This window comes from Lactuca saligna, chromosome 6, assembly GCF_052625555.1.
Source record: "Lactuca saligna cultivar CGN05327 chromosome 6, ASM5262555v1, whole genome shotgun sequence".
NCBI lineage: Eukaryota > Viridiplantae > Streptophyta > Magnoliopsida > Asterales > Asteraceae > Lactuca > Lactuca saligna.
In genome coordinates, this window is record NC_136422.1 from 143,944,119 (window position 1) to 144,006,160 (window position 62,042).

Below are 62,042 nucleotides of genomic sequence, written 5' to 3' on the forward strand. Positions count from 1 at the left end.
TTGGGTGCGAGTAGACTCAGAGTGGTTGGACTCGACGAGTCTCGGGGTGACTCGGCGTGTCAGGTCGCGGATTGAGGGAAGTTCTGAACTTGGGGACTCGGCGAGTCATGGGGTTGACTCGGCGAGTAGAATCAGTCAGGGGTTGACTTTGACCTTGTCCAAAGGTTGACCAGTTGTCTTCCAGAGGTATTTTGGTAATTAAGGGTATTTATTGAATTGAATGTTTTGGTGTTCAGTGGAGGAGTTCGTGTCAGAGTTGGAGCAGCGGGATCTTATCCTTTCAACCGGCAGTTTCGAGGTGAGTTATCCTCACTATATCAATAGGGTCTAAGGCACCAAGGCCGGCCCTTATCGGATTGAGATCCGGGTAGTTGTTGTTATTTTGTTGTTGTGATATGATTACATCCTAGGAGTTAGGACGGTATATGTTAGAGACATGATTGAGATCGATATCCTGAGAGATAGGGAGATGCTATGCTAATGACCTGTTAGGTCGGTATCCTGCTTAGAGTATGTTATGCTATGTGATCTGCTAGATCGACTTGTTTGAAGGTGAACTGTTATATGATTATATGTTTATGTGTACATGGTTGTTTGGACTGGAGATGGGTTGAGGCGGTCCTGCTTTGTGCTGTAGGCCAAGATACTCAGGGCGGACCGGTTGTTCTGAAGGCCCAGCGAGCGGTCCGGATATGCTGTAGGCCCCACGCAGGCGGACCAGACGTACCGAGGCTCGGAGAGTGGACCAGGCCGACTGAAGGCCCGATGCGGGCAGACCAGTCATACTGTAGACTCAGAGAGTGGACCAGGTGAGTTGAAGGCCCAGTGCGGGCGGACCAACCACACTGTAGACTCGAGGTACTTGATTGGACTCGGAGGGTGGACCAGGTGGACTGAAGGCCCGTCATGGCGGACCAGTCCCACAGTATACCCGTTATGCATGACTGTTCTGTGATTCGTTATGAGATAGTGCGATATGTGTATGGTATATGAGGTTGGTATCTTGGGGGTATCTCACTAAGCTTTCGGGCTTACAGTTGTGGTTTAATGTTTTTCAGGTTCTTCAGGGAGCAGTGGCAAGGCAAAGGCGTGACCGTACCGTACCTCGCGTTTATGTTTATAAAATGAACCTGGGAATACTCTGATGAATAATGTATTGAAAACCTTTTGTAATAGTGTTATTAAAGTGGATTGTTTTTTTTTTTTTTTTTTTGAAAATTTAAATTGGCTGGATTTTTCGGTTGTTACAAGTTGGTATCAGAGCCTTGGTTTGAGTGAATTGGAGGAACACTTGTGTGACTCCAGTCTCAAATCGAGGAGAGTTTTCAAAAGAGAATTTAAAATGGTTTTCAAAATAAGTAAAGGAGGACGCGGAGGTACGATCAGCCGGAGCCAGTAAGTAACCCCAAAATACCATACATGATATTTGTTTTATTGAGCTTTGATAGAACAGCATGCTAGAGTTAGGCTAGCAATCTTCAGGATTTCTTGATGTGTTGCCTGATTTATGATGCCTGCTAGCCTAGGGTTTTCTTGTGAGAGATTTCTAGTGTTCCTCTAATTGTGAAGATAGAGCGTTGTTATGTATGTTTTCGCTAGGGTGTTGTGGAAGTACTTCATACAAATATGGGTAGGTGTGGAAGGTAGTATGGGCCCGTACTACTGAAAGCACAGGACCCATACGCGTATTAGGGAAACCATGACCTCTAGGGTTGGGTTGAGAGTTGGTTCCCGGGATGGTGGGAGGTGTCTGAGATTTTTGGTGGTTTATTTTCAGTATGGAGATTTCAGGGCAGGCTGGGAGTGGATCCGAGTCAGAATCAGGAGCAGGAGAGGGAGTTACGGGTGGGTCCGTACAGCTCGAGGTTGTCGGTCAGATGAGTACGCGCGAGTTGGATGCGAGGATTCGTGAGATCCTGCATGATGAGGTTGCTGCATTGTTTCAGGCTGAGCTGCCGGAGTTGTTTGGGTCGATCAAGACCACCATGGTGGACTATTTTGATGAGCGCTATGCGGCTCTCACAGAGACGGCTGCCGCGGCGGCTACAGCGGCTGTAGCAGCGACAGGGGGAGGAACTAGTAGAGGTTTTCAGTATCGGGACTTCGATAATACGAAGCCTCCCACCTTTGATGGAGTTCAGGATCCGATCGTTGCTATGAGATGGATATCAGATGTGGAGGGGTGTTTCTTCACGTGTTCGTGCCCTGCTGATCAGAGGGTGAGGTGTGCTCTGAACCTGTTGAGGCTCGGGGCAAAGGATTGGTGGAGATTGACCACGGGGTCGTACTCGGATGCGCAGAGGGCTGCGATTTCATGGGATTAGTTCAGAGAGATGTTCAGCACTCGTTATGTTCCGCAGGTCGAGAAGGAGAGGTTGGCTCAGGAGTTCTTGGAGCTGAAACAAGATTCAGAGTTGGTGACGGAAATCACCAGGATGTTTACTGAGAGGGCGATGTTTTTCCCTGAGTTCGCTTCGGAGCAGGCTCAGATGTCCCGATATCTGAGTATGCTAAAGAGAGACATCAGACAGTTTGTGTCCGCACAGAGGTGCGGGACCTTGTTGGAGTTGCAGGAGGCCGCCAGGCGGCGTGAGTTAGAGATTGAGTTGCAGATGCGTGAGCTGAGGCAAGCTCCGGTTCAGTCGCAGCCGACGACGAAACGGTCTAAGACCGTTGATTCCAGGATGGGAGATCAGGGTAGCCACGTCTGTGGAAAGTGTGGAAAGGGTCATGCCGGATTTTGTCGGTCCGGTGGAGCATGCCGCAAGTGCGGAAAGAAGGGACACTATGCGAGGGATTGTCGACAGTCAGTGTCGGTTCGGGACTTGAGGATATGTTATCATTGTCATCAGGTTGGACATTTGAGGGTCAACTGTACACAGCTTGCTGCAGGACCGGTGCAGGCTCCAGCACCGGCTACGTTGAGGATCACAGGTGGAGGTCAGGGTGGAGCGGAGCCCCCAAGGGCTTAGGGTCGTGCTTTTCAACTTGCTGCTGCGGGTATGTTTCTTTCTGTTGTTTTGATTATTTATGATTATTATGGAGTATCGTATCTGCTAGTCTCGTTGGATGGTTAAGGAATTGTGTTTCGAGTTTTCGTGTGGTATCCGTTGTTCCTTGAGGGTTTGGCGAGTTGTGTTCGGGATTTCGTTTTGGTATCCTTTGTTCCCTGAAGGATCGATATGACTATGGATTAGTGCTTCGAGCTATCGTTGATTATCTTTAGGAGGATTAGTGATGGCTGTGGCGTTGGGTTGAATGTCGGGTAGTCGCTGCAGTCTGAAGAATGGATATTTGAAGATTGGGTTCCTTTCGAGCGGGTTGTTCAGTGTGAAAACATGATTTTTTTTATGAAAGTTGTTAGCGCTGGTGAGAAACATTTTGCGTGTAAGTGTTGATTTTCTGCAAGGTTGCTTTATGACATCGGTGATGGCGACCGGTGATTAATTGTCAGTGTCTTAAGTGGGGGAGAATTGGAAATTCTCTGGATGGTCGTTAGGCTTGAGAGGTTGGTTAGCTGCTCTGGGAATTCAGCGGTATTTCGATCAGCCGAGAGCAGGCTCGTATGGGTGAGTAGCAGGCGTGCGGGGCGGAATACAGACCTAGGGCATTTGATTGTGGAAGGCCTGGGAGCAGGCCGGGATCGAGTATGTATGATGGAGTTAGAGTTCGGAACCCCTAGAGGGCTAGAACGGTATGCACGAGAGGACTCCCCGAAGAGATAGCTCGGAATGATGAATTCTAGTTGAGCGGTCCGGATAGACTGAAGGCCGGTAGGCGTACCAGTCAGGCTGAAGGCTCGGAGGACGGTCCAGCCAGACTGAAGGCACTGAGAGCGGTCCAGATTGGCTGAAGGTTCTGAGAGTGGTCCAGGGTGGCTGAAGGCCTGGTGAGGCGGTCCAGTCATGCTGAAGACTCTGCGAGTACTGTTGGATCGGTTCGAGGTTATGGATTGCGTATGTTGTCGTGTGATTGCATTGGAAGGTCTGGCCCCGGGTAGTGATCTTGACCAGTGAAGATAGTGCATGGGCTTAAGAGTCCCTGTGGTGAGAGTCAGAGTAGTTGTGTCGAATGGATATCGGGTGCGCTTTAAAGAGGTAGTGTAGCGTGGGGTGAGCACCATAGTACCTGTCATGGTGACAGAGCGGGCGAGTGGTTTCCTTGGTAAGGAAAGAGGGAGGAATGAAATTCCGAAAGGGAGTGCGAATTCACGGAAGTGAAAGCAGCAGTGTAGAGTTATGATCGGAGTGGTCCGACGGTGGTTTTTTAGTAGCGTGTTTGCGGCAGTGGAATAAAAGCTCATCCGACTTGAGATGTCTGCTCAGGGCGCGGAGGGAATTCCGCAGGCGTAGAGCCAAGGGGGGGTTCGGAAGGGATGCAGGGAGAGAGTCTTGGAATCTCAGTGAGATTCTGACCAGGGTTTTGGATATGTATTAGTGATTCATCCTGGAGGGATGTTTGAGGATATCATCAATGTATTGGGTTTTCCAAACCTGAGGGTGCTAGAGCTAGTTTAGCATGTGTGTGTGATTGCAAGAGGAGAACTCGTGGGAGTTGCTTCGGGATTGGAGAATGGGTCTTTCTGTCGTCATGGAATGGATAGGGTGGGATTCGGATCGGGGATCCGATGGTTCATGATTTTCTAGCCATATGATTCAAGTGAATGATGAGAATTGGAGCAGTAGGGCATCATGGGTAATTCTCGGTTGTGAGTGCGACTATCGGAGGGTACAACCGGTGCCCGGTTTAAGACGGTGGTCCAGACACTGTAAGGAAAGAGAGAGTGAGTTTGAGTTTCGTTGGGTATGCCTTGAGGGACCTGGTCCGGTTAAAGCCAGGTGGCGCGTCGTGGGAGTATTTTGGAGTTGAGTTGCCGTAAGCTTCGAGGACGAAGCCTAATTTAAGTGGGGGAGAATTGTAACATCCCGGAATAGCAAGAGTAGAGTTGAAGGGCTAAAAGTGTAAATCTTGAAGGGCGACTCGGCGAGTCCATGGATGGACTCAGCGAGTCCATGGATGGACTCAGCGAGTCCATGGATGGACTCGGCGAGTAGAGTCGCAACTTTGGTCGCGTGTCAAGCGACCTACTCGGCGAGTCCAAAGGTGATACTCGTCGAGTAGGTGATGGGTGAAGAAAACCCTAAATCCAAGGAATGAGCCCTATATAAGGATCATTATGTTTCCTCCACAGCCTCCTTGATCCCCCTTGAGTCCCAGAAGCCCTAATTTCGTGGAGGAACCCCATTGTTGAGCAAATTGGAGCTTGGAGAGGTGTTTGTTGAAGAAATCTTGAAGGAGAAGAGGTTTGGATCAAAGGGCTTTGCTTGGATTCGAGTTTCATTGCTGTTGGGGCATTCTTTGGAGGTAATATTTCGTTCTTGGGCTGTGTTCTCTTAGATTCTCATTTTTGGGGTTGTGTGGGAAGCTTAGTTGTGTGACATCTTGAGTTTGAAGGATAGATCTGAGGTTGCTACCTCAGATCTGGAGTGGAGAAGATCTTAAGAGCATTAAAGCCCCTGTTCTTGTGTTGTTAATGGAGCTATCATGTCCCAAACCTTAGTTCTAAGGTGAATAAGGCCTAGATCTCTTTGGATTCACGTAAAGTTTGCCACTTTACGTGATGGATGGATTGTAGGAGGTTAGATCTATGTTTTGGATCAATTGCATGGCCTGGAGTGCTTCTAAATTGATTCAGATCGGTGATACTCGGCGAGTCACATGGGTGGACTCGACGAGTTGCTTGAAGATGGCCTGGAACTCGACGAGTTGGAAGAACAACTCGGCGAGTCTGTTCTTGGACTCGGTGAGTCTTGTCGAAGAGTCCCAATAATTTATGGTTGAGTCGAGAATCGGTGAGTCAAGGGATGACTCGGTGAGTTGGGTGCGAGTAGACTCAGAGTGGTTGGACTCGGCGAGTCTCGGGGTGACTCGGCGAGTCAGGTCGCGGATTGAGGGAAGTTCTGAACTTGGGGACTCGGCGAGTCATGGGGTTGACTCGGCGAGTAGAGTCAGTCAGGGGTTGACTTTGACCTTGTCCAAAGGTTGACCAGTTGTCTTCCAGGGGTATTTTGGTAATTAAGGGTATTTATTGAATTGAATGTTTTGGTGTCCAGTGGAGGGGTTTGTGTCAGAGTTGGAGCAGCGGGATCTTATCCTTTCAGCCGGCAGTTTCGAGGTGAGTTATCCTCACTATATCAATAGGGTCTAAGGCACCAAGGCCGGCCCTTATCGGATTGAGATCCGGGTAGTTATTGTTATTTTGTTGTTGTGATATGCTTACATCCTGAGAGTTAGGACGGTATATGTTAGAGACCTGATTGAGATCGGTATCCTGAGAGATAGGGAGATGCTATGCTAATGACCTGTTAGGTCGGTATCCTGCTTAGAGTATGTTATGCTATGTGATATGCTAGATCGGCTTGTTTGAAGGTGAACTGTTATATGATTATATGTTTATGTGTACATGGTTGTTTGGACTGGAGATGGGTTGAGGCGGTCCTGCTTTGTGCTGTAGGCCAAGATACTCAGGGCGGAACGGTTGTTTCGAAGGCCCAGCGAGCGGTCCGGATATGCTGTAGGCCCCACGCGGGCGGACCAGACGTGCCGAGGCTCGGAGAGTGGACCAGGCCGACTGAAGGCCCGATGCGGGCGGACCAGTCATACTGTAGACTCAGAGAGTGGACCAGGTGAGTTGAAGGCCCAGTGCGGGCGGACCAACCACACTGTAGACTCGAGGTACTTGATTGGACTCGGAGGGTGGACCAGGTGGACTGAAGGCTCGTCATGGCGGACCAGTCCCGCAGTATACCCGTTATGCATGACTGTTCTGTGATTCGTTATGAGATAGTGCGATATGTGTATTGTATATGAGGTTGGTATCTTGGGGGTATCTCACTAAGCTTTCAGGCTTACAGTTGTGGTTTAATGTTTTTCAGGTTCTTCAGGGAGCAGTGGCAAGGCAAAGGCGTGATCGTACCGTACCTCGTGCTTATGTTTATAAAATGAACCTGGGAATACTCTGATGAATAATGTATTGAAAACCTTTTGTAATAGTGTTATTAGAGTGGATTGTTTTTTTTTTTTTTTTGAAAATTTAAATTGGCTGGATTTTTCGGTTGTTACAATGATCGAACCAGGTGTTGTTTGGAATATTTGGCCGCTTTCTCTTCAAATCCACCCCTCGATCTACAATCTGGTGACAAAGAACGTCAGAGCTAAGTAGCAAATTGAGATCGTAAAGCTGTTTGGGATCACGATGTACTGTGGTTTGACCTGGCAGCTCCGTCTTCGACAATTGTGTTTGTTTTTCTTAGTGGAATTGCTTATTGTTTAATTGAGTTTGTGTTTGTTAAGAGAGAGAGAGAGAGAGAGAGAGAGAGAGAGAGAGAGAGAGGGTAAAGATCAAATAAGCCAAAAAAAACAGATTATACAAAAATGGTCCCTTACATATGAAATGACGAATTTACCCTCACATGTGAGGCACATGAGGGGGCTTAATAGATCCTACTTAACGGGAGTTAAGTCCAGGGACCAAAACCACATACAAACCACTCTAAAAGGATCATGGATCCAAAAAACTCGTGGTTTGGACTAAAACCCCAAAAATTTGCATACCACAGGGACCATTTTTGCAATTTTGTCTATCATTTATTATATATTAATTAAGAATTATTTATTTTAATTTGTTGCCTTTTAGAAAAAAAAAAATTGTGTATATATAATATTTATTTATTTTAATTTAATCTCAATATGTATATTTATATAAAATAATATGTAAATTTAAATCAGAGTGTATATATATATATATATATATATATATATATATATATATATATATATATATATATATATATATATATATATATATATATATATATATATATATATATATATATTAATTTTTTTTCAATGACATACAAATATATATAGTTATATATTATTAAGTTATTTAAGCTTCATATACTATGAAGTATACTAATTTGTATAAAAAAAAATGACACAAATTGAAATTGTAGAAATAGACTATGGTTTGTTGAGTTGAGGCACAAAAAAAAAGTCTTATTTATTTTGGATGCTTTAAGCATATAATGAGTTTATAGTATAAACTTGTCTCGAACTCTTTTTGTTTTTTAGAGCCGTATTTATGGCGTTTAACTGTTTAATATTTACGTATTTGAATATCAAATTTCAGTTATCCAGAAGGATCTTATGTAAAATACATATCAACAAATCCATTCATACGCCTCTTAACTTAACAAATAGATCCGAGAAGACATTATTATATTTGAATAGATCCGAGAAGACATTATTATATTTGAATAGATACATCTTGTACATTTAAATATTTAATACTTTATAATAACATATAAAAAGTAAAATTTGAATTTCCAAATTACTTCACAGTTCACACCCTACTCAAAGGGATTCTTGATATTTTGGCCTTTTCCTTTTGGCATACCTTGATACATCATAATGATAATGGCATCATGGGATGGTCTTGCTTTATTCATTTTCGTAACAAATAGATTTGACAGAGTTAATTCATTTATTTACACATAGATTGATTTTGAGTTGTATTATTTTTAAATTTTTAAAGGTTCATAAATGAAAATTTTATAATCTTCATCAAGAATAAATGTATCATCAACTATGTACTCGGATGCTTACATTTAGAGATGAACAAAAGAGTATAAAGCTAAAACCGGTTCTCGACTGATATGAAATTTGTTAGAACTACAACATGAATTAAGATGGCCTTGATGTAGTTTTTCAATTAAAAATTTATTAAAAGAATTGTAATCATAATTTAATGGAATTTTAACTACTCGGTAAATTCTAGACAAAAATATAAGGAATTTTATAACATTTTTCAAAAACCTCTAAACATAGTCATATTTTAGAGTTCCTTAAAATGACTTTTAAAATATTTGAGTAGAGCTTGTACAAACCAACACAAATTTTCTCCATCCACACGACAAATTGCTAAAGCAACATTACAACCAGGGCCGGTCCAAACGTATATGGGGCCCGGGACGAAAAAAAAAAAAAAAAAGGGCCCCTTAAAGAAAAATATAATAAAGATTCAAAAAAATATCATTTATTCTTCACTATAAACGCATGCAATTAGCAATAACAAACAAGCCAAATTGTTTATTTTTTGAGCTAGTTTGAGTTTCAACCAACTTTAGGTCCTAAAAATCATATTGGTAATAATTTTTTTATATATATACACTACATAGCCCATCAATTTTGGGCCCCATGGAGTCATGGGCCCTAGGCGGTCGCCCGGGTTGCCCACCGTCTGGACCGGCCCTGATTACAACCTTATTTCCAAACAACGTGATAAGGTCGTCCGGTATGGTTGCAACGGACGGGTTCGTGGTCTAGCTGGCCACGAACCACGACCGTGCACACCATCCCGGTGGCTAATGTTGGTTCGTGGTCGTGACGAGCCGTGGTCGGGACAACGAATGCAAACGGAAATTGTGATTGGGTGGCACAGTAACGGTCATATTTTAGGGTTAAATTCTTTTTTTTTTAATTTACTATTCAAACAACATTAAACCATTTCTATAAATACCACACTTATTCATTCATTTTACTCACATAATTCTTTTCTTTTTCTCACAATCACACACTTCTTTTGCTTCATAAACTCAAAGCCAATGACTCTTAAAATGATGAATTGATCAGAAAATGAAGAAGAGAACTTAGCATTAGCCTGGGTAACTGTTTCAGAAGACCCAGAAATACCTCTTAATTTTTGGGTAAAAGTTGGAAACGTTTTCCATGATTTAATGGGTTGCCAAAGTCGTAATCTTGATAAAATATGTTTCAAGTTTCACGACATGAGGGTAAAGTGCCTTGAATTCAATGAGATTTATAACTTTGTTATAAACAACGTGGACAAAACGGACCCGTTTGTTGTGACTATGCACCAATATGAAGGCACGAAACACACGCCGTTTAAACACGCTGAAGCTTGGCGAAAATTAAGAAAGTCCCAAAAATTTAGTCATTAAAAATAACGGTTTAAAACTAGTTTAAGTTCTTTGTGGTTGCATTTTTATTTTTTATTATTAATATTTTTTATTTTATGTTGTGTGTTTTAAATTAATGTAATCTTTGTTTTATTGAATAAAAAACTAATTTTAAAAAAATATATGTTTTATTGTGTTTGTGAATTAAATTTAAATAAAAAACTAATTTTAAAAAAATATATGTTTTATTGAATAAAAAAATATGTTTTATTAAATAAAAAACTAATTTGAAAAAATATGTTTTATTGTGTTTTAATGTATTTTTGAATTAAATTTAAATAAAAAAATGAGGTGGAGTGGTGTGTTTAGTGGTAAGTATCTCATAGTTAGTGGTAAAGAATGTAGTGCTGATGTGGCACGGATGGTCTAATCCTATATTCCTTCAACGAAACAAGTCCTTTAAATGATGTTATCTTGCCAATTATATACCAACATTTTCTTCTAAAGTTTTAACCTTTCCACTTTCATTTATATAACGTTCTTGCAATTAATTACCAATAATAAATATCTTTACTAACTCTTGTTATCTTACAAATTTACTATTGGTTCCCAACAACCAACAACAAATATATTTTTTTAGAACAGCCAAATATATTATAAGAAAGAAAGAAAAACAAAGAGGGATCTTGACTAGCAAGGAGCTAGATGGGACAGTAGAGTTTCAGTTTACATCGTTATCATCTCATATTGCATTGCATTGGAATTCAATTAGTTAAGAGGGCATGAACACCAAATAGCCCATTCATAAATTTTTGCTGAGCTCCTGTATTTCAGCCACGTGTATACCATCAATTGGATGTTATCAACAACTGAGGGAGTAGTGATAAGTTTTTTGAATAACCTTACATTCCTAGCCTTCTATATCTCCCAGAGTGTACCATAACATATGTTGATCAAGACCTTTTTCTTCATACGAATTACGATCGCCCTACTTTGTTGCATATTCAATCAGATCACCCACTTTGTTAAATTGAAAGTGATGCATGTTAAACCATTTCCAAATCCATTCTCATACTATCTTCGCAAAAGTGCAATTGAGTAGAATATGGGTTGATACTGTCTTCGCCTCCATACATTGTCCAGATTGGGTTGATTATAATCGAGACTTTTATGTTCAAAAAAGAAAATTTGAGACTAAAGTGAAACTTTTCCGAAAATATTGAAACTTTTCTGAAAATTTCCCGTTTTGAAACTACTGAATTAAGAATTCACGTCATAAATTCAACTCAAACCTCCTTTGAAGTTCTCAAGCACAATGACAACTTCAATTAAATCCTAATATGTCAAACTTTAGTTATGATGGATTCTAATGGGAATGAGTTAGAAAACTTAAACGAAGGTTACATTCATCATCAGTTTCACAAAATACATCTCCATTTAGAATTCATCAATGTTAACGTTTCAAAGCTTCAAAACACATCCAAACTCCAAATCAAGCAAAACAAAGGAGGTTTGAGTGCAAATTGAAGAACAGGTAGGTACCTTCTATACTCCTATGTGAAGTCCTTAGCTTCAATTTCCCAACTAAATGATATTTTTTTAAATTATGTTTTTTTGATATTTGGTATTAAAACTTGCATTACATAGTATTACTCACAACCTTAGCCTAATAACCAAAAATTTTCAACATATTTATGTTGTCACCTCAATTACCATGCACATCCGTTGTATGCCTTATCAAAAACCTATCAACCATGCAATACTTTTAAGCTAAATAACCTAAAAATAACAACATTAAAAGGTTTTTACGAATAGTTAAAACAATCTACATCAACACCCACATCGAAATGCATATAACCAACGCAAATCTTGATTTTCCTCTTATGGAAAAAATCCGTTTGGGTCGTGGGATAATACAAAATACTACTTTTTTTTTTTTACTAAAACAGTTTTGTTAATCACTCACTTGATGATGTATCATTCCCTTTGTTTCCAACCCAATATTGTTTATACGCGACAAATATCTTTTTTGGAACAAAAGGCCCCTCTTCATGATCAAGCAATTTAACATCCCATCTCATGCCAGCTGTAATTTTCATGACTTTGGTCAACACATCTACTTCATCTCGAAGTATCACTAATCCTTCAGGCCTCAAAATTCGATCCATTTCTAGGAGGATATCTTCTAGATCACATCTGTTTAGGCAATTCAACAATTTAATCTCCATTTTTTGTTATAGCATTGCAATTTCAAAACTCTATTGCTACCTTTAAAATTATAACAAATAATTTCATAGTACGATGTTTTCCTGTAAAGTGGAGAAAAGTGACCATCTTCCCATATTATAATTCAAAAAACGTTAACTTTTATGATGATAAACTTTTTGACTATATAAAGTCACATTTTTAAAATTTGTGGTCACTCATCTAAAAGTTTTGTCTTTATATAATCCCTGTCATATTTAAAGTTTAGTACATCATGAAATCCTCAAACTTCTAAAAAGAAAAAAAAAAATCATGTTTCTACAATGTGTAGTAAGACAAATATTTTGTCATGCTTTAAAGATGTTTGCTACAAAGAAATCGACACACCTTTGTTACAGATTTTTTTTTTTTATCATAAATTAAAAGATATGTATTCATGAATAACAAGAGACTTACTTGTTCTCATACAAGCTGAATAGACCATTTCCATGGATAAGATCATATGTTCTTGGGTAAGTGGAGAAGCCTTCACACCTGAAAGACAACATTTGGAGAATAAACTTTGCAATAATAATTAATAACTACCTTTGTTTATTATATCCAATTTTATAAAAAATTATGGAGCTCACCAGTCATGATATATACCAATAAGACCTCGCTCAAAAACAGCAGCCAATGTGTTTGGAGCAATAGTAGGCACAACATTCATCACCCATAATTTATTAGACTCAATTGCTGCAGCAAAACCTCCATAACCAGCATTCATATCCATTATATTTCTATATCTTGAAGTGCCAATTAACCGATTTGCCCTTTTGTAAGTAGCAACATATGTCTTCCAAATTTTACTATCTTCTTGATAAGATTCAATAGAAACTTCTGGAACTAGTCCCTTGGATATGACAGGTGGCACTGCCTGTAGCCTTGCTGGAAACTTTTTCAACTCCCCTCCTGCTACTTCATTTGCAGTGTTTACTTTAGGGTATGGAGTTACACATGTTTCCATTTTCTTGTACCTATCATAAATAGAGCAACCATTTTTTTTTTATCACAAAATATATTAAGTTTTAATAAAACTATAAAATTATATGCATATACAATTATGGAGTCCATATGTTTAGGCGATTTAGTCCTTATCTTCTTTTATATTCATTTTGACCATTTTATCCGGTTAACAAGTCATCCAACTTTCAAAAATTACACTTTTGGCCCAGATTTTAAATTTTATTACAAACTTGGTCCAAAATTTACACTTTTGGCCTAGATTTCAAAATTTTGTTACAAATTCATCCTAAATTTAGTTTTTTACATCTTTTTTTTGAAAATTTTGTTTCGGATATGTTTTTTTTTGCTTTATAAAATCATATTTATACAAAAAAATAAGTTATATTGGCATGACATGACATTACAGAACATGTTGTGATGACAAGACTGACATGACAGGTTGTACTCACACAAGTTGTACAACAGCACAGTCTGTCCAGACATGACATGACAGAACAGGTTGTACTGTGTTTGGTGGGACCAGGACTTTTGCTTTGAAGAAGAAGACTCACCAGACATTATCGGTATCAGTTGATTTACAGAAATTTGCAGGATTGATTTTGCAAGATTTGGGATTAACTTTCTTTCTCCAAATAGCAATATCTCCTTTCTCATATTTCTTCTCCCAACAAAGAGATTCAGCAAGTTTTTCAATCTTTCTTTGTTCAGCTCTCAAATCCTCCTTTGACCTTTTCCATGTCTGATAGTATGTCTTCCAGTTAATCGGAGGACCAGATAAAATCCAAAATCCACCAGGTCTAAGAACTCGATCAACTTCCATTAGATACTTCCCATCTACACATAATTTTCAATGTTTCCTATTACAACATTAACTTTACAAAATCTACCAATTTGGAAAAGTTATAGTTTTAAATTAGTAGTGACTCACCATTTTCACCCCATGGTATGAGGCATCGTGAGCATTGAGCCATATCAAAAGCTCTTGAAGGAAAAGGAAGTTTTATTGATCCAAGAACACCAATAATAGCAGGGACACCTCGCTCTAAAGCAAACTGAACTTGTGCTTCATGATTATCCCTTGGTGCAAATGACATGGCTAAAACATTTCTCTTCATCAGATATGCACCCCAGCTTGCAACCTATGCCAACATTGTTGTAATACAAAGGAATAAAAATAAGATGCTATGAATGTATGTTGATGCTTCTTGCATTTAACCCATAAGAAAAGATAAGGAAGAGGTTGATAAGAAAACCTACCCCACAACCAGTATCAAGAGCTGTTCTAACAGATCCATCAGCAATTGGAATCACTGATGCAAGTTCATCAATATATGCATCTGCTCCTTGAGGAAACATTGTTCCACCACCTGGAAACTTAAAGACATTGCCTTGATACTCAACCCAATGTTGATTCGCCTTCTCAACAGTTAAATGTTTGAAAGGGACATTAGCATAATGGACATAGTCACGACCTTTTGGCCATGGAAATGGAGTTGAATACCCTTTTGGAGCTGGAATAAGACATTTCAACTTTTCTTCTTGAGGGGGGCAATGTCTTTCTCTGTATACCATGTTTTCTCTTGGGAACCTCATGGCTCTGTCTTGTTCATGGCAGGGGGTGTAATCGGTGTATTTGACATCACATGGTTTGAAGGTTTTGGATTTTGGTTTGGAAGAATCGGGAATGGGAATATTGTGATGAGGGTGGAAATCAAGGGTGGAAAAGTCTTCCTCACATTCTGTTTTCTTGGTTATGTCCATTGCTATACTATCTCCCTTTCCAAAACCACTTTTCTGCCATGTTCCTAGTAAGTAGAAGAAACAACACAGCCCAAACACAATGATTATAGATAATGGACTTCTTCTTCTATTTGCTGGATTGTTCTTAGACCCCATATTGTGCTTCAGAACCTTGGGCCTGAAAGTTAAAACTTACTTCAAACGGGTTTTTTCAATCAAAATAGTCAAGACACACAAATGGAAACATGATTTAATGAAACATAGGAGATCAAGATAAGTTTCTAACAAGACAAGTAATTGCATATTTGGTAATGGAAACAGTAATGATTTAGACTTTAGGATGCAAGAAATTGGAAATCTTAATGATCTCTCTCTATAGGAATGTTGCTGTTGGTTAAATATCCAAGATCCCTTTTGATCTTAACAAAATTGAGAGAGCTTGAGGACCAAAATCAATTGAGTTTTTGGTTTGCAACGATTAGTAATTTGGATTTCCACTTTTACCTAAAACAAAACATTTCATTCAATTTGGTAAACCCTAAAGTGCATTTAATTTGGGAGCATAAGGCGTAAAATTTTGACTTATTAAATTTCTCACGCACTTCGCTTTACTGCGTGCTAGACAAAATCAGAGATCCAGGCGATAACCTAGGAGGAAAAGCTATCGGTTTAGTAGATCAAGATAGGGGAAATAAGTCGCTTTGGATTTCCAGAAAAAGCATCTTAAGTGTAGAGAACTTATCCCAAACTAGTAAAAACGACTGACTAATTCAGATCAGAACAAGCATGCAGATCAAGCTATAGCACCAGTTAACCAGTTCCTAATTAAACTTTTATATCACAAACCGACATTGCTGCTCTAATACAAATCATTAAACGAAAAAAGGCATATAACGACAATAACATCAATTCATCAATCATTTTCACGAAATCTAAAAGAAGTCCGAGCAGGTTATAACGAAGAACCATAATATAACAAATGCAACGAGTTCACATAGTAAATCAACAAAGTTCAAATCAAAATACAAACAGAAGAAATCAGAAGTAGTAGAATTGAAATTGAGCGAGTACTATTGATTCCGCAGCAAAGCAAAAAGTACCTGATTGATTAAAACGCAGATCTACTCTCTTCTCTAACTTTCCCTCGCTAACTTTGGCATTCAGAAAAGATAGTTTCAGACTTTCAGAGAGAAGGAGTGGAGCAATAGTAGCTTAAGTAGGAGTGTGAGAGAATTGCCTTATATTGTTTATATAATTGATAGATTCATTATATAATATTTTGAGGAAGAAAGTGGCGGAGTTGACGATCGCCGACGACGGCGGTCGGTGACGGTGGAGATCTGGTGGACAGGCTGGACAAATATTCAACTTTATAGTTTATATATTGACGACGTTTTTATCGCGGCCGTTGTAACTATTTTATCCAAATGACTGAAAAATACAAAAAAGAAAAAGAGAGTGAAAATTGGTTCGATCTAAATTTGGGGATATCTTATTTTCGAAATGTAAATATAGAAAACACAATTATTTTTTTTTCTCTAAAATACCAATTCTAGATTACTAATTCATTACCAAATTGATAAATTCTATAGAGAAAACGACAACCGATTCTAATATATCTGATGGTGACATGAATACGGAAAACATGTATCGTCCTTCAAAAAACACTAATAATTAAACTCAAAATAATTTAATAAAAATGTCCAAAAATACGTATATTATATTCTATTTTAATAACATCTTAAAAAGAATTAAATGAATAAGGTTAAAAGTCTTTAAAAATCACATTTTTCTTTGCCGATATAATGGGCGTGGGACATATTGAACATCAATGCCCACGATTGAATTTATTAGGTACCCACCATTCACATAAAACCAATGTATTTCCTCTTTTTATTGATTTCACATACTTTTCATTTAATGAAAATATAAAAAATCATACAGAAAAACCTTGACTTATCTTTGGTTTAATGATAAAACAAATCTTTATAACCTTCAGGTGATGGATACGAGCTCTTTATTAGTGGATGAGTTTGTTTGATCATTTAAATATCATGATTGAAATTTAGAGTTGTTCGTTGGATTTAGAAAAACGTAACGTATATTTATTATATGAATACGTATATCCTTTTTATGTTATTTAATATTTGATTATAAAGGAAGGAATTTAATTATTAATAATATTAATCTTAGAAAAGTATTTACATAACGAATAATGGTTAAATTGATATTCGTGCAACAACTTCTCATTTTTTTCAAGTAATGCATGTAACAAAATTGACTTATAACCGATATATACAACAATATTTCAGTGTATACAATAAAGTTGACATTTTAATAATTTATGTATCAAAAAAATTATGAATTTTTAATAACAAAAGAAGAGTTGTATAATTTGTGTTAAAAATATTTGTTGCATAAATTGGTAAGCGATAAAATGTGGTTACATGAACATACATTAAACCCATATATAATATAAGTATACATTGTTATCTTTTAGGTAAATTGTTATTTAATGTAAAGTATATATTAATAGACTCATACAATGATATTTTATAGGTTCTTAAGGGCAAAAATTATATTTGGTTTGGGCTGGATTTGTTAAGCGAAGACACCTATTTGTTAAATCAAGTCATTGTGGTTCAAAATAAATAATGTTTGGTGGTTTTATCATAACGAGCAAATATCATATGATAATTTCAGTGTTAAACAACAAAAATACATTTAAACAATTCAACTGCAAAATGTAATGTTGACAAAACCATTTTATTTCTTTGATTTGATGCATTAGTTTCAATGCATAACTTCCTTTCATACGAGTTATGAAAATAACAAATTGATTTTCTTGTTGTTTTGATATCAATATTATACTCATCGTTAAATAATTGATAATCCTTGAATAAAAAAATTATAATATCCTTCGGAATTCAATTATATGCAATTTTCTTCATTCCACGTCAAGATATTCAAGTGGTCAAACTTATTTTTGTTTATTAAAAAAATGTGAGGGCAACAAAACATTCATATAATCATGTGAAAGTCAATCGATCGATTTATGCGTTTGAATCCTTTTAAGGTGAATCATGTGATTGTAGTAAAAATCTGCAACAATCTTCTATATTTACTATTCTTATGAAAACGGAACTAAGATAACAATGCATGTATTAAACTTAGAAGAACCAAAAAGGTAGTAGTTGGGAGTTGTTTAAATCTTAGGTATAAAGTAATGCTTTTTCATGGTTTTAAGGATGGGAATTCCTATATATCACACAAACGACAACTGCATTGAATACTTCTAGCATACTTCAACCGATGATGTACTCAAGCTCTAATATAGGATCATGTCTAGGATCAAAATTGATTTACTCAAGCTCTAATATAGGATCATGTCTAGGATCAAAATTGTAGCTAAAATGAAGAGTCAAATGCCTTTAAATCAGGTGTATCTGCTTTGACTATATGATCATGATCAAACAAAGAATTGTTGAAAAGGGTAAGTTGTTTAGAAAACGTAAGAAAAAGACATGTAAAACAGTTGCAGGAGTCAAAAGCATCATTTTTTTAGAATTCTCCATACGTTAAAAATTTGCTTAAATAGTTGAAAAGATTAACACCCATGACAGATTTACATTCTCGTTTCATTTGTCTTTTTCTTGAATGATGAACAACATTATTACATTTTTGTTAGTAGTCATTGCATTATTGCAAACCAAATTAAGTTTGTGTGATAACGAACCTCTTGTTCTTAGGTACTACAAAGAAACATGTCCCTTGTTGGAAGAGATTGTTCATCATCAAGTAGAAATTGCGGTTCTAAAAGAACCTCGAATGGCTGCTTCACTTCTTCGCCTACATTTCCATGATTGTTTTGTATTGGTAAATTCACTCATCTTTCTAAATTTCATATTCTTTTTTGGGTCTATTGCTATGATACTTTTGTCACACCCTAAGCCCATAGTGCCATTAGACTAGCCTAATAACATCAACATCGATATAAAACCATGGCCCACAACTTAAAGGTTATAAGGGGCCCACAATTCTTGCTTTCCAATTTCTTGGAAAAGGGTCATTACATAAGATAATGTTGCATTTGTTGGTTGTGTTTGGTATGATATAATTAGAGAAGGAATGGAATGGCTCTTCCCATATGAATAAAAAAAATCTTTGTTTGTTTTGTCCAATAACATGGAAAGGACTGGACCATTCATGAAGGAATGTTAATTTTCATTCTTAGTCACGGGTGTTTGTTTCATTAATAATGGAATGGAATGAAAAATTACAATATAACCTATTTTTATCTATATAATTGGGGTTTAATGATTTTTTATTTGTGTTTAATTTTTTATGCTTGTAAATAGAAGTTTGTTAATTATAAATTTATATTAAATGATATACAAAATGTAGGTAAAATCATATTATGTATTTACACATAATATAAAATTCATATGAAAGTTCATTTCATTTCTAAAAGAAATATCAAACATGACCATGGAACATAATGACTCATTCCATTACCCGATCCATTCAATTATTTTGTCATTCCATTCCATCAAACTAAAAAGACCATTTTCATTACTTGGGTCTCATATGTATAATTCCAAGCATGTAAATGGGACCTACATAATGAAATGACATTTTTTTGTTGATAAATTGATGTAGGGTTGCGATGGTTCGGTTCTTTTGGATGATTTTGAAGGTGTAGAAAGTGAAAAGAAAGCCGAACCTAATTTGAACTCTTTAAGGGGATATGAAGTCATTGATGAAATCAAATACCTTGTTGAAGAAGCATGTCCTTGTATTGTGTCTTGTGCTGATCTTCTAGCTATTGTTGCTCGGGATGCCGTAGCTTTGGTACATATACTTCTCTTTCACTACACTTTAAAAAAAACAATCAAAATAGAACAAGGGCATTCTCATCTTTTTGCATATTTGAGAGACCGAGAGAAATTCGTTGTCCAAATTTGCTCCATTGTTTTAAATGAGATAAAAGCTGCAATTTTGTTTCATCAACATTAGTCTTAATCATAGTCCAATACATGTCAAATGCAGTATTAACTGTTCGGTTCTAACATATAAACTTTTTGGATTCTTTTGGCAAACTTGATACTTACTTTCTTTGGTGAAAAGAGAGGTGGGCCCAAGTGGAATGTGTATTTAGGAAGGAGAGACTCAATGAAAGCAAGCTTGAATGGTGCAAATAACTTTATTCCTTCTCCAAATTCTTCTTTGGAAACCCTAATTGCCAACTTTCAATCTCAAGGTCTTGGCATTCAAGAATTGGTTACTCTTTCAGGTAGGTTAACGGGTTGGATTGGGTTGCCAAAATTTTCTTGTTTATTAAAAAAAGGTTAAATGTTTGTTTATGTAATGATTATTCATATTTTTTTCGAACTCTTTAAACGAAATATGCAACTTTTATGTTTAAACCTATTGGTTGAAACGTGGTGCATAAATTGGTAAAAAAAAAAAAGTAACACGGTTTCATATAAGATAGTGAAAAAACAAAACATATGTGATTCTTTAGAACATGAATCAATCATTTTAAGATTAAAAAAAACAAAAATAAAGTTGTACTCTCGAATCAAAATCTTTAACGTTACTTCAATAATAGATATTTGTAACATTTGTTTTAGCTATCTGTTTTCATGAAACAGGTAGCCACACAATTGGGAAGGCAAAATGTAAGAGCTTTAGACAAAGAATCTATGACTACAAAGATTCTATGTCAAGCTCAGACAATCACCGCACAAAAGACAGAGTTCCAGAAGATTCTAGAATCAATATGTCCGACATCTGGAAGAGACGACACATTGGTCCCACTAGATTTCATGACCCCAACAAGATTCGACAATCAATATTTTCACAACATTAAAAGTGGCAATGGTCTCCTAATTTCAGACAATGTGTTATTGTATGATGGTGTGGAAGGAGAAATAAGAGACCTTGTTTGGGCTTTTGCCTTGGATGAAGAATATTTCTTTGGGTTGTATGCGCATTCAATGATAAAAATGGGGAATATACGTGTACTTACGGGAAAACAAGGAGAAATAAGAAAGAATTGTAGGTTCATTAACACCTAAACATAAGATTTAAATTTTAAAACTGTTTGTTTGGAACGTGTTGTTACAGATTGTGTTATTGTTGAATTTTCTTTGGATTATGCAAAGTTGAAACTTATGGGATTCTAATCTGGACAATTTCTTTTGGAGTGTTTAGTTCTCAATCAATCATGATAAATGTTCATCAGAGTTGAGGATTAATTGGGGTAATGAGAATATGTGATTATAAGCAAAATTTATATGTGTATATATGTGGTGGCAATGGTGGTTTAGAAAACATATATGATTATGTGTCAAGAAAACTCGTATAAGTATTTGTCATACATTAATTACAGTAAGACGAGGACAATAAGAATTATCATTGGCTTATGTCTAAACCAAGTATGTTATATATGTATTAGAGTTTAGAATGTAGACTTGGGTCATAACTAAAGCTTAAGTTGATCTTTAAAAAATGGTAAACCACGTATCATCAATGCTTAATTTGTCTTGGGTACATCGCATGGAATGTCAATTTTGAAGCACTAGAAATGTTTTGGTCATGCGATTCGAATCCTAAGCATGACATATGTAGAATTTTGTTTTTCAACCATTAGGTACTCATTGTGGGAGAGAAATGTTACTTTAATATTTAGAAGATTGAAATCTAAGAAATTAAGCCTCATATATATGTTTAGGCTTGATGGGTATGCTAGTGCAAGTAAATATTATGGAAATTGATAAGCATGCACTTGATTGATGATTATTACTATGGTATTAGATTTCTTAAAGATCAAGACAAATGAAGCTAAAAGAAGCTTTTCTGTCAAAATGGGGTTTTGATAGATATTATGTATACCTTCATATGTTATTTTGATTAAAGGCAAAGTATCAGCTAAAAGAAGTTTTTATGTCAAAATGAGGTTTTGATAGATATTATGTATACCTTCGTATGTTATTTTGATTAAAGGTAAAGTATCAGTAGTTATCTTTATCAAACTAAAATTGTACTTGAAGCTAATTATCTATTTACATCTAGTATGTAACAATCTCTAGTTCGTAATATATATACCTTTTTTTTGGAACATGAAATCGTCACGAGGGAATTTTAGGATAGGTTGTATTCTAACAATTGTTTCGAAACAAACATATATCACTATCAGATCTTGAAATGTTTGAAATATAAATGTGTTTGAGATTGTTTTAAGAACAACTTACTGAATTATTGTTTTTTTTTTTTTTTAAGTTAATAAGCCAAAAAAATGTTTGTATTTTTCAAAATTGTTTTTTCATTAGTTTTGATTTTTGAAAATGAAATTCTAAAAAGCATGTAAAAGATGAGAGTAAATTACTAAAATTGCCCATATGGTTTGGTCAAAATTGTACGTTTATTATTATTATTATTATTATTATTATTTTTTGCACTTGGATCGTCCTAATGGTTTGATTTTGTTGCGTTTTTCGTCCCTATAGTTTGGTTAAAATTGCACATTTGATCACTAATTTTATATATGTAAATGACGAAAATGCAACAAAATCAAACCATAGAAACGATCCGAGTACGAAAAAAAGTTAGGGACGAAACGTTTCGTTTTGACAAAAGTACGATTTCAGTAATTTTCTAATAATGTGATTTAAATGATGAAGTGGGGTGCTGGTGAAAAAAAAAAAAACTGTTTCCTATACAACCGATTACCGAGTTGGCTCACCGAACTCGAGATGTCCAGGTCAAAGAATGGTGTTTGCCAACCTTGACGTCCATACTCCATAGTGTGTTTAAGCCAATTGATACCTTCTGCCGGCGCCGGCGCAAAATACATTCATAACAACGTCATACACACACGCCTATGAATTCAATTGATAAAGCTCGGTCGATCTGCCGGCCGGCCGAGCAAGCATCTCTTGTTGTTGAATGTTTAAAACAACGTCACAACTACAAAACAATCGATAAATAATTCCAAGGACAACAATACATAAAGCAATGGATTCAATTACAAATCGGTGAACTCGGCAAACTTATATACAAGTTTCAAATCGAAGAAGCCATGTGAATCGTACAGGTTAGGCAACGACGATGGAAGAAAATACCGACGAGGTGATGAACAGATCTGAGTATGGTGGTTCGATTCCTGTTGATAATGTACAAGCGCTTGCTTCCAAGGACTTGAAAGACATTCCGATTCGGTATATTCGACCGGAAATTGAGTCGGAAGAGGTTTTAACTGATGAATCGCTGCAAATTCCGGTGATCGACATTAGCAAACTCGCCGTCGCAGGAAAACCTGGCTACGATGATGAATTGGATAAACTTCATCTTGCTTGTAAGAATTGGGGCTTCTTCCAGGTGATTAATTCATGCATACACACACATGTATATGTACACATATGGTGAATTTAATTATTGATCGAGAGCTTTACTAATGCAAACAGCTGATAAATCACGGGATAACGGAAAGCATAGATGCAATGAAGAAGGTTACAGAGGAGTTCTTCAAGCTGCCATTAGAGGAGAAGATGAACTGTGCACAAATTCCGAGCTCCATTGAAGGTTATGGTCAAGCATTTGTGGTTTCTGAGGATCAAAAACTTGATTGGGGTGACATGCTCTTCATCTTAACCTTGCCAATCCCCCAACGAAACATGAGATTTTGGCCTCAAACTCCGCCTTCATTCAGGTAATTTGTACGTCTGTTATTCTTAAACGATCAAATTCAATCTGTAATTATGTATTCAGAGTTCATAAATTTCAACTCAATCATGATTTGTTTTGAACAAAACATGATCTCATTTGAATTATTATGATCCAGAACAACTCTAGATGAATACTCAAAGGTATTACAAGGCGTTTCGATGGAATTGTTCAAGTTAATGTCTATAAACCTCGGAATCAAACCTGCAACACTTAGCAACATGTATGAAAATTGCACACAAGGTATCAGAATGAACTACTATCCTCCATGTTATGAAGCAGACAAGGTTTTAGGGTTAGCACCACACTCAGATGCAACAGGGATAACCCTCTTAATTCAAATCAATGAAGTTCAAGGTCTACAAATCAAGAAGAACTCAAAATGGGTGCCCATAAAACCCATTCCAGGATCAATTATTGTCAACATCGGTGATGTCATGGAGGTAATCAATTAATCTTTTAGAATATTAAGCCATTTTAAACAAATGAATCAAAATATGTTGCCTACTTTTTGAAACAGATAATGAGTAATGGAGAGTACACTAGTATTGAGCATAGGGCTATGGTCAACATTGAAAGAGAGAGGATTTCCATTGCTGCTTTTCATAGTCCGGGAGTCAAAGCTATGATTGGGCCATTGATGGAGCTTGTTAAAGATAAGACACCAAAATATAAGACAATTGATTCAGAAGATTATGTGAGATTAGTTGTTAATAGCAAACTTGATGGCAAATCCTTAATTGATCATATGAGGATTTGATTGAATAGCAATTATTGAAGGTTTTATTTTATAAGTTTATAATCATATATATGACTCGAAAAATTCATATAAAGGTTGACTTTTTGGTAATCGGCTTTTAATTTTTCTAGCTAACTTATTCTTAGCAAATGATTCTTGTTAGAGGTGATGCTTTTCGACTCTTGCAATAAATGGGTGAATTCGAGTGTGATACTATGTTAAAACAATGTGTTTAATGTCCCATTATGGACCTAATTAATTGAAAATAGTTGGTTTGAAGTGAAAATCAATTTGAAGAACTTTTGTGACCAAAGTACAATCTAGGTTCTTAATGACAAGAACAATAATATGATCGACTAGTTTATTAATTTTTCATCTCGTGGCTTAATTAGAATATAGAAAAAGCTGATACTTTGGTGTGTGAAGCAATAGAGGAACTCTCTTTTGGGTTGCCATGAGTCGTATAAAAAATTGTTTTTTTTTTTTTTTTTTTTTTTTTCTTTTTTGTAGAAATAGATTTGGGGTTGATCTTATACTTACAACTGTGAAAATGGTGTTTATAAAATATGTTTGTCGATTTCTAGGGTTTTACACTCAAAAAATGATTTTATGTGGATGAGTTTGAAATTGTTTTATGTTTATAGTGTTTTCCCAAATATGTTTTTTCACTTGTATTTTTGTTTATTTATTATACTAATAAAAATATTGACTTTGCTCATATTTTTGTGTACTTAAATATCAAAATTTAATACTTTCATTTGTATATTAAGGTTATAACCCGTAGGAACCACGGTTATAAAATAAATTATTTTTTTGTAAAATAAGTCATAATTACAAATCAATTATTGTAAATAAATTATTAGTAAAGATATATATTTTTCTAGTTATATAAAATTATAATCGTTGTTTTAAATGAATATGTGAAATATATTTTGAAGATATATATATATATATATATATATATATATATATATATATATATATATATATATATATATATATATATATATATATATATATATATATATATATATATGATAATATTTATTTGTGAAATAATGAAAAAACAATAACAATAATATATAATAAAATATTATAAAATAAATAACCACAGTAAATGAAGTAAATTAAAATTGTTATATAATTAGTTAATTAAGTTGTTCAAATAAACATATATGAAAAAATATAATAAATCACAACTGAAAATTATAATAAAGTTTTATTAACAATAATAATAAAAGATGTTATATGAAATAATATTGTAGCACCTGGTTTCCGGTATGTGAATTTTATTTAAGCATTGCCCTATTTTAGCCTTGGACTCGGCGAGTCATAAGGTCCGACTCGCCGAGTAGGGACGAGACTCAGGACACGTTTAAGTGGGCGACTCGGCGAGTCCATATCCTGGACTTGGCGAGTCACCGCTGCTGGATGAAACCCTAAGTTTCAAGGGTTTGCATCCTATTTAAACCCTCATTCCGCCCCCAACTCGTCCCCATTCACCCCCAGAACTCCCCCAACATCGTTTTCCCTTATTTCCTTGAGAGGTTAAAGTTTTCTTGGTGTGTTCTTGAAGGTTTTGAGGAGAAAGAGGAGTAGATCAAGAAGAGGAGAAGGAGATCAGTCATCCTTGTGTCATTTCAACATTTTCCTTGAGGTATATCTCGTTTTTCCCCTGTTTCTATGCTTAGGATTTCATTTGGGACACTCTTGAGCAATTCTTCAAGCTTGTTTGTGCTTAATGTTTCGTAATAAGTGGATTAACCTTTAGATCTAGGCAAGATTGAGCTCCAGGAGCTCAGATCTGTGAGCTTTATGGCCCCATGTGGCTTGTTCATCCTAGATCTACCCTTTTGAGGCATTTTGCACCCTAAAATCCACATTAGTGAATATCCACACGTAAAGTTGGAAACTTTACGTGTGATTTGGGTCCTAGAAGTCCAGATCTATGAATGGCATGGACTGAAATCGAGTAAATCTGTGTATTTGGTGGATGCATGGCGACGACTCGGCGAGTCGTATAGGTGACTCGGCGAGTCTGGTCGCGAGTCACCGATTTGGTCCCTTCATGATGTGTCGAGTTGAGCCGTGAGTCACAGGGGGTGACTCGGTGAGTTGGGAGCTGAACTCACCCATGTTAGGACTCGGCGAGTCAATGCCCTGACTCGGCGAGTCCAAGGCAATCTTCATAGATCAAGAACAGACTCGGCGAGTTGTTCATACAACTCGGCGAGTCTTAGCATAAAGTGTTCTTCAGATGAAGATGAACTCGACGAGTTGTTCATACAACTCGGCGAGTAGGATGAAGGAGTTGAATGACAGTTAGAAGGTGAACTCGTCGAGTCATAGCCCGACTCGACGAGTAGAACCAGGGACCCAGGACAATGGTTTGCTAGGGACTCGGCGAGTGGTGATCCACTCGGCGAGTCGGGTCAACTGAAAGTTGACTCTAACATTGGCTTAGAGCTAGACCAGGGGTAAAATGGTCATTTTACCTAAAGGACAGTTAGCAGTGTTTGATTGAGTATGTTGTGGGAATTGCAGCCGGAGGACTCCCGGAGCAGCAGCAGTCAGTTAGTTCCCGATCAGTTCAGCAGCTACTTTGAGGTGAGTTACCTTCCAGTAGTAGTGGGTCTAAGGCCACACGGCCGGCCCACCAGTAGGAGATGTATGATAGATGATTGTCTTTGTGATATCATCTAGGTTTGCTATTACCTGTTATGTTGCATGCTATCATGATACGTTATATGCAATAGTAGTAGAGTTCGGTTGTTAGGACCGCTGGGTAGTCAGACACCCCAGAATTATCTGACTGTATGTGATGGTATGCTTGTATGTTGGTCTATTATGTTATGCGATAGAGGTAGCGGAAGGGGACCAGTCCCCGAGGATCGGTTGTTAGGACCGATGGGTAGTCAGCACCCCATAATGGCTTGACATGGGTAGTCAGCACCCCAGAATGGCTTGACACGGGTAAGACGGCACCCCAGAATGGCCGTATGGGTAGGTCGGCACCCCAGAGTGGTCGTACCGGGTAGTCAGGCACCCCAGAATAGTCTGGCAGTGCGTATGTTATGTGATTGTATGGTATGTGGTACGTTGGGGGAACTCACTAAGCTTTGTGCTTACGTTTACAGTTTTGTTTTCAGGTACCTCTGCATCGAAGGGGAAGGAGCCGGCGCGGTAGCAGCACGTCATACACACACTCTTCGGTTTCCGCATTTACGAGATTTACTGGGATTGTACTCTGATATTTTGAGGGGATGTATGGTTTGACCTTTTAGAACATGGTTACGATGTGTTATGGTGTGATCAAACAATGTTTTTATTTATTAATGTTTTCTAAAGTAATATTTTAAATGAAATTTTCGGACGTAAAAATTGGGTCGTTACAAGTTGGTATCAGAGCCCTGGTTTGAGGGATTCGGACACGCCTTCGGGAGTGTTTGGACTCAAATCGAGGGATTGAAAGATTTTCCAAAAGAAATTGTTCTTTAAAACCCGGAAAAGAGTCATAAGAAAGAGCAAAGTGTGTGACGTGCGCAACCGGCCGAGCTCAAGTAAGTATTCCCCATAGTACCCATACAAGTTTATGTTATGTTTATCAGCTTACGTAGAACTGCATGCTAGAATAGGCTAAGGATCTAGGAGTGATGCCTTATGTGCCTGCTTATGTGTTACAGCTTTATGAATATTGCATGCTAGAATTGAGTAGACAGCAGTAGGATAGCCTGTTTAGGTTATGCCTGAAAGTATGAGCTTAGCATCCTATGTTAAGTGTCGTTTCTTGTTATAAGAATAGTTTTGGCTTGAGTCTGTTTTTCCCTTATCCGAATTCTGCTTGCTTCGTGCTTGGTGGGATTCTGAGTAATGGGAGTTAGCCACTAGGTAAACACGTCACACCACATGTAATCAGGGTTGAATAATCCCAAAGTATTGGAACTGGCCCTATTGCGCAGCTCTTGTTTGAGTCCAACCGTTGTAGGGACGGATCTTTTACTTGAAGGATTATCTAATCCTCATCACATGTGATGGTGTTTAGGTGGTGGCTAACTGGCATTATGAGGAGACCTACAGCAGCTGAGGACCAGTCGTGTTGAACTTGAGTTTCCCCTAGGGCAAGCCTAGGATGAGAATAGCAGAGAGTAGCAGTAGTAAAGGGGAGCTGGTGGAGTCGAGGAATTCCTCGAGAAGGTACGGATAGATGTGGAAGGTAGTATGGGCCCGTACTACTGAAAGCAGAGGATCCGTACCCGAGCCGAGGAAGGCTATCATCCTTATCTAAAATTAACAATTTTAATCATAGATCCTTCAGAAAAAACTAGATCCTTCAGAAACAATTTTAATCATTCTCTACTTTGAACTCTAGATAAGGCAAAACACAATTGACCATGTAAAAAAACTAGATCCTTCAGAAACAAACCAACCTTAGATAAGGATTATCCTTGCCGCTTGTTAATTGTCATTGCAAAACCAAGGTTGTAAAAAGAGTAAATTACTGAAATTGTCACTATGGTTTGGTCAAAATTTCGCGTTTGATCCCTAATTTTTATTTTGCACTCGGACCGTCCCTGTGGTTTGATTTTGTTGCGTTTTTTGTCCCTTTCATACATAACATTAGGGACCAAACGTGCAATTTTAACCAAACCATAAGGACGAAAAACGCAACGAAATCAAACCATAGGGACGATCCGAGTGCAAAAAAAAAAGTTAGGAACCAAATGTGAAATTTTGACCAAACCATAGGGACTATTTTAGTAATTTACTCTTATAAAAATCGTTCGACGGTCGACTGGCGATAACCGATTAATCAGACTCGGCGGGGATTAATCGGCGATTAATCGGAGACCCTAAATTATTAATAAAATTATTTAAAAAATTAATATTTACTAAAAAATTAAGTATTTGGAAATTTTAAATTTTAAATTTCTAAAAAATTTAGTATAATATTTTAAATTTTGAAAGCTTAAAAGTTTAAAATTATAAAATTTTAGTGTAATATTTGAATTTTATTTTATTTTTTAAATATTTCCCGCCTATGACCACCGAGGACTGCTAAGCCTCGAGTTTGACCGATTTTGACCAATTTCCGCCAAACACCCTAATTGTAATCGGTTCGAGGCCGCCAAACGGTTAATCGGCCGTCAAGACCGATTTCTGCAACACTGTGCAAAACAAACAGCTAATGGAAACTGTCTTATTAGGAATTTGAATGGTATTTGTTTTTCAGATGGTGTTAAGGTCATTCTTGGAATAAATGTTTGATTTCCAATATTATTTACAGTTATGATAATTGTCTCAATAACATGTTTGCCCAAAGATATCACATGTAGTCTAGTTCCATTACATAAGCCATTTATTTGATCAATATTTCTCAGTAACATAACTGGAACACCGACTTTCAAAATTAACTTATGATTTGGGAGACCTAAGACTTTAAGACCATTTAAAACATCAGGTTAGTATAAATTGGCATCAAACTGATCGTGGATAAACTCATATTTGCATAGTTTATCGGAACTTAGATATTCGACTTCATCTCCTGGAAATAATGACAACAAACGATCATTTATTTTTCCGACAACTTCATTTTTTGGAGCAAATATTGCTCTTTTTGAAAATATTCTGGAATGTTAGAATCTTCAAGAATAGAAGGATATACAACCTCAATTATTGAACCTATAGGATCACAATTATCATTAATTAGAAGATCCTTTGGAATATCAATAACCGCTTCACCATCATTAGAACCACTAAGTTTCCCTTCTCCTATATACACAATTATCATTTATATGATGTGTTGCACTGCATTATTTCTATGTGATTTTTTCCGTGTGTATATCAGAGTATACCAGAGTTAGAACCGAAGGGTTCACAGAGCTAGGACTAGAGGGTCCACAGAGTTAGGGCCCAAGGGCCCGCAGAGTTATAGCCTCGAGTGGCTTGTATGTGTTATGTGTGGTATATTGGGGAACTCACTAAGCTTCGTGCTTACAGTGTTTTGTGTTATGTGTTTCAGGTTCTAGTGAGGATCGCGGGAAGGCGTCGACATGATCAGTACACATACGCGCGTGGGGTTTTATTGATAAGTTATGATCTTGGGGATTTGTAATGAGATAATGTTGATACATTGTTTTCTTGAAAATGATTATGAATGAATTTATATGGTTTTAAAAAGTGAAAAATTGTTTGAATTTTTACGACGTTACAAGTTGGTATCAGAGCCTTGGTTTGAGGGATTCGGATGCATCTCCAGGCGTATCTAAACTCAAACTGAGGATTTGAGAAAATTTTTGATAACAAAACATTTTTAAAAAAAAAAGAAGTAAAAAGAGTTTTGAGACAAACAGAGCAGAGTCGTGTGTACGATCAGCCAGCGCCCGAACGGTGATTTCCCAAAATACCCCTGTAATAAGTGATATGAGATATATTATGCTATGATATATGTTGAGTTATGTTAATGCATGCTAGAGTAGACTAGGTATTCTTATTAGGACTAAAGTGGCCTAATATATGATGCCTTAGTCTAGGAGTTTTGTTGCTAGAGATGTTTGAGAATGTTTAGATAGCAGTGAGGAGCTTATGAGAAATCTGTTAGCAAGTAGCATATGATGAAAGAGGGTAGAGTACTTAGGATTTGGGACTCTAGGAGGAGGACTTGGGATGAATGCTGATGCGGTGTGGACGGTAGTATTGGGCCCGTACTACTGAAGACACCGAGTCAGTGCGCGGCCCAAGTAAGAATCCTTAGAGTACTAAGGAACAAGTAGGGTGGAGTTATCTAGTGTGGGTATACTCGAGTGAGTCCCTAATATTCTTATATTGTATTTCATAGGGAGATCATGGTTCGGACACGCCACACACCAGAGAGCAGCGGTACGAGTGATGCTGAGATCCGTAGGATCATCCATAAGGAGGTGGCTACGGCCATCCGGACAGAGATACCAGAGATGTTTGGGTATATCAAGACCACACTGATAGAGACATTTGACGAGAAATACGTTGCCCTTTCTGCGGCTGCGGTTGTTGCGGCCACTGCAGCTATAGCTGCGACTGGGCTGCAGGATGGTGATGCGTTGTTGTTCCGAGAGTTCAGCAACACAAAACTGATGGGTTTGAGCCATAAGAGATTTCCTATGTGGACATGCAAACCCTATTGCTTGGATCTAGGTTTCTCTAATTGAACATGCTTTGTTTCCAAGACTTTGAATCATAGATCTAGTGTAAACAAACAATTTATAACATATGAAATCAAATCTAGAATAATACCTTCAGTTACTTGCTTGAAAACTTCTTTTCCTTGGAGCTTAGAGTCACAATTTTCACTCCTCTAATGGCTTACAAACACCTACTAGCAAGAAGATGATTTGAGAGAGGGAGAGAGGTGAGAAATCGGCTCTAGGGTTTCCTCAAAACATAGAGTGGCCGATTTCTCAAACCCCTAAGGGTCTATTTATACTATGAGTTCTTAGGGTTTTACCTTAAACCCTAATTGGATAACTTAGCCTCAAAGCAATCCAAAGATCCTTCTGGATAAGGCCTTGGACGATTTCTAGGATATCCATATCCTTAAAATCGTCCCTGTAACGACCAAAATTTCAATAAAAACTTATAACGACCAAAATTTCAATAAAATTTAAACTTTTCAAAAACATCCCAATTCATTAAGTTATTGCAAAAAGGTTTTCAATACATTTATTATCAGAGTATTCCCAGGTCCATTTCATAAAACATAAGCACGAGGAGCGGTACGATCACGCCTTTGCCTTGCCACAGTCTCCTGAAGAACCTGAAAAACATTAAACCACAATTATAAGCCTGAAAGCTTAGTGAGATACCCCCAAAATACCAACCACATATACCATACACATAACATGCTATATCATAAAAAGTCACAGAACAGTCATGCATATCGGGTCTACTGTGAGACTGGTCCGCCGTGTTGGGCCTTCAATCCACCTGGTCCACCCTCCGAGTCCAGTCATGTACCTCGAGTCAGCAGTGTGGTTGGTCCGCCCGCACCGGGCCTTCAACCCACCTGGTCCACTCTCTGAGTTTACAGTATGACTGGTTCGCCCGCATCGGGCCTTCAGTCGACCTGGTCCACTCTCCGAGCCTCGGCACGTCTGGTCCGCCCTCGTGGGGCCTACAGCCTATCCGGACCGCTCGCTGGGCCTTCGGAACAACCGGTCCACCCTGGGTATCTTGGCCTACAGCACGAAGCAGGACCCGCCTTAACCCAACTCCACTTCAAACAACCGTGTGCACATAAACATACAATCACATAACAATTCATATTCAGTCAAACCGATCTAGCAGATCACATAACACAACATATTCTAACAGGATACCAACCTAACCGGTCACTAGCATAGCATCATCCTATCTACCGGGATACCGACCTTAACCCGGTCTCTAACGAATACCATCCTAACTATCCGGATGCAAACAAATCAAAGCAATAACATAACAACAGATACCCAGATCTCAATCCGATAAAGGGTCGGCCTTGGTACCTTAGACCCTGTTGATATAGTGAGGATAACTCACCTCGCAACTGCTGTCTGAAAAGATAGATCACGCTGCTCCACCCTCCGACGCAAACCCCACAACTGATAATACCAAAAGACTGAGCTCAATAAATACCAAAATACCCCTGGAAGTCAACTGGTAAATTCTTGGTCCAAGTCAAAGTCAAAGTCTACCCCTGACTGACTCTACTCGTCGAGTCAACCCGATGACTCGCCGAGTCCTCATACACAGAACCTCCGAATTCACGACCCAACTCGCCGAGTCATCCCTTGACTCACCGAGTCACAGCACTTCCAAAAGAAACTTGTACCCTACGACTAGACTTGCCGAGTCCAAGAACAGACTCGCCGAGTCTACGACTATCTTCAACCTACTCGCCGAGTTGTTCTTCCAACTCGCCGAGTTCCAGGCCATCTTCATTCAACTCGCCGAGTCCACCCATGTCACTCGCCGAGTTCCACCGGGTCTGAATCCATACAGAGGCTTTCCAAGCCATGCAGATGATCCAAACCATAGATCTACCCCTCCTAAGGCCATCTATCACGTAAAGTGACAAACTTTACGTGAATCTAAAGAGATCTAGGCATTTTACCCTCTAGGGCTAGGGTTTGGGATATGATGGCTTCACCAATTACTCAAGAACAGGGACTTTAATGCACTTAAGACCTTCTCCACTCCAGATCTGAGGTAGCAACCTCAGATCTATCCTTCAAACTCAAGATACCACAATCTAAGCTTCCCACACAAACCCTAAATGATGAATCTATAAGAACACAGCCCAAGAACGAGATATTACCTCAAAATAAAGCCCCCAACAGCAAGGAATCTGAATCTAAGAAAAGACCCTTGCTCCAAGCCTCCTAATTCTCCAAGATCTCTTCAACAATCACTTCCCCAAGCTCCAAATGCACTCAAATCCTCCACAATCACGTATCTAGGGTTTCTGGACTTCAAGGGATATCAAAGAGGCTGGGGAGAGGGTATAATGTCCTTTAAATAGGGTTCATCCTCTGGATTTAGGGTTTTCTCCACTCAGCACCTACTCGTCGAGTCCATCTTTGGACTCGCCGAGTAGGCCACTTAACACGCGATCAAAGTCGCGACCCTACTCGCCGAGTCCACCCATGGACTCGCCGAGTTGCCCTTATACAATTTCACTTTTAGCCCTTCAACTCTACTCTTGTTATTCCGGGATGTTACAGTCCCTTCCCATATCCATAAGGATTCATAGTCTAAAACACAATTATCACACATTTGACAGTTTATGACCTTTTATTTAATTAATCTCTTTAAGTCACCAAATTAACCCCTAATTAATTTATGGCTTATATTAAGCAAATAATAATATTATTCCTTTAATATATTACTCTTATAACACATTAATAATAATATTTCTTCTCTCTATATAAATCACCTTGTCAAGTTGCTACGGTGAAGGCATCCCAAAAGGACCATGCACAACCGGGTCAAGTACTTACCAAATATAGTTACAGCCTTAGACACTAATCCAACAGTCTCCCACTTGGATAAGTCTAGTAACTATAAATGCAAACACAATCCGATTAGCAATCGTAGCTCTCAAAGACGTTGTCAACTCTGATCTCATCAGTAACCTGTCCTTTAGATAAGGGATCGTACAGTCGTGTGTTTAGATGTTGTGCGGACAATCTCATGGAACTAATTGTCCAGCAGTTGGTTTCTCAATCTCAGATTTATTTGACATAGAACTTAATTGAACACATCAATTCAGTCCTGACCGGGCCCGACACATAAGTCAAATCAAATCCTCGAGCGGCTGTGATATCGCTTTTACCCTCTTAGGATAGAAGTAACAGATAAATTTTGACTTATATGCATTTACTTATCCACTAATCGGTTATACACAACAATGCATTTTATAACATCAATTTACTGATGCGGTTTCGCATTATCAATGCATAACCAATTAGTAAATAATAAACCATATATCTAAGTTTTAAGACCATATGATATTATCGTCTTGCGATCACTTTTGTCACATTCCATAAAGTGATTCCAGGAAGCGCGGGTTATTCCAATGCTCAAAACTTGTTCATAAGCACTCATGAATGTTGTAGCAAACCTTTGCTATGTCTAATACCATTTAGACAATCTACACACCAATTCATGACAATCTTCATTCATATCTACTTCCAACACATTAACGATTGTGGAATATTTGAATAATTCGACTATTATTAACAAACTCAATTATTCTGGAAGTCAAAACATGCAAATTGAAACAATAGTTAAACAATTAACATAAGACAGTAACTTTACTTATAAATAATACTTCTTTATTTAATCATCAAATGTCAATTACATTTATGTATTATATGTTTCTAAAACTATCTAATCTAAACGAATATCATCCTTAAGTCCAATGCTCCTAGCGTGCTGCAAGTGCTTAACCCTACTCAGTCCCTTCGTAAGCGGATCTACTGGGTTATCTTCTGATGATATCATGTTAACCACGAGGTGTCCTTCTTCTACTCGATGTCTAATAAAGTGATATTTTCTATCGATATGTCGAGATCTACCATGATCCCTCGGTTCCTTGGTCAAGGCAACCGCTCCTTCATTATTACAGAAAATTTCCATAGGCTCCTTTATGGCAGGCACAACTCCAAGGTCACCAATGAAGTTCTTCAACCATATCGCCTCTTTTGACGCTTCACTCGCTGCAATATACTCTGATTCGCATGTTGAATCAGCTACAGTTACCTGCTTGGAACTTTTCCAAGTTACTGCTCCTCCATTTAGGGTAAAGACCCATCCCGACTGCGAACGGTAGTTGTCCCTGTCGGTCTGGAAACTGGCGTCACTATACCCTCGCACCTTTAAGTTATCACTCCCTCCGAGGACTAGAAACCATTCCTTGGTTCTCCGAAGGTACTTAAGGATATTCTTAACCGCAATCCAATGAGCTCTGCCAGGGTTCCTGTCACAGCCCGGATTCCCATGTATTATTCATTCTTTCATTTTTGGTATTTTGTGAGGAGACTCGGTGAGTTGGAGCTCAAACTCGCCGAGTAGGATCGCGATTTTGGACAAGGTTCGCATCTGGACTCGGCGAGTCCAAGGAGTGGACTCGGCGAGTCCACGCTGTTTAATGAAACCCTAATTCCCCGGGTTTGGAGCCTATTTAAGGGCACTTATAGCCTCCCATTGCGGCTACCAGTCCCTTGAGAGAACCCTAAGAGAGCTAATTCGTTGTGGGAGAGAGGAAGTCACTTTTGGGCCTTTGTATTCTTTGTTTAGCAAGAGGAAGGTGGCAAGAGTAAGGAGGAGGTGAGATTACAGCAGATCCAGAGTCCATAGGCTTCATTTTGAGGTAAGGGTTTGAATCTCCTTCAGTTATAGGGTTAATCTTGAGAGTTAGGGTTTTATAACCCCTTTCGAGAGTGATTATGTGAAGCAAATGGTCCCTCTTCGAGTTTGTGCCTTGGATCTGGACTCAAAGAGGTCCAGAGACCTTAACCATTGGGGCTTTTTGGGTTATTATGGAGTCATTGGACCTAGGTGGTTATTTTTGGGACCAAATCACCTTTTGATGCCTTGTGGGGGTATACAAGCATCAAGTTTCGAACTTTACGTGACATTCATGCTTGGGAAGGCCGGATCTATGGTTTGGGAAAGCAGATCTGACCTCAGAAGGTCAATAAAAGTGTGTGCATGGCATGAACTCGCTGAGTTGTTCTTGGGACTCGGCGAGTAGGGTTGGGGTTTCACGTAATGTGTTCAGCGAGTGGACTCGTCGGGTTGGGGGATAACCCAGTGAGTCAGGAAGTGTCAATATGGGGATGAGTCAAGACGGAACTCGCCGAGTTGTTCTTGAGACATTAAAATATCCTTTCAAAGCTTCATTCATCTAATAGTTAACAATATTTGTTAGCGAGTAAAACCTTGACCATCAACATATCTAGGCTTCGAAAATTGGACTTCCAACATCATTAATCCATTCAAATTTCATTCAAAAATTGTCATCAAACATCACACAATCTCAAAGGAATTCGACCTCATTTAATTTCTAAGCCACAGTCTACTTCAACCATTTCAATTCCAAACCCATTTTAATTTTCAATTTCAAAATTGATTTATGAAGAACACTGATTTTTACTTCACAAAGAAAGTCAACTCAAACCAAATCAACAAAATCGATTCTCCAATTCTCACATACTTAGCCTTCGCTAACGCTTTTTCACAATCAATCAAACCAATAACAACCAAATGTAAGTTCTTCCCAAAAATCATAATCGAAATCCAATTTTGATTTTTAAGAAATATCGACCCAAACGAAAATTGATTCCAATGTCTTTCAATCGATTTCACAATCGTAATATGTTCAGCTAAAGGTCTCAGAAATATAGTAAATCAATTCAAAGAAAACGACTATGGACGAAAAAAAAATCAAAATCCAAGTTAATTGAGTTTGATGAGAATACGGTTGTGAAACAGTCAAAAACACAAGAATATTAAGATTTTGATTAAGTCGTGTATCCTAATCAATTAAAAGAATGAGAAATAAATGGATTAAACTCAATGGACTTAAGATGAACAGTAACAATTTGACATATTGGACCAAATGAATACAGATTTGGAATTTGGGTTACAACAATGAACAGTAATCGAACCTTTTAGAAAATGATTTTAATCACTGAATTGTAATGGATTAAAAAAAATGAACAGTGAATTTCGATTTTGGTTTATTTTTGTAATTTTGATCTAAACAAAAATAATTGGATCATTCAACGTTGAAACGGATTTGATCCAATTGAGACAAAATGATCAAAATTTAAAAACGAAACGCGCGAATCAAAATCATGGACGTTTTGGAATCCATTTGAGAATTTGTGATACCTTTTTGACGAATCGAGTTCCGTTTTCAACGAACGAATCAAATTTAGAAGATCTTGGTTCTTTTTTCGGAATGGGAAAATCTCCGATTTGAGCATTGTACCACTCATTATGCGAGATGTACAACTCGTTCTTCGTGTTCTTCAACGATCCAAGAACATCTTCAAAAGAACCACCAACACTATTGGGTTTTGACTTCAAATTCAATACAACTTTGGAGATTGTTACTTTGGAACCCAAATTTGCTTCACGGATTTGGATTTCACAACAATATTTGATGATTTTTGTGAATAAACCCGCTTGTTCTTCCGTTTAATCTTCTTCTTCTTTTTCTTTCTCATCTTTTTGCATCTTGAAGACTTGACATCATGAACAAACCCACTTTCCGCAACTTGAACTTTGTGAGTTTGAATGAAATCTTTTGGAGTTTGATACTTGTGAACTTCTTGAATCACCAGCTTCCAATACGGAATCATTCCTTCAAACAAATCATAAGAGCACACAATATCATCGGTTTGAACTCCAATTGAGCAAAAAACTTTTTCATCTTGAGAATCAACTTGAACTCCTTTTTCTTGAACATCAAGAACATCACATTGAACTCCATTGTCAAGAACTTCAACAACCTTAAGAGCACAAAGATCATTTGGGTCTTCAATAAGAGAAACATATTTCTTTTTGAACAAATATTTTTCCTCTCTAATCTTATCACTACTACGTGTTGTTTTGGACCATGTAATATCAGTCAACCATTTGATCTCACAAAGTGGTTGAAATTTCAAGCTTACATGATCATCCTTCAATCCTCTATAAGAAACCATAGTTTCCCAAAAAAATCAACTTGTTTAACACCAACCCATAATATTGATCTTTATTGACTCTGTATTTGATACCTTCAACGATCACAATCCAAGAATTGTAAGGCAAATTCACCATGATCACAAGAACTTGAAGATTTCTAGAGAGAGAAAGTGATTTCGAATGGGTTTTCTAGAGAGAGAAAGTAAAAATCACTTGAATTCTAGTGAAGAAAATCAACTTTTAAATAGAATCAAATATGAATTCGATTTCTAGAATCCAAAAACTCTCTAAATCATGAAGATCAATGAACAAAAAGAATCACTAAATAAAGATAGCCATCAAGGACTAATTATTGATCCAATCAAGAACACCCGCTCTGATACCAATTGATGTGGTGTAGATCAAGATGGCATGTGCGGAATATGAGCGATCTAGTGAATCAACATGTAAATTCAAGAACACAAGATGTAAATAAATATGTGTAAGCTCATATTAGATCTAGAAAGATTATACAAATGGGTTTGTACACAATTTCACTCTCTACTCTAACACTCCAAAATGGTTTCTCACATAAAATGAATGTCACTTACTTCCTTATAAAGGAAAGACAACTCATTACATACATAAGTAGGTAAATCCTCATCCAAGCATGACTTTGCACCCTAACAGTAACAAAATGTATATTGAAATCCATTGTCAAGAGTTAAAATAGATTTACCTAATTTCAAGAGTTAAAGGCAAATTGCCAACCAAACTTGATGAAATAATATAAACATTCCCATATTAATATCTACTTGACTATCTTTTATCATACAAAGGAATAGTTTTTTCTAATTGAACGTGACCCTCGAGATTCATGCCATGTTATTTGAATATGAAAATTAAAATCCAAAATTAATGAATTCACCTTTCTGAACCCTACTCAATGATGAAAAAAATGATACGTTTTAAGTTTTTACTTATAACTGAATTTGTATTACTTTTTCTTTTTTTATTTCAATAAATATAATGAGGTATTTTGGACAACTAATAGAAAAGAGGAAGAATGGTACATCGGTTTGATGTGTTCAAACCTTAAATGAGATGAAATTACAAGTAGCTGCTATTGCTAGTCTTTGTTGGTTTGTTTCCTTCCTACATACTTTCTACCATCATTGGTGTTTGTGTGGCTTTGATGTCATTGAAGATATGGTATTAATTGATCAAGTTTAAATTTCATCATGCACATGCTCTTAAATTACAATTTTAATTATGATCTCTTAATTAAATAGTTTCAAAAGGTTCAATATTTATAAGTAAATTAGTAGAGATCGGATTCATTAACGTATTCCATCAAACAAATGGGATGCATCTTACACCATCTAACACATGGTGTGCATCTTAATAAAGACCAACTATAAAACAATTAAACTCATTCTTCAAACCCAAGCTTAAGCATCGAGACTAAAAAATAAGAAAGGATTTATTCCAGGTAAAATTATGTACATTGAAACCTCACTATACCATAAACGAAAACCCATTTAGAATCCAAAGAAAAATCGAATGGGTATAAGAGAAAAGAAACCAAAAAATTAGAGAGGTCGAAAAGCAAACATTTTTTAAAGTGGATTAGCAGAGAAATAACATGCAAACATTGAGTAGATATCGTGTAACATCCCAAAATTTAAGGCCAAAATTTTAATTTTAAATTAATCAATTATAAAACCATTTGTCTAAAAACAATCATAGTATCACTCATATCAAAATCCAATGTATCGATAGTCAAAACATGTTATAATAAAACATCATCAAAGTAGAATTCCCAAAGATCTCCGGTGCGGAAAATGTAATGTGTTGCGCTGCGATCATGCAGCTCCTTTCCCTTCGAAGAGGAAGTACCTGAAACCAAAACTGAAAACCGTAAGCATAAAGCTTAGTGAGTTCTCTCATCATACCACATACCATACATTAATATACTATCTAGCATATCTAGGTGCTAGCCCACCCTTTCGGTCTCTTTCAACCTGTAACCGCCTAGCATATTTGGGTGCTAGCCTACCCCTTCGGTCTTTATCAGCCAGTAACTGCCTAGCATATCTGGTTGTTGGCCTACCCCTTCGGTCTCTTTCAACCACTCACAGGGACTATTTCACCCCTACCATTATCACATATCATCCTAGTACATATACATATAAATCACATACTACCTAGCATATATGCGCCTTGGCCTACCCCTTCGGTCTCTTTCAAGTTGTAACGGGGACTATTTCACCCCTCATACCACTATCACATAATATCATAGCATACTAGAACATAAATCATAACAGATAGTGGCATACCAGACAATTATCACAAAGACAATCATATAAACTATAATCAACTACTAGTGGGTCGACATTAGTGCCTTTGATCCACTTCTATTGGAAAGTAACACACCTCACATGTCGTGAAGTAGCTGAACTGTCCTTGTCTCTGAATTCAACTCCATGCAAACTCCTACACATAAAGATCTCCTTTAATTGCCCTTTCGTACTGATAACCCCTTAAGGGTCAACTTTGGTCAAGGTCAAAGTCAAAGTCAACACCCTGGTCGATGTTAGCATTCTGGTCAAATTCAACATTCTTGGTTGACTCAACTCGCCGAGTTGATCCATCAACTCACTAAGTTCCATGAATCATAGAATCCTGGAATCGCGATCCAACTCGTCGAGTTCCTACTATCAACAGAATCGGGACTTCTCCAGTCAACTCGTCGAGTCACCCTTTAACCCGTTGAATTCTTCCTTTTACAGAATGGGGACACTTCAACCCAACTCGTCGAGTTCTTCAGTCTGTTAAGCTATCTTAATAGATTAAGCTCCTATCCTTCAGATCTAAGCTCCAAACTTCATATACATACTGAAAATATCCTTTTAAGGGTAAAGTTTCAAACTTTACCTGTTAATACCCTTCCCTAATGGATTTAGCTCAAACCTTAACTCTTTAAGACCTAGATCTTGACCCAAAAGCCATTAATACTTCAAGTTAAGGCATACAAACTAAGATCTAGACCCTAGACACCACTTGAACACATGAAGTCTCTAACTTCCTCTCCATGCATAGCTTTTTGGAGCTTAAAAAGGCCAAAATGACATCCTAAGGCTTGCATGGGGGTCCAATGGCCATAAAGTTTGCAGCTTTATGCCATGAAAGCCCTACAAGGTCCTAGATTTGGAAGTATACTCACTTGAGACGTCCATTTCCCAATGATCAAGGTATTTGGACCAAAAAAAACCCATAAAAGTGAAAATGAAGAGATCTAAGTAATCATTAAGCAAGTTTGAGACTTGCTTACCGAAAAGTGATGAGAATGGGGTGAAGTTTCTGGATCTACGCACTCCTTTTCTTGAGTCCTCAAGCTTCTTCTTCTTCCACAATCTTCAAATACACAAGTTTTCTCTCAAAAATGACTCACAAGCTCACACAAAGCATTAAGGTTTCGAAATTTAGGGTTTGGGACTTAGAGGCAGTAAATGAGTCCAGCCTAAGGAAGTTTAGGTGCTCAAAATAGGGTGCAAAACCCTGAAAATTAGGGTTTCACTCTACCAGTCCTACTCGTCGAGTTGAGGCTCTCAACTCGTCGAGTAGACTTTACAACCCGCGTCCAATTTCATTCCTACTCGACGAGTTTAGGGCCTCCAACTCGTCGAGTTTCTATACAAAAGTGACTAAATTTTAAATTAAATACATAACTGGAACCATGCGCTACATATCGATGGCAGTTTCTCTTCTTGGAAGCTTAGATGACTTGCAATTCATGAGGAATAAGGGGAAGAAATGGCATGAAAAGTTTGTTACTTTATAAAATTACTATAAAAACTCTTCTAATCACAAGGGTAAATAGAACCCAAAGTATAAGCAATCATTGAAGCAAATCGTATTAAACCCTTCAAATCGATAGGGGGAGGCTTGTGGGTGGAAAAATATTTGTAATCGCAATAGAGAGATGTGATACATGATTAATCATGGAAACAATTTTCTTCTTCACATATTTTGATGCTTAATTATCAATAATTTAGTTACAGGTTTTCTATGATTTCAAATAAGAAAGAAGATTTGAAATTTAAAATTCTCCTTATTTTTCGAGCTTTTTTACATTGTCATGTTTGGCAAGTCAAAAGTAGCTGATAAGCTAGCTTTTTAGGAGCTTTCTAAAAAATTCCCAAATATACCCTTAATTAATTACAAAAAAAAATGTATTTTTCTAAATGTCCTTTTACGTCATTTATATATTTCAGTTAGTTTTTACCAAACATTATTTTTTGTCAACTAGCTTATAAGCTATCAGCTAACTTTTCAGTTATCAGCTAGTCTGCCAAACATAACCTAAATGCCTAATTTTTGGAGTTCGACATAGAAACTATATAAGAATCTCCAAGAAATTTGAGTGGTAAAAACATAAGTTGAACGCCTAAAACACTGACACGTGGCAAAGTAGAGATCTAGAAAAAAGGTCATGTATCATGTATAGGATTTAGAGATAGAGTATTAGAAGATAAATATTGAATTTTGATAATTCTAGTTTTCTTGATGCTTATACAACTATCCTATTATCATTCTACTTAATACTTTTATTCATTATCACTAATGATCCTTGTGTTGCATGTGACCATCCTTGTGTTGCGTATTTTGATAAGTACTATTTGTTGTACTTTGTAAATTTTATCATATAAGAGGTTATGTGGAGTTGTACCTTGAGGATTCTATTCTATAAGAGGTTATGTGGGATACTAGGGTTGTATCTTGAGAATTCTGTTCTATAAGAGGTTTATGAAGTTTGTGTCCATAATAGAATAATTAGAAAAACTATTTTATGGTTCCAAAAATATTTACCATACTAATATTACTCTAATTTAAAAACTAATGAGTTTTTGCACATAATAAAGTGATTGGAAAAACTATTTCCTATTCTAATCTAGTTTCAAAATTATTTACAATATTAGTATTTCTTTTCATTTTTATTTACTTTTCAGTTTTTTTAATGCTTTTTATTTTAAATGTCTCATTTTTCTCCATTTTCTCTTTTATTTCATCTTTTTACTATCTTTCTTTAATAATAGTTTTTATTAAGGTTTTTTTTAATCATTTTTTACTATTTTTTTTTAAATTACAATTTTTTTCTGATTTTTTATTTTAAATATCTATTTTTCTTATACAAACTTTTAACAATCAAATTTTAGTCATCATAATTTAAACATACAATATATTTTAAAGTGTAAAAACTCCATAACACATAGAATGTTTTTAAAGTAAAAAAAACTCTAACATTGGTTGTTATAAAAAAACACCCAAAATTAGAAAAAAAAAAAAAAAAAAAAAAAAAAAAAAAAAAAAACTGCAACATCATTTGATACAAAAAAAAAAAACACAACTAAAAAATAAATAAATAAAAAAAATCATTGTTTGTTACAAAAAAACAACACGGTTAAAAAAATACTCTAACATCGTCTGTTACAAAACTCCAACATCACAATTAGTTTCAACTTGAACCGGTAACAAATATGCTTAGACGGATATCGTTTTAGATTATAACCTTGTTTCCTACAAAATCCACAAAAAGTAGCAATAACTCATTCCTTAATATAAATACCAATTTTTAGCATTGTTGAACGATGACGATTCTTTTTATTCCGTAATAGTTCTAAATTTGGCTAATACGTTTCATGAGGAAGCGATGAGAACTCAAATGACCATACTAGTGTATGTCATCAATTCTAAAAACCGGTCGATATAGTGAAACTTTGATAGGATGAACAAAACCCAAAAAACATGCATAAACTCAACTTCATCCACATCGTTCGATCTTGAAACACACCGTTCAACTATAGTTTATGGATTGAATCGTTCAATCTTGAAACACACCGTCCAACTATAGTTTATGGATTGAATCGTTCAATCTTGAAACACACCGCTCCACTATAATTTATGGATTGAATTTTTGAAGCGCATCTAGATTTTTTGGTAAAGTGATGAGCGATTATAATTATGTCTATAATAAAATCATCTACACAATCTGATTCAGATTAATTTAATTTACATCATTGTGTTTCTTTTTCTTATTATCACATAATGATATGATCATATATTGCTTGTTTTATAGATGAATTCTATTATAGATATAACTAATAACGATAATTTTTCTATAATCTATCTAGGGTTGTGACTAATGAAATGAAAGTTTTAGTTTGAAAACTAGGAAGTCTTATATCACTTTACCGCAAAGCAAATGAACATGTGTATGAAGTTGAATTTAGGAGTGTGTTTTTTGGGCTTTGCTCATTCTATCAAAGGGTTTTACTATTATAAACCGATGTGATGTCATCATTTAAGTTGCACGTGCTCTTCGTCATGGAGCATATCAACCACAATCATCAAAACATGGTATCTATAAAGAAGGAAAAAATGTTACGCTTTGTAGAATTTGTAGGCAATCGGGTTATAATAAGAAACAATGTTCATATAAGTCATGAACATTTTTTGTAGGAAATCGGGTTATAATAAGAAACAATTTAGGAAAAAATGGAGTATTGCTGCTTGTGTTTCATGACCTGTTCCTACTTTGTTCTTAATAAGTCATGAACATTTGTATATAATGATCGTTTAAGTTGATTTTGATTGTTTTTTAACTGCTTGTGCTCACCAAGCAATTATTTATAGTCCTACTCCTAGATATTTTAAAAGAAAAATAACCAAAAAATATTTATTACAATAAATAATTTTAGAATACCCAATCCGCAAAAAATTAATTTTTTTTGCTGACTCCAGTATAACTACGGATTTGAGATTTCAGACTAATTTTCGGACTAAAATTTCGAACATTTAAAATATGGTAAAGTTCACAAAAATTCAGCAAAGTAATAAATTTAAGTTCTAAAAAATTACATTTTTAAACTTTTTAAATTTTATTTTTATTTAAATAAAGCATTTTAATAGAATGCTAATATTTAATTCCAATTCGAACAAATTAAATGTTTAAACTTTTTAAACAAGACATCATAAGTATTTACAGGGACTTCTAATTACTATTGAAAAATGGTGCTTTAAATTTGTATGTAAAGATATACAAAAACTAAAAATTATGTTTACAAAAGTTTTGATTACCATCGAACAAAGTATAACTTTAATATTAAAACTAAATAAATTGAAAATAAAACGAAATGGATATCTATTCGCTTGTAAAAAATAGTTGGCATCAGTTCTCCAAGGTGATGTAGCATCAAAAAAAAAGCTTTCAGTCGCAAATTACCCATTTGTCAATTGAGATTCATCATATGCCAAAATGTATTACAATAATAACAGATAAGCAATTAAGTTTGCTTTTTAATAAGCAAAAACATAATAAAAATAATATGATAAGCGATCAGAACCTGTCGAGATTCAAAGTTTAACATCAATCAAAATTTGTCAGAGGATTGACAGAGCATTGAATTTTATCGTCACTTCGCTTTATAAAAAAAATGAATAAAAATACTAAATTTTTAAAAACACAAAAAATAGATTAAATCCTTGTATTCGTATATAATGGAAAAAAATTTTAACATGAAAAGCGATCGGAACCTGTCGAGATTCAAAGTTTAACATCAATCAAAATTTGTCAGAGGATTGACAGAGCATTGAATTATATCGTCACTTCGCTTTATTGAAAAAAGAAGATCGAATTAATATTAAATTGCAGAAAAAATCGAAACGATTAACTGATGATTGCTCAGAACTTCTTAGAGGTGCTGCCATCATCGACAGGATTAACTCATGTTTCTGGAGCAATTACGATTTCCTCATAGCAAAATCAAATCAAAAAAATCTAAACAGAAAACTAAATTTTAAAAACTGAAACCAGATTAAAATTAAAAGAAACCATAACGATTTAATTTCTTCGAGATAAATAAATAACTTCCTGAACCTGACCAATTCCCTGAAGATCGCAGATGAAGTATATGAAGAAAAGCATTGCGATGTGAAATATAAATAGAGGCGGATGCCCTGAAAACCCTAAATTCAGTGTTTTGGGCCGTATTAGAGGTCAAGGCCCAGTCAAACTTTTGTTGATACCACGGGTAATAGAAAATTAGAAATAGAACTTTTTTTTTAATTTTTACTTGACACAATTAAACTAAACAACTTTTTGTTTAATAGTAAAACAAAGGTTTATAAAAAAAGTCAAAACCGATTCCTTACTTTGATTCTATATGAAATCTTTGACAATGCTTCACAATACTTCTCCATGTTTCATGGATTTAACAAAAAAAAATAATATACCGTATTGCAAGATTGGATTTATTTTCTTTTTTTAACGTATGGTGTACTTTTGGTTTGTGTTTTTGCAAGAATAATTGCAAATTGTAACTATCAGTTATAGTAGTTATTGGGAATAATAGTTACTTCCAGAAACTATGCCATAGAATGGCAAACATAAAAAAAAAAAAAAGCTCAAGTGGTATTACACAGATAATTAAATCACAAAATTGTAGTCGATTCATATATACATGTGACATTATATAACGACCAAAACACATCATTTTTATATAAAAACTTTACACGATTTAATCATTTTACATACGGGCTTGGGATATTCATTACATCTTCATGAAATCCAAGACCATTGTATTTAATTATTTTTAATTATTGTCATACTAATTTATAATCCGTGGAAACTACAATTATAAGGTCAAAACACAATTTGCATATATATGCCATGACTTCCTGATCACCAATTGAACAATGTTAGGTTTCACATGGTACAAAACGATTACGTAAATATAGGGAAAAAAATACACATACGGAACTGTAAGCACAAACAACAAAATCATATAAGGGACCGTACAAAAACCTATAGCATGACCATATAATGTTTATATAACACTTTACATCGAGTTGTTATGGTAACTATAACATGGTTGTGTATCCACATATTGCAAAGTAACCAAAATATACTTCGTTAATAAGTATTCGCACCCAAGCAAGATCAACACCCAACAATTGAGTGGTTGCTCACTTGATGAATTACATACATCATAGTGTATGAACCCTAAAACACCAGAGTGTAAACTTGTATCCTTAAATGGATAAGGTTGTAGGGTTAGGTCAACGATGTTATGAAACCAAGTATTGTCACCTTACATTCCAACATGTTATAGCATGAAGTGGGGGTGGTGTTCGTAGGGGTGGATCCAATGTAGAGAGCTTGTGGTAGTTCGGGATGCCTTTTAATTTTTTCAGTAATGTAATTTTTTTTCGGAAAATTTTGTTTTATGTTGCGGTGATGCCCTGGAAAAACTTTGGGCTACCCTAAAAAAAATTATGCTACCCTTTAGTTTGACACTGGCTCCGCCAAGTCCCCATGTTATAACATGGTGTTAAGAGAGAGAGAGAGAGAGAGAGAGAGAGATTGGGTGTTGCCTCCCGTTCTTGTTACCACATCTCATAACACAAGGCGGGGTGATGTTTCAGTCGTTACCACCGCGCTGAGGTGCCTCCACACATGCAAAAACGCCCCTCAATAGATCTGTACCAAATAGTCTAATATTTCATCTCAATACAATAGGAGGAAAATTAGAATCTCTACCGAGCATGGACTTTAAAACAGTTTGTATTGGTTCCAACCTTTATGAGGCACATTGTGCAGGTGTTAGCCTTCAAGACCGTAACCATTTAACCCTTTATGCATTAGGTCCTTACAATGCCTTATAATGTGTTTGTAATTAATATAATTATTGACTAATTATTTGAGTTGTGAGATCCAATAGGTTCATATAACATTGACAACAATATTACTTTGTTATGCTACAGATAGATGTTAGTTTTTGACCAAAATAGGATTATTAAAAAACATTATCAACCTATTATAGTTTCAAAAATATTTATTCAACTAGTATTTTTTTCATTTTCTCTCGAATTTTTCATTTTTTAATGTGTTTTTATTTTAAATATAGGTTTATTATTTTTGTTTTTCAATGTACATTTAACATAGATATCTATATTTCTTGACGTATTGTTTTAACATAAATATCTACAAATACGAAAAAACATTACAAAAAAATTGTACTCTTTTTTCATATAATTTTTGTTCACCAATATCTATATTTCTCGAGGTATTATTTTTGTCGGCAAGGATTTTACGTTCTTGAAATAAATCTAACACTTTGGAGATAATATTTAAATATTATTAAAAGAGAAACTTGATTACATCATCTTCAACAATCAAAATCAATGGTTGACTTTTCTTTATAGTTTTTCACCCTATAATCATTTTGATGATGTCATCTAAAAAAAAATCAAAATTCATTTTAAAAAATGATTATGCGAATCTTAACCCTATTTCGTAACATATCCATGGTTTTTAAATTTTGGATGCATTAGTAACCTAAAATTACACAAACCTTAACCATATTTCGGCTCCACCATTGCAACTTGACACCCGCGATGCCTTCTCTGCTGACAAACTCTATACACCATTAGCCATCGCCAAACATCATCTCTTTTGTCTCTCTCCTTTCTCTCTTGAGTCTTCGGCATCCATTTGTTACGAGCACCCTCCGTACGCTGCCGATTTACTCGGTTTCGAGCAAAAAAATGCAATATCAATGGTAGGTAAGCTTCACAATGTTCCCTTTTAGCTTGGCAGTGCTCCTAATCTTAATCCGTGGCTAATCCTTAAGATTAACTATATTTTTTTAGTGTAGGATTTAGAGTTTATGTTTAAATCATGGTAGCGTTTGCAAACCTGCAATTGCATTTCTAAAGTTATTTGGAACAAACATGTATTTTAAATTACTCTTAAGTGTTCAAAAAAAATCTTTTGTTCATTATTAACCTAAAAAATTTGTTTTTTCGTTGTTTGTGTCAAAGAGTGAGCGGAGGTATTATCCATGGCTACCTATGGTTACCGTAAGCTCGTGACAAAAATCAAGACTATATATAACAAGTTCACCGTCTTTAGTCTGAGGTTTATTTTTATATTTTTCATTTTGATTTCTATTTAATTCGTTAATTTTTATTGAACTTGACTAAAACATTGTTTGTGATGTGAAAATGTCATTAAGGGACAAGGAAAAGTTTAAAATATACATTTTTAAAGTGATTTTATTAATATGCTCATCAATTGTTTGGTAAAATGCCTCAGTTACAAATGTTTCTGATGGGTTCATGCATAAGAAACATTCATATGTGCTCATACAAACCCTAATGCTTGGATCTAGGTTTCACTATTGAACATGCTTTGATTCCAAGACTTACAAACCCTAATCTAGCATATAAACAACATAAATAATATATAGAATCAGATCTAGATGTTTACCTCTTCAATTGTTGGCTTAAATCTTCTCTTTCTTCTTCTCTTGAGCTTAGAGTCACAAATACAACTCCTCTAATGGTTCACAAACCCCACAAGCAAGAAGGTAATATGAGAGAGGGAGAGAGAGGGTAGAAATCGGCCTAGTGATCTCTTAAAATCAAGTGGTAGCCGAATTCAATGCCCTAGGGGTCATATTTATACTTACAGGTTACTAGGGTTTCAGTCTAAACCCTAATGGGCAGCTTAGCCACCAAGCAGCCCATGGAACCTTCTGGAATAAGGCCTTGGACGAAAATATGATAATTTCGTTCCCCCTTAAGCCCATTAGGTTTCCTTAACCCAAAACTCAACTATCATACATTTGACAGTTTATACCCCTTTATTCAATTAATCTCTTTTGATCACCAAATTATTTCCTAATTAATTTATGACCAATACTAATTAAATAAATATGATTTCTCCTTTAACATATTATTCTTATAATATATTAATAAATCATAATACTCTCTCTTTCTCCTTAAATTACCTTTGTCAAGTTGCTTTGGAGAAAGCAGCCCAAAAGGACCATGCATAACCGAGTCAAGTACATACCAAATATAGTTACGGGCTTAGATACTATTCCAACAGTCTCCCACTTGGATAAGTCTAGGAACTATATCTCACATATGACTTTAGAATCCGGTTAGCAATCGTATCTCTTATACTTCGCTATCAACTCTGATCAACTTGTCCTTTAGATAAGGGATCGTATAATCCTCTGTTCTGGATATCATGCTGACAATTCTTATTGTCCAGCAGTAGTTCCTTGATGTCCGATTTGTTTGACATAGAATTTAGTTGAACACATCAACTTCATTATGACCGGGCCCGACACATAAGTCAAACCAAATCATCAAGTGGCCAATATATCACTTTTATTCTCATAAAATAAAAGGAACATATCAACTTCGACTCATATTCATCTATTATTTACTAATGGATCATACACAATAATGTGTTTTATAGCATCAAGTTACTGATGCGTTTACACATTATCACTGTATAACCAACCAACAAACAACAACCATATCTCTAAGTTTTAAGACTATATGATGGTATCGCTTTGCGATCACTTAAGATAAAACACCACTAAGTGATACAGCAAACTCGGGTTTAATCCAATGCTCAACTCATATTCATAAGCATTCATGAACTTTGCAGCAAACTTTTGCTATGTCTAAAACCTTTTAGACAATCTACAAACAATTCAGGACAGTCTTCATTCATACCTACTTCCAAAATGTGACCGACTGCGGACCTTTTGAATAATCATATCATTCAGGAAGTCAAAACATGCAAAATGGAAACAATAGATAAATAACCAACACAAGATAGTAGCTTTACTCATAAATAACACATTTTATTTATTCATCGAATGTTAAGTACAAACTATCTATTACACATTTCCTATCTAATCCAAACTTATATCATCCTTCAGCCCAATGCTCCTAGCGTGCTGCAAATGTATGACCCTACTCAGTCCCTTCGTAAGGGGATCTGCTGGGTTTTCTTCTGATGATACCCTCTTCAAAACGAGGAGACCCTCTTCACAACGAGGAGACCCTCTTCTACCCGATGTCTGATGAAATGCAATTTTCTGTCAATATGTCGAGATCTGCCATGATCTCTCGATTCCTTGGTTAAGGAAACCGCTCCTTCATTATCACAGAAAATTTCCATCGGCTCTTTTATGAATGGCACAACTCCAAGGTCTCCAATGAAGTTCTTCAACCATATAGCCTCCTTTGACGCTTCGCTTGCCGCAATATGCAGTAAAGCCAACGGGAAGATCAGTCCCAGGGCTCAATCTAGGCTGCCACTCTGATTCGCACGTTGAGTCAGCTACGGTCTCTTGCTTGGAACTTTTCCAAGTCACTGCTCCTCCATTTAGGGTAAAGACCCAGCCCGAATGCGATCGGAAGTTATCCCGATCCGTCTGAAAACTAGCGTCACTGTACCCTCGTACCCTTAAGTCATCACTCCCACCGAGGACTAGAAACCATTCCTTGGTCCTCCTAAGGTACTTAAGAATATTCTTAACTGCAATCCAATGAGCTCTACCAGGATTCCCTTGATATCTGCTGACCATGCTCAAGGCGAAGGCCACATCAGGGCGAGTACAAGTCATAGCGTACATGATAGAGCCTACTGCGGAAGCGTAAGGTACTCAGATCATATCAGCTATCTCTGTCTCTGTACTCGGGCTCTGAGTCTTACTCAGCTTGGTATTGCTTTGGATTGGCAACTCCCCTTTCTTGGAATTTTTCATACTAAAACGCTTTAGTACCTTTTCCAAGTATGTATCCTGACTGAGTCCTATCAGTCTCTTTTCCCTGTTTCTTACTATTCTTATTCCAAGAATATAAGCAGCCTCTCCGAGGTCTTTCATAGCGAAACATTTCCCAAGCCAGGACTTGACCTCCTGCAAGGTCGAGACATTGTTTCCTATGAGTAGTATGTCGTCGACGTACAATATGAGGAAGCTTACTATACTCCCACTGGCTTTGACATACACACAAGATTCATCTTCGCTTCGCAGAAAGCCAAACTCTTTAACCTTCTCGTCAAAACAAAGATTCCATCTGCGAGACGTTTGTTTCAATCCATAAATGGATTTCTCAAGCTTGCATACTCTATTTGGATGCTTCGCATCGACAAAACCCTCTGGCTGATTCATGTAGACATCCTCAGCCAACTTTCCATTAAGGAAAGCACTTTTCTCGTCTGTTTGTCATATTTCATAATCATGAAATGCAACTATGGAAAGCATCACCCTAATAGACTTTATCTTCGCAATTGGTGAGAAGGTCTCATCATAGTCAACTCCGGGAGTTTGAGTAAAGCCCTTCGCAACCAATCGCGCTTTATAAGTATGCACTTTCCCATCCATGTCCGTCTTCTTCTTGAAGATCCACTTGCACCCGACTGTCTTACCACCCGGTACATTATCAACCAAATTCCAAACTTGGTTGTCGTACATGGATTGAATCTCGCTGTCCATCATCTCCTTCCATTTAGCAGACTCCGGGCCTGCCATGGTTTCCTTGTAGCTGCTAGGTTCATCCAAATTCACTAGTGTACTATCACTAATAAATGTATCCCCTTTAGTAGTAATATGAAAACCATATAACTGGTGTGGAACACTAGCCCTAGTGGAACGTCGAAGAGGTAAGGACTCGTCAACAGGTTCAACAGGAGTTTCCTCCTCAAGTTGAGTGCCAGTGTCAGAGGTTCCTTCATCATTTTGATCTTGAATCTCTTCAAGTTCAATTTGCCTCCCACTGTCTTCTTGGCTTATCAATTCCCTTTCTTGGAAAACTCCTCTTCTAGCAACGAAGACAACATTGTCACTCGGTCTATAGAAAAGGTAGCCAAAAGACTTCTGTGGATAGCCGATGAAATAACACTTCTCACTCCGAGGTTCAAGCTTGTTGTGAGTCTCTCGTCTTACAAAAGCCTCACAACCCCAAACCTTAATGTGTGCCAACAAGGGAGCCTTCCCTGTCCACATCTCGTGAGGAGTCTTGGAAACCTTCTTGGTGGGAACTAAGTTAAGTATATGGGCGGCAGTCTCTAAGGCATACCCCCAGAAAGCTATTGGTAACAAAGTCCGACTCATCATAGAACGAACCATGTCCAACAAGGTCCGATTATGTCTCTTAGCCACACCATTCTATTGTTGCGTCCTCGGAGGCGTCAATTGCGAAACGATTCCGCATTCTTTTAGATAGTCGTGAAACTCAAGACTTAGGTACTCTCCTCCTCGGTCTAACCGAAGCATCTTGATTTTCCTGCCCAGCTGATTCTCCACTTCATTCTTAAACTCTTTGAACTTTTCAAAGGTTTCCGACTTTTGCTTGATCAAGTAGATATATCCATATCTGCTATAATCATTTGTAAAAGTCACGTAGAAGCGGCAAGCATCCCTTGTGGTGGATCTAAAGGGCCCGCATACATCGGTGTGTATGAGATCCAATAAACCCTCACCCCTTTCACAAGTGCAGTAAAGGGTGAGTTAGTCATCTTCCCAAGTAAACAAGACTCACACGTGTCATCATCCCTAAGGTCGAATGACTCCAACACTCCATCCTTTTGGAGTTTAGCTATACGTTTCTTGTTGACATGGCCAAGGCGACAATGCCACAAGCATACTTTGTCTAGTCTAGTAGACGAATCAATATTCAAAACATTATTTCCTAAATTATCAACAATCATCACAGATTCATAAATCCCATTACAAGGTAATGCATTGAAATAAAAGACACCATTCAAATAAACGTTAATAAAACCATTACTATTATCAAAAGAATATCTGAAACCTTGTCTAAACAACCCGTGAAAAGAAATAATGTTTCTTGCCATATCTGGCGAATAACAACAATTCTCTAAATTTGTCCCTAACCCATTACTTAACACTAAAGAATAAACACCGACTTTGGTCACAGGCGACGATCTTCTGTTTCCCATAATCAGGTTCATCTTCCCCTGTTCCATCTCCCTACTTCTTTTTAGGCCTTGCATATCTGAACAAATGTGGTAACCACACCCTGTATCAAGAACCCATGAAGTAGCAAATGATGAGTTATTAGATTTAATAGAATACATACCTGCAAAGGTGGGCTTGATCTTCCCATCTCTTATGTCCTGCAAATATTGTGGGCACCTTCGCTTCCAGTGGCCCTTTTTGGTGGCAATAGAAGCACTCAGCTTCTTTTGGATCGGAAGAGGGTTTAGCAGGACCTGTTTTGGTTCCACTTGAGGAAGAATCGTCACGAGGTTTCCCCTTATGGTGGCTCTTACATGGAGCCTTCCTCTTTTTGCCCTTTCCTTGACCTATCGCCATCACAGGAGCAGACACAGCAGGGGACGGTGTAACGGATTTGTCTTTGAGGTTGCTCTCAACAGTCCTCAAGAGTCCTTGGAGCTTGCTCAAGGAGACCTCCTCTTTGTTCATATGGTAGGTCATCCTAAACTGATTGTAGCAGGAGGGCAAGGAGTGGAGGATTATGTCGATGGCCAAATCCTCATCAAACTTAACATTAAGTTTGAGAAGACGATCAACATACCTCTGCATTTTCTGCAAATGAGAGGTTAGGGATTCTCCACTCCACATTTTAGCGGTGATCATGTTAGTAATGATCTCATAGCGCTCTTGCCTCGCGCTCTGGTGATACCTGTCTAGCAAATCCTGATGCATTTCATATGGGTACATGTCCTCATAGGACTTTTGGAGTTCGAGGTTCATGGTGGCCAGCATGATGCAGTGAACTTTCGTGGCATCACGCTCATGGGCCACAAAGGTGGCCAATTCTTCAGGAGTAGCAACATCTGGGATGATATTCTCAAGCTTTTCATCGAGGACATATTCTTTGTCCTCGTAGCGTGTGATCATGCGAATATACCTCATCCACTCGTTGAAGTTTGATTCGTCAAATGTCACTTTCTGACACAAATTCATCAACGAGAATGACCCAGAAACGTTGTTGTTGTTGTTGTTTGCAGACATCTGAAAAAGAAGGGAACAAAGTTTGATTAGAAATGGATCCCTAATTAAACACCCAAATGATAAATTAGGGCTAGGATCCAACAACATTATTTACAACTTAGAAAGTGATGTTGTACTCTAAAAGTAAATAATTTGAAGGTAAGTGAATGACGATTCACTAATTCTCACCATGAAAAACGAAAAAAAAAAAAAAAAAAAAATTTAGGTTTTAAATGTATTGAAAACTCCTAGATCTTTGAGATTCATTGAACTTTTCAATGGCATCTTTAAATCTCGATATGCATTTCAAATTTGCAACTGCGATGCGGAGGATCGCAAACAAATTTGTGAATAACCATGCGAATCAACGTGGTGCACTCAATGTCTTTATCACCTAATCAATGTGCCGGTAAACCACACATGCTCCATTGATCTATGACAAACATCGAGTCACCCTTCACTACCAATGTCATCCCCAAATTAATGTGTCGGTTAACCACACGCGCTCCATCAATGTTTGACAAGGGTACGAAGTGTAATTCCATGGGCTAGCATCATTTTCACATTTTTACCCTAAAGTAACTAGGAATGGGAATTTGTAAAACATGTAGTTACTTTATAATTAACATTATACTTTTAATGAGGAGAGGGTTGACCTATCCTACCCGTTCAGCTAACGACCCTCCACCAGTCAAGCAAGTGGTGGGTGTGAGTGTACACCTATTAAGCGCCATTTTATAGGCAGCAACCTTATACCCACCTTATAAACCAGCTTCGTGAATGAGGTCTACTAACGATAAGACTAGCATTTTAAGTTATACACATATATATTAATTAAACTTGTAATAATATATAATAGTATAGGGTTGAATTTTAAACTTGTAAAATTCTAAGGGTTTGAAATTTAAATTACTCAAAATTAAACTTTTAATCATAAATTCAAATTTCAAAACTTGAGGGAAAGTATTGAACTTTTCAAAACATAAGGGATCAAATAACAAATAATTCAAATTAACCAATTAATTCATAATTATCTATATTTGACCTAATCTTAATTTTAGTCATTAGATAGTTACCAAATAATTTTAAATAATCCATATTGTAACATCCCGAAATATCAAGAGTAGAGTTGAAGGGCTAAAAGAGTAAATTGGGAAGTAGTGACTCGGCGAGTCCATGTGCGGACTCGGCGAGTAGAGTCGCGACTTGGTCGCGTGTTAAGTGGCTGACTCGGCGAGTCAGTGTAATGGACTCGGCGAGTAGGCGCTGAGTGGAGAAAACCCTAATTCTCGGGGTTGAGCCTTATATAAAGATCACTATGTTTTCCTCCCAACCTCTTTATCACCCCTTGAGCCCCAGAAAAACCCTAAATCACGGAGAAGCACCATTGTTGAGTGGATTGGAGCTTGGAGAAGTAATGGTTGAAGGAATTTTAGGAAGATTGAAGGCTTGGAGCAAGGGGCTTTGCTTGGATTCGAATTGCATTGCAGTTGGGGCATCACTTAGAGGTAATATCTCGTTATTGACCTGTTGTTATGTTGTTTCTTCATTTTGGGGTTTGTGAGAAATTGTCTATGGATGAAATGGGAAGTCTAGAGGTTAGATCTGAGGTTGCTACCTCAGATCTGGAAGGGAGAAGAATCAGAGAGCATAAAAGTCCCTGTGTTGGAGTGTTTAGTGAAGCTTACATGTCCCAAACCCTAGCCCCAATGTGCAAACGGCTTAGATCTCTTTGAATTCACGTAAAGTTTGCCACTTTACGTGATGGATGAGTGGTAGGAGACTAGATCTATGTTTTGGATCAATTGCATGGCCTCAGATGCTTCTGTATGGATTCAGACCGGTGGTACTCGACGAGTCACATGGGGCGACTCGACGAGTTGCTTGAAGATGGCCTGGAACTCGACGAGTTGGAAGAACAAGTCGGCGAGTAAGTTAAAGATAGCCTTGGACTCGGCGAGTCTTGTCGAAGAGTCCCAAATATTCTCTGGTTGAGTCGAGAATCGGTGAGTCGATGGATGACTCGGTGAGCCGCGTGCGAGTGGACTCAGAGTTGTTGGACTCGACGAGTCTCGGGGTGACTCGGCGAGTTAGGTCGCAGATTGAGTGAAGTTCTGATTATGGGAACTCGACGAGTCACAGGGTTAACTCGGCGAGTAGGGTCAGTCAGGGGTTGACTTAGACTGAGGACTTTGATTTCGACCAAGGGTTGGCCGTTGACTTTTAGGGTTTGGTCAGCGATGTGGCCTTTGGGCCAAGAGAGAGGTAAAATAGTCTTTTACCCATAAGAGGGTGTTATGAGAGGATTTATTCTAGTCTCGAGAGTTATATTCATGAGAGTATTTGCCTTACGTGTTAGGCATTGGCGAGTTCGAGATTCAAGTGCGAGGATATCTGCTTTCTGCTAGCCAGGTGAGTCTTCTCACTATACTTTACCTTGAGTGGGTAACCAGAGTTATGTGATCAGAGTATTTGTATGCTATATGATGTGTGTAAATTCAACTAGTTTTATCCCTACTTTTTATTAATAATTTGAGCACACAAAGGCAGTGAACCTGTCTTTAAGTGGTATAGATTGATAAGTGAGGTATCGAACTCAGGGAACGGGAAATTAAACTAATAGCTAATTTTAACTAAAACAAATAATAAAAGTAAAAGGTTTTTCTCTAGTTTTGCAAGACTAGAAACTTAGACAAACTAAATTAACTAATTAACTAAAGCAACAACTATTCACCAAATTTGATAAAGATGTTTCTTTTTAGGTTCAACCAATTCACTCCTATGGTTATTTAAGTTAAGGTGGATTAATTGCTATTGGTTACCAATTATAATAGTTAGGTTCATATTCATTACTCCTAACCCTTAGACAATTAACTAATTTAAACGTTGATCAAGTGTTTAGACTAATTAATTCCCTAGATTAATTATTTGGATTAAATAAGATTTGTAATGGTTAATTAAGTTATTAATTCAATTAACCTCTTGTTGATGGTTTCTCAAACAAGCTCACACATTAATCTTCCTATTTTCTTATTAATCTTAGTTTCATAATCATTACTTCTAAGCATATGGTTTAGCATTCACATAGACATATGAGGTTAACAATTAAGTGATGTTCATGCAACCTAATTGCCTTCCAATTAACAGAAAATAGTAGTGATTAATACATAAGGTTCTTTAACAAACTTAATTTAATAAATCACCAATAGATAATTAAGCAAGAATTAATAATTAAACCATAGGAGTTCTTTGGTATTCCCCAAACAGAAACAAAAACGAATTTAGCTCATAATTGCAGTAGAAACAAACATAAAAACAAAGTTTACTAAAGCAAACATGTTCAATTCCTAAGTCTAAGTGGTAGAATTAACCTAATTGCTTGAATTCTTCCAACTCTTGAAGCTTAGGGTTCCTTAGCGCCTTCTGAAACTCTTAGTTGCAGCTAATCCTTCAAAAATTGTCAGGGGTGCCTTCCCATGAGATAAGGATTCGTCTTTTATAGATATCCCAAAACAGGGTGTACTCGGCGAGTAGCAGAATCAACTCGCCGAGTAGGTCCATACTTATCCATCTTGATTGAGTAGTCGTATTTATCTTCTGGCATATCCTCGTGTACTCGCCGAGTAGGATTGATCTACTCGCCGAGTAGAACTCCTTCTTTCACTCTTTAATCTTCAATTGCTTTCCTTTTCTCCTTTTTGCTTCCAAACATATCTTTTGGACTGAAAACACAATTCACAACATTTTAAGTACCTTTTGTCCACATTATTCACATAATTAATCAAAAAATAACTAAGAATATATGTTAAATAATTAACTAATTATGCACATATCACTATATGTACGTGATGTGTTGTACTGCATTATTTCTATGTGATTTATGTTGTGCATGTTTATAGACTTGGAACCGGAAGGTTCCCAGAGTTAGAACCTGAGGGTTCACAGAGTTTGGGTGCAAGGACCCATAGAGTTATAGCCTCGAGTGGCTAATATGTGTTATGTGTGGTATTTTGGGGAACTCACTAAGCTTCGTGCTTACAGTGTTTTGTGTGATGTTTTTCAGGTTTCATTCAGTATCACGGAACGGCACTGGCTGGATTGTACACACCAGAGAAAGAGTCGTATTTTGGATGATCCTGGTTTTCTATGCAAGTGAAAATGGAGTCATGTTTTGTAAATCGACTATGAATGAGATTTTAAACAAGTGTTTCTAAGAATAAAATGATTATTTTAAATGAAAATTTTGTCTTGAAATTTACGGTGTTACAAGTTGGTATCAGAGCCTTGGTTTGAGGGATTCGGATGCGGCTTCGGGTAAATCTGGACTCAAACTGAGGAAGTAAGAAAAGTTTTAAGGAAATAATTTTCTAAAAATGAATAAAAGTTCAAAGAGGAAGCAAGAAGGGGCAGTGTGTACAATCAGCCAGAGCCCGAACGGTGATTTCCCAAAATACCCTTATTTTTGTGTTATGAGATATGTATGATGCACTTTATGAGATACTATTGCATGCTAGAGACAGGCTAGGTATTTCATATGTTAGGACTAGAGTGGCCTGATTTGTGATGCCTTAGCCTAGGACTCGTTGTTATAGGTGTTATGCTTTTGAGTATGTGATGAGTGAGAGTATCCAGTTAGAACCCATGAGGGGTAGAGTTACAAAGTTCGGTGGTACTTTTGAGGATGAGCCGAGAAGGTGGAGTTATCACAGAGAGGGAGTCCTATGTATTCTTCGATTCTCGAATGCTGCTTGCTTTGTGCTTTGTGGAACTCTCGATGATGGGAGTCAGCTACCAAGTGAATATGATGATATTCAGGAGGTAGATGGCTGGCATCATTAGGAGCTCTTCAGCAGCTGATAGCAAAGAAGTGGGAGGACAACGGAAGAGCCTAGGGAGTAACCCTATCCAGATGAGTGCGCTTTTAGAATAGAGAATTCCGCTGGGGAGCGAGCACGCGCGATGGGATTGGTGAAAGAGTAGGTCGAGCAGCTATTTAGAAGCTCTGGGATGGTCCATGTGGAAAGTATGGGTAGATGTGGCAGGTAGTATGGGCCCGTACTACTGAAAGCAGAGGACCCATACTTGATACAGGGAGTATTCTGAAGGTTCTAAAGAGTAGATTTGAGGGGTGATGTTACGGTTTGAGTACCATACATCGGAGCGGATCGAGGAGTGATGTTATGGTTCGGGTACCATACATCAGGGCAGATTGAGGAGTGATGTTATGGTTCGGGTACCATACATCAGAGCAGATTGAGGAGTGATGTTATGGTTTGAGTACCATACATCGGAGCGGATCGAGGAGTGATGTTATGGTTCGGGTACCATACATCAGGGCAGATTGAGGAGTGATGTTATGGTTCGGGTACCATACATCAGGGCAGATTGATGAGTAATGTTATGGTTCAGGTACCATACATCAGGGCAGATTGAGGAGTGATGTTATGGTTCGGGTACCGTACATCAGAGCAGATTGAGGAGTGATGTTATGGTCAGGGTACCATACATCGGAGTGGATTGGAGAGTGATGTTATGGTTAGGGTACCATACACCGGGGCATATTGAGAAGAGATGTCATGGAATGAGTACCATGGTTCGTAGTGAATGATGTTTGTGGTTCTCCGGTTATTCGGTCACGAGTAAGTTCGAAGAGGCATCCCTTGAGAGGGAGATCGAGAGCCCCTCAGAGTATTTTAGTAAGGAGTCAATGAGAAGGGAGAATTTCGATCTGAGTTGGGCGATCAGTCGATAAAGGAGATGTCACCTCCTATGATCTGGGAGGTACTGATTATGCTCGTGTGAAAAATATGAGAAGCGTGATGTTTTGGTTTTGGGTTTAGGGGTAAACCCTGCAGGTCGTCATTGATGATGATTTCCCACCAGAGTATCAGGTAGCATGTGTTCTGCGAGGCAGTGATCTATCATGAGCAGACAGTCAGTTGAGACTGGGTTAGTCGAGGGCCACGCTATACCTAATTGAGTTTAGTCGGGTGTACGGTAGTGGTATCAGCGGGGAGTTCAGTCGAGTTCAATAGTGTCGAGAGTTTTCTATCCATGGGGTGTTGAATTTGGGAGTGGGTTCCTGTTCTTGGGATGATCCCGGTGTTGGAGCGTTGGTTAATGAGTTGAGGTGAGGGGTACGATGATTTTATGGTTCAGTCTATGAGCCAGGGATGTTATCGAGCAGTTGAGTTGTTTGGTACTAAATTGGTACGAGATTTGGAACGACTAGAGGCAGACGTGACGAGAAGTTCTTGAGGAGTTCACCAGAGGTTCAGAGTATATGAGGTCGATTCATTTCCTTAAGGGGGGATTATCGGGCGTTGTGTAGCACTTTCCGAGGGCAGGTGCGATTTTGCTGGAGAATGTAGTTATGGGTTAGTTGCGTGCTATTTGGTGATGGTTCGAACCCTAAGTGGGGGAGAACCGGGTGCCGTATGTAAGAAAGCAGAGATTTGTCAAGAGCAGTTATAAGTCGAGTATAGAGATATGCGGTAAGAAATCATGAGACCAGAGATGTCGGTGATTGAGGAAAGGGGTCAGAGTGAGTTAGCGCGGGAAGTACTTGTTTGAGAAGGATGAATGTCTCCACGACAGGTGTTTATT

At 37.1% G+C, this 62,042-nt stretch overlaps 2 protein-coding genes, 3 non-coding genes and 1 pseudogene across 6 annotated transcripts; 2 read left to right on the plus strand and 4 right to left on the minus strand.

Moving 5' to 3' along the window:
• Window positions 1–11,760: 11,760 nt before the first annotated feature.
• On the minus strand, window positions 11,761–16,368 carry LOC145000154 (putative methyltransferase PMT14). The gene is made up of 7 exons (XM_078959323.1): window positions 16,031–16,368; window positions 14,448–15,108; window positions 14,119–14,329; window positions 13,742–14,024; window positions 12,815–13,201; window positions 12,642–12,719; window positions 11,761–12,176 (listed from the first exon to the last, which is right to left on the minus strand). The coding sequence occupies exons 2-7, from the start codon at window positions 15,084–15,086 to the stop codon at window positions 11,939–11,941; spliced, it is 1,836 nt and encodes a 611-aa protein (XP_078815449.1). The 5' UTR covers window positions 15,087–15,108; window positions 16,031–16,368; the 3' UTR covers window positions 11,761–11,938.
• A 2,199-nt stretch (window positions 16,369–18,567) lies between these two features.
• Window positions 18,568–21,106, plus strand: LOC145001604 (peroxidase 20-like; annotated as a pseudogene). Its single transcript, XR_013661654.1, has 4 exons — window positions 18,568–18,806; window positions 19,590–19,781; window positions 20,058–20,223; window positions 20,585–21,106. The product of XR_013661654.1 is annotated as a peroxidase 20-like (transcript).
• Window positions 21,107–22,656: 1,550 nt separating this feature from the next.
• On the plus strand, window positions 22,657–24,507 carry LOC144999692 (S-norcoclaurine synthase 1-like). Its single transcript, XM_078958822.1, has 4 exons — window positions 22,657–23,312; window positions 23,399–23,643; window positions 23,776–24,100; window positions 24,178–24,507. The coding sequence occupies exons 1-4, from the start codon at window positions 23,043–23,045 to the stop codon at window positions 24,415–24,417; spliced, it is 1,080 nt and encodes a 359-aa protein (XP_078814948.1). The 5' UTR covers window positions 22,657–23,042; the 3' UTR covers window positions 24,418–24,507.
• A 21,299-nt stretch (window positions 24,508–45,806) lies between these two features.
• On the minus strand, window positions 45,807–45,902 carry LOC145003702 (small nucleolar RNA Z101). Its single transcript, XR_013662149.1, has one exon. It is a non-coding gene; the product is annotated as a small nucleolar RNA Z101 (small nucleolar RNA).
• Window positions 45,903–45,978: 76 nt separating this feature from the next.
• LOC145003505 (small nucleolar RNA snoR14) lies at window positions 45,979–46,067 on the minus strand. Its single transcript, XR_013661975.1, has one exon. It is a non-coding gene; the product is annotated as a small nucleolar RNA snoR14 (small nucleolar RNA).
• Window positions 46,068–46,168: 101 nt separating this feature from the next.
• Window positions 46,169–46,257, minus strand: LOC145003506 (small nucleolar RNA snoR14). The gene has a single exon (XR_013661976.1). It is a non-coding gene; the product is annotated as a small nucleolar RNA snoR14 (small nucleolar RNA).
• Window positions 46,258–62,042: the final 15,785 nt, after the last annotated feature.

Excerpts from the sequence above, each read along its gene's own strand:
- LOC145000154 (XM_078959323.1), bottom strand. The coding sequence starts at position 15,086 with ATGGGGTCTAAGAACAATCCAGCAAATAGAAGAAGAAGTCCATTATCT. Across the intron at positions 14,025-14,118 it reads CATACCATGGGGTGAAAATG|ATGGGAAGTATCTAATGGAA; the intron begins GTGAGTCACTAC and ends AATTATGTGTAG. Across the intron at positions 13,202-13,741 it reads ACTGATACCGATAATGTCTG|GTACAAGAAAATGGAAACAT; the intron begins GTGAGTCTTCTT and ends TATTTATGATAG.
- LOC144999692 (XM_078958822.1), top strand. The coding sequence starts at position 23,043 with ATGGAAGAAAATACCGACGAGGTGATGAACAGATCTGAGTATGGTGGT. Across the intron at positions 23,644-23,775 it reads CAAACTCCGCCTTCATTCAG|AACAACTCTAGATGAATACT; the intron begins GTAATTTGTACG and ends ATTATGATCCAG. Across the intron at positions 24,101-24,177 it reads ACATCGGTGATGTCATGGAG|ATAATGAGTAATGGAGAGTA; the intron begins GTAATCAATTAA and ends TTTTTGAAACAG.